Genomic DNA, 72,089 nt, shown 5'->3' with positions numbered 1-72,089 from the left:
AAGAATAATTATAAGGGAGCCAATTAATCAACCTCTAAATATTATTCAATGTTATTACTCTCTGCCCTCCTCCCTTTTGCTAATTTCCTATTTCCTCTAATGTTTCAATAATAAATACACAGACATTTGTACACTGCACTGACTTTTACAGCATATGCTTCTTTCATATTCTTTATTTTCATTTATGTCCATTCCTTAGAGCCACTCAATTTGGGGTTGTCACTGGTTTACTCTTTTTCCAAAACTGACCAAATCATTTGATATTACTACCATGCTAGGCAGTGTCAGAGACAACAAGATTAAGAATACGTGGTTTTATCAATTTGTTTAGTCTGATAGAGAAATTAAAACATATTACCCCAAAAGCCATGTGTATTTGTCAGTATTCTTCAGAGAAACAAAACCAATAGTGTGTGTGTATACACTTAGCACTTGGTCACATGTTTTTATGTATTACTACATTATTATTTCATGTTTGTTAGCTTTGCTTCTCAAATGCAATGTCTATGTATTATACTTAATAATTATACATAAATATTTAATAAAAGTCTTGAGTAACTGGTAAAAATGCTCACTCTACTTTTTCAATATAAAATATCACAGACTTTTCCAAAGATAATTTCAGACTTTTGGACTGTGGTACTTGTGTTATTTTAAACTTTTTAGTATTCTGCTCCTAAAATATAATACTTTAGCGGGAAATGACCTACAGTATCTGTGTATATAGCTCATGAGTCAGGGAAGGCATGAGGTAATTTCCCAGTGGAGGGAGAGCAAGACTAAATATTCACATCTGGGATTTAGTCAGCAAATGAAAGAGAGAAGAAAGGTGGGAAAAACAACTATACACCTTATACATTCTGCTTTCTCTCCAAGGTGTCCAGATGAAATGGAGTGCCATATGATATACATATTCCTAACTTGTGGGAAACATCAGAAATATTTATCATGTATTTTATATCCTAAAACTTTTCTAAATGAACAATTTTATAAGATGAATCAAAAGTATAAGCAATGCAGAAAAAATGACATGAAATCCCACTACTGATTAGGCTTTTGGGACTAGGCTGAGGATTTCCCATTTAATTTGAAGGAGATAATTAGCAAATGAACTTGAGTTGCTTGGGCAATTACTGCATCATGAAATCCACCTGCCTTGATAGGCTTGCTAAAATCTAAGATGAGCATTTGCACCCAACAAAGACCTTTCTACTCTACCATCTAAACAAAATTTATACATAACCTGCCTTTCTCTGTTAAATGTATGTGTTGTGGTTTTTAAAGTTTGTTCTAGGATATTCATGTTTTGTTTTAATAATAATTAATATCGGGGTGCCTGTGCCCAGCTCTTGATTTCGGCTCAGATCATGATCTCAGGGTTGTGAGATGGAGCCCCGTATCTGGCTCTGTGCTTAATGCAGAGTCTGCTTGAGATTAATTCTATCCCCCTCCCTTTGCCCCTCCCCCCACTCATGCTTTAAATAAATAAATACATGAAGCCTTTAAAAAACAATAATAATTAATATTTTTAGTTATTGCTATTACTATTAACTCTCTAGTTTGATAAAGAACTATTGTCATTAGACACCCTTCAAAATTTATAAATAGGAGGTTCTGTGATTTAGTAAATAGACTATTCAGTGAGCAGATTTTCCTTTTCCACACACTAATGAAGCAGTAATATAAATCAGTTTAATTACATTAGTATATAGTACATACCTGCATTAGTACATAAGACATTCCAACATACATAGAACATATAATCCTTTGTAATTATGTGGTGGGTAGGTATGACTTGATTAGGATAGATTGTAGTCTGCAATAGTCAGCAATAAGATGAAGTAGGTTTGGGATTGAGTAGAGATTCAGTCTGCTGTAAATAAGTGACATGATCCATTTATTCTAAGTATCAAGAGCTATTCAAATTGCTTCCTTAATGGTCACTGTAACATTGCTGACATCTTTTGCACTCACTTCAAAGTAGAAATATTTGCTGTTGTCCCTGCACAAGGCCTGGGCTTTTCCTATAGACTCTTGACAGGCACTTAGGTTAATCTTATTACCCAAAAATCACAAAATAAACTATCTTACCATCTTTAACATCTACATAATGTATGAATTGTTTCCTTTGGTTCCCTGCATCCTGGAAACTTTGAATATCACCTATACTAAAGAAGGCAATAGTCAGATCCTCTTTAACAGTGTTCTTGGGCTTCTGAATCATTTTGGTTAGCTTTGTCCCAATCTGCATAGAAAGAAATGCCTATCCACTTTTTAATCTCTATTTTAAAACTTCAAACTTACTTTGTGGAACATTTGCATATCAAATTTACTGGTTACATATATATTCATAACAGAAATATTTCTACCTCCAGGAACTACAAGGAAAATTGCTTGAAAATGTTTGTCCCAAGATCTTAACTCCAGAACTATATCAAATATATCCAGTGCTTTTTAATCCCTTCCTGTAGATCTGAGATTCCACTGGGTACCATTTCTCTTTATCTTGAAGAACTTCCTTTAGTAGTGCTCATAGTGCAGGTTCACTAGTGTTGGATTTTCTTAAGTTTCTTTATTAGATATAAAATTCTGGGTTGATAATCTTTGATTCCCAGCACTTTAAAGATGTCATTTCTTATTTTTTGGTCGTTAATATTGTTGTTTTCCCCTTTAAGTAATGTATCTCTTTCCTCTCTGGCTGCTTTTAAGGTTTTTCTCCTTATCTTTGGTTTTCATCAGTTGATGATATAACTATGTGTGGTTCTCTTTATATTGATCCTTTTTGGGGTCCTTTGAGGCTGGAGTTCTTTAAGTTCACATTCTGACCATTTAGGTCCCCTCCTTTGGATAATCAGTAGGATGTTGTTAGTCCAAAAATGTATTCCAGAATTAGCCACAAAACAGCTTCACACCAATAAATAATAGTAACAATGAAAATAATAATAATTTTAGGTAGGACTTAATATTTCTCAGGCTGGACATAATGCTATTCACAGCTCAATCCAAAGTTGTTAGCTTTATTTTCCCAGCTACAATTTTGTTTCACACATTTTGAGTTTTTACTACATAAACTGTTGTCACAAAATGGGATGTTGGAGATTGAGATTTTTGACATGCAATTGACAAGACTCAAAATGTGACTCTGGGAATGGAGGGTTGTAGAATATGGAATGAAGGTGAAAGCTGCTAAGGTCAAGAGTACAGATACTAAATTTAGTGAAGATACTTTACAAAGTAAAAATTCTAGGACAACTCTATGAAATGATAGACTCCTCCCAGATGATACCAGAAATCTGAACAGAAAGAAAGGTAGTACAAGTAGTTATTTCTCAGTGACTGAGGATGAGTTACCAGGAGGTCAGAACATGACAGTGATGAAGGGAGAAGCCAAGTATTTTTTAGTTTTTGAATCAAATAAACTTTTATCACTAGGTTTCAACAATTTCTTTATTAATTGATTTATTCAAAGTATTTCTTGGAAATCCTTTGAGTGATCTACTCTATTTTTGCCTCCTTCTATAGGCCTTTTGTTTTGTCCTGTAATGATTCCCTTCTCTTCTATACTTAGCAGAGTTGCATTTTTTTAATTTAAATTCAACTAGCCAAAGTACAGTACATCATTAGTTCTTGATATAATTAATGTTCAATGATTCATTAGTTGAGTATATCACCCAATGCTCATCATATCGCATGCCCTCTTTAATGCCCATCACCCCACCCACCTCCCTTTCCACAACCCTCAGTTTGTTTCCCAGAGTCAAGAGTCTCATATGGTTTGTCTTCCTCTCTGATTTCTTCCCATTCAGTTTCCCCCCCACCCCTATTGTCCTCTGCACTATTCCTTATGTTCCACATATGAGTGAAACCATTTTAAAATTGTGTTTCTCTGACTGACTTATTTCATTTAGCATAATACCCTCCAGTTCCATCCATGTCGATGCAAATGGTAAATATTCATCCTTTTTGATGACTGAGTAATATTCCATTGTATATATGAACCACATCTTCTTTATCCGTTCATCTGTTGAAGGGCATCTCGGTTCCTTCCACAGTTTGGCTACTGTGGACATTGCTGCTATGAACATTGGGGTGCATATGGCCCTTCTTTTCACTACATCTGTATCTTTAGGGTAAATACCCAGTAGAGCAATTGCTGGGTTGTAGGGTAGCTCTATTTTTAACGTCCTGAGGACCTGATTTCGTATTAAATAGCATGGATCTGCTGAGAATTTATGTGTGACTTTCATATCAAATTCTAACCCAATAATCTGCTTAGTACTTTCTGTATACTGACACTATAGCAACATTTCTTTTCATCTGGTAGCATCCCATTCCATACTCTAAACTAGAACAACAATCAGCAATTTATTGTTCACTAGTCATCATTTCTTTCCATCCATCTAGGTCATAACTATGCTATCTTCCCCTTAACTTATCACTAAATCTTCTCTAATTCCTTAACCTGAATTGTATGTAAATTAACATCCTTCCTAAAGTATTCATAGAGTAAACTTCAGAATCATATGACATCAAACAAATTCTGATCACTCAAATTCATCTAGTTTCCTCTTAGCACCTTGGTCTTCCATTTTCTCAGGTCACACTGTTTTGTCTAAAGCTGCTATTTTTCAGCATGCATGACTTGAGGTTTTCTTCTATCCCTTATCATCCCGCATGTGCCCTGATGCCTTCTTATTCATGATCCATCTATAGATAAAAATGGAACAAGCATCTGTGTTGATTTTTCCCCATTTATTAACATTATTAAGCATGCATTGCATGCAGATTTTTTTATATTATAGAGACAGATTTAAATTGAATTGAGTAGAGATGTGCCTTTGTCTCTGTTTTCCCAAATAAAACGAGATGGAATAACTTCCAAGATAATTTCCAGCTCTCACATATAATTGTTTAAGGTGACTGCAAAGTAGATTTCCTCTCTTTTTCTCTGAAAGTATAATAATTTATTGTTTTTAATTTTGTGCAAGCAAACTCAATAACATCAGCTAAGTGGTTATTGTTTTGATATTGCTGTCTTCCTAATCATTATTATCTGGACTAATTTTCTCTCTTACTTTCTTTTTTGTCTGCACCCATTTTTCTAATACTTTCTAATACAAAAATGTAAAATGTAGAATAAAAATTTTTTACACCCTAAAAATTGACAATAATTGTTAGTAAAACTTCTGAACTAGTGGTATTTAGGAATGGTTAGAGATTCTGTTTTCTCACATTGAAAAAAAGAGTATGAGTATGACTATCATACATTATCTTAATATACCAAAAGAAAAAAATACCACTTTAGGTCCTCTTTCCTCCTTTTTAGTTTTGTTATTTCCTTCCCTCAAAACTAGACCCTAGTAATTTTCTCCCTCAAAAGCATTATAGATAGAACAGTATATACAAGCAAAAAGAAGTCAACAGCCCTTTATAGTTATCATTGCTGACAAAGTTCCTCTGGTTACAATGCCAGATGTGCATAACCATGAACACAACCCCATCTGGCTAAAATCTTATTAGAGATCACTTTTGACATAAGACCCAACCTCAGCCAGAAGAACTGATTTGGGACACTTCCAGGGATTATCTTGTCATTTGAATATTGAGGAAGGAGAGGCTGGGTTACCCAAGACTCTGGAACTCCTTACCATCCTAGAACTCACGATCTCAGAGCTTTGGCTCAGAACCTCTGCCAGAGTGAAGTTGTGGTTCTCTGAGAGATGGGGTCATTGTTATTATTCTTCCAGTCTCCAAGGCAAAATACATTGTACGACCAGCTATGTAGGTAATGCCAAAAACCACCTGGAAAAGACCCACAGTTGTCACAGGGCCACGTTGAAATGTGAATCATTGAAACTGCTGACCACTACAAAACCATGACAATTTTGTTTTTTACCCTTCACCAGATGATGGTTAACTAAAAGAACCAAAGGGAAGGCATTTAAAGGAAGAATTCAGCTTGCTAAAAGTGACATTTATTTTCTTCTGACTTACTATGGCCCACATGATGTTATTCTAACTGACCTATTTAGAAACACTTAAGAGTAATATAACAAGCAGTTGGTGGAGGATTGGCAATTTTCTTAAGCTGGTTCATGCGTCACTCTGCTTTTGTTTGTCCAGCTGCCAGTATAAATTATGATCTGTTGAAGTGGATCTTTCTTGGCACTCTCTGGAGTTGGCCCGAATATTTGGATAGTCAGATGAATCTCTTTCTGAACAAGTGCATCATTCGATGGACTCATGTAGCTCAGATGATGCACAGATATTCTGTGAGCACAGAGGTCATCAGTATTGGTGGGAAAATGGAACAAGGAGAAAGACCAAAGGACATTTGAATCTGTTCCGTTCTAAATGTTACTCAATGTGCTAGGACAGTGTGACACCAAGCCCTTATTGGTGGTACAGCCATCTGGGTATTCCCAGACATTCTGACTGAATCACTTTACTGCTGGTTATAGTCATGTGTTCTACACATTCCAGTTTACCCTCTTTCTCAGTTCCTTCCTCCAGTTTTCTCAATCCAAACCTCCTTCAGGATTTGGCATATGCTTCTATAGCAGCTAGTCTGAACACCTCGCACTGAAGCTGAGAATGGCACTTATGAGCAATGTGGGAAACTGTGTCCCTAAGTTATAGTTGTTTCCTTTGACCCTCTTTCTTCTCTTTTTCATTACATTAAATTCACACTTTAAATTCACATACATTAAAATTTAAATTCTATCACTCTATGATTATCTTCTCAACTGTGTACCACTTAAAGAAAATTAGACTATTGTAAGAACGTGTTTCTTTTTTCCTTTTATCAACCATCTGGACATTCTCCTTCCTTTTCTCTCTTGTCCACCTCCACAGTCCCACAATTTCCTCCTTCTTCCTAGGGTTTTTGGACATAGGCAGAGATGCCCTAAATGTACTGTGGAATGTGTGTGTGTGTGTGTGTGTGTGTGTGTGTGTGTATGAATTTGTGTGTTAAATGTTTTCCATATGTTACTTCTTTTAATTCTTGCAACAACCATGTGAGGTAGGTTATTGTCCCTTCTTTAAAGAGAAAAAAGTTTGGGTTTAAGAAAGATTGGGCAATTTGCTGACAGTTCAAGAGCTGGGAAGTAGTGGTGTGGGATATGTGCTGGAGGGCAGCTGTGTGTTTCCAGAGTATTTGCTCTCAGCTGCCCTGCTATATCATGTCTCACTTTTCTCCCCGTAGTATATGAAAAAGTTATGGTAAATGTGAGGCTTGTGCTTGTACAAACTTGGGGTATTTTAGGGCTAGGAAGAGAGAAGAAGGAAGAAGACTTACTGCATGTCTTATGGATTAATTCCCACTATTTTCTGGAAAAGAAAAACATAACTTTTTGTGTTATAGGGTTTTTCAACTTTTGGGTACCACTTGTTACTTTTCAGATCCTTGAGAAGTTGGCTGGAAGATGTGGCCTTCTGCCAAGAACACAAACTTGGAGGAGTTAAAGGACTACATGGCTGACGTTACACTGTAGTGGGAGTATATACACATCAAAACATTGTTTAATAAACAACTGAAAATTGCAAGAAAAGTGGGTATTACAGGATGATTTTCCCACCACAAGGTTAGGAAATTGTTCTTTTTGCTTTAGTTACTGTTAGTCAGAGATAAAGATTGCATGTCGTGGTTTGTGTAAGACAATTTCACTTCTACTTCAGATGTTAAAGGGCAGTCATTTTTTTAAAAAGTAGCTTTTAAGTGTTTAAAGGCTCATATGAATCACAATTCAAACTTTTTTATATAGTGTTCTTCCACTCATAGTATGATCTGTACTTTTCATTAAGGTAAGATGTATTCTTTTTAACTTTTAGGTATGTAAATAACAGCCAAAAAGTAGTTATTGAGTTCATATTATATATTGACTACTTTTCTAACTTTTCTAGGTAGTGTGAAGCTATAGATGATACAGTCATTGTCCAAAAGGAATTTATGATTGTGTGACAGTTTGAAGATTAATTCTACACATGACAGAGAAGGAATAATAAAGCATATAATCAAATACAGAATAAAATGGTATCAGTTACAGGTGAGATAAATGTTGGTTTGTACTTCCTCATTTTGTCTCCAAAAGGATTTGAGATAAAGGATTTGAGACAACTTATAGAAGTGATCTAGAAAGCCTATAGAGAAGATATGAGAGGTAAAGAGGAAGTAGGTTTATGGCTACTGAAGACACATCCTAAGCAAAGCCACCAAGGTTGTGATAGGCATCATCTCATATGGAGGCATCTGACCTTACTAGCCTAGTATTAATGGGAAATAGGAAGAGATAGTATGACAGACAAAGAAGGATTTATGTTTGTGGAGTAAGAGTCTTTTGAAACTTCAAACAGAGGAATAATAACACAAGGGTGTTTATTAAATTCTGGTAAATAATGGGTTAGTTATATAGGAATTAGGAAAAAACCTGAAGTCAAGTAATTAATTAAGCATGTATTTGAGCATGTCATCTCCTGATTGCCTAGGATAGGGTGATCAAAGTTCAAATGGAGAGAGAAAAATGGATATGCAGCTATTTCAAGGTGGAAATGGTAGGTTTGGGTTACATTATATACTAGGAATAGGCAACCAATGGTGACATGAATAGAGACAGGTTGACAGAAAATATTCTGTGAAGTATATAATAATCATTCTGGTATTGTTGAGTTTGGAGTTATCTAATAGAAAGCAGTGTAGAGTATGAAGTTGCGATTTAAGCAAGAGGTGCAGTCTGAAGGCAAAGACCTCTGGACAACCTTCTTGACAAGGTACTGTGAAGTGATAAAGTACCCAGGGCCAGAGACTGAAGGCATATCAAAGTTACAAGGTAAATGTGGAGGGAAGATGAGTGGACTAGAGCATTAGAAAACAATATTCAAAAACTGTTCTAGAATAAGCAGGACATGAATAAATTTTGAGTCAGGGAATGGTAAACAAGTAGAGACAAAATACTGAAATCCTGGAAGGGGAAGGAATAATTGCAGAAATGTCTCACTTCTATGATTATCCCTTCTAGAAATGGAGGAAATTAAGGTCATGGTTTGAAGATTTAACTTTTGAGAGAGGAGGTAGTTCTTATTCTAAGTATGGGGTATGTGGGGGATACTAAATTAGAGGATAGGCATACACATAAAAAAACAACTTCTTGAGAGATAGAAATGGGGGTAAATCTGTCCATTCTGTCCATGTTTATTATTGTACTAGGTAGTATGGCTGTCATAGTGTTCATAGTTCCCAGACCAGCAGTATTACCATGACCTGAGAATACATTAGAAAAGCAAATTCGAGCCTACCCTCATCCAGGCCCAGCAATCTGTTTTTTAACCTGCTCTCCAGATGATTCTGATAATGCTGAAGTTTGAGAACCTCCACTCTAAGAGAATTAGGAAGGTAAGGTGAATGGGAAGCTGGGAGTGGGTTGAGTGGGGTTTGGGAGGTCCTTGGTGTAGGCTATCTATGACTTTCAAGGGGTATATGGCAAAATCAACTTATGGTATCAGTGTGCCGATAGGGATAAAAGATTAAAAAATTGCTTTTAGGTATCACAAATTAATGTTACTGTTGACATTTTGTACACATTTGTCTTGCATTTGTTGCCCATTTCATTAGAGATTCTAATGTGGGCATTCACATCAGAGAAAGGATATGGGGTTCCACCATAGTAGATAGTTAAATATCAAGTGGTAAGTAGATTCTTCAAATTTTTTCAAAACTCGTTACAATCAGTAACTTACATGTGCATGGAATAGCAGCTCTACACAATAACATTTTCAAATTAATCAAGGCCTTTATTTTCTATAATACTACATTTTATGTCTTGTATTTATTTTTATATAATCTTTAAATGCAGATAAATTAGGGTAAAACATGATGTGTACAATCATAGTTGAAAGAAAGCCAGCATAATTCCTTCTTCTCCTCCTTGTCTTAATCATTCCTTCATCTCTTTCCTTTGATTTTTATTCTTTTTACTTCTAACACGTATCGTTTTCTAAGGACTGTTCTCTGACATATTTCTCTGTCTACCAACACTACTTTAAGTAACTAGTACAATTTCAAGGATCTCACTTGCATCTCGATTTTGAAGATTATATTTATTTCTAGTCTTCTCAGAATATTTTTGGAAGTCTAGTGCTATTTTTGTAACCACAGTCTACTAAATTTTATGGAATTTAGTCTTTATTTACTTCCAGATGTACACACTCTTATCTAACCTAATCTATACCTAGCAACATATAGCTTAGGCTTCAAATGAGAGATTGTTTATTCTGGTTTTTCTTCTCTCCTCTAGATTTTTTCCACCTCTTTTTCTCATTTATATAACCTTCTCAAACTTTACACCTGCTCCCTTGCCTGGACTAAGATGCGTTACTTATTCACATATTAACTAATTCTCTAGTGTTGATTGGTTTCTGGACAGAACCTGACCTGCATATATTCTGTGTCCAGTACTCATCTATCCCAGTATGATAAATTCTGACCATTACCCAATTCCCCACAGCTTGATATTTCCAAGTAGATATCATTTCAAACTCAACACATGCAAACTAAGCTTCCCATTTTATTCCTCAAATGGGATTTTCTTCCCAAATTGTTAGTCAGGTTTTTTCCCCAAGCTTCTAGACTTAGAATTTTTGAGATTTTTAAACCTTATTAATGATTCACTTACGAAACCCTATTCCTTGACTACAATCTAATCACTTTGTCTCATAAAATTGCTCTTGTATTTTCGTCCCTGTGCCTAATTTCTACCTATTTCCCTTATGTGGAAGGCTCTGTCTTCACCTCCATCAATTTTATTTTTTTTTTAATTTTTATTGTTATGTTAATCACCATACATTACCTCATTAGTTTTTGATGTAGTGTTCCATGATTCATTGTTTGTGCATAACACCCAGTGCTCCATGCAGAACGTGCCCTCTTTAATACCCGTCACCAGGCTAACCCATCCTCCCACCCCCCTCCCCTCTAGAACCCTCAGTTTGTTTTTCAGAGTCCATTGTCTCTCATGGTTCGTCTCCCCCTCTGATTCCCCCCCTTCATTCTTCCCCTCCTGCTATCTTCTTTTTTTTTTTCTTAACATATAATGTATTACTTGTTTCAGAGGTGCAGATCTGTGATTCAACAGTCTTGCACAATTCACAGCACTCACCATAGCACATACCCTCCCCAGTGTCTATCACCCAGCCACCCCATCCCTCCCACCCCCCACCACTCCAGCAACCCTCAGTTTGTTTCCTGAGATTAAGAATTCCTCATATCAGTGAGGTCATATGATACATGTCTTTCTCTGATTGACTTATTTCACTCAGCATAACACCCTCCATTTCCATCCACATCGTTGCAAATGGCAAGATCTCATTCCTTTTGATGGCTGCATAATATTCCATTGTATATATATACCACTTCTTCTTTATCCATTCATCTGTCGATGGACATCTTGACTCTTTCCACAGTTTGGCCATTGGGGACATTGCTGCTATAAACATCGGGGTGCATGTACCCCTTCGGATCCCTACATTTGTATCTTTGGGGTAAATACCCAGTAGTGCAATTGCTGGATCATATGGTAGCTCTATTTTCAACTTTTTGAGGAACCTCCATACTGTTTTCCAGAGTGGCTGCACCAGCTTGCATTCCCACCAACAGTGTAGGAGGGTTCCCCTTTCTCCGCATCCCCGCCAATATCTCTCGTTTCCTGACTTGTTAATTTTAGCCATTCTGACTGGTGTGAGGTGGTATCTCATTGAGGTTTTGATTTGGATTTCCCTGATGCTGAGCGATGTTGAGCACTTTTTCATGTGTCTGTTGGCCATTTGGATGTCTTCTTTGGAAAAATGTCTGTTCATGTCTTCTGCCCATTTCTTGATTGGATTCTTTGTTCTTTGGGTGTTGAGTTTGATAAGTTCTTTATAGATTTTGGATACTAGCCCTTTATCTGATATGTCATTTGCAAATATCTTCTCCCATTCTGTCGGTTGTCTTTTGGTTTTGTTGACTGTTTCCTTTGCTGTGCAAAAGTTTTTATCTTGATGAAGTCCCAATAGTTCATTTTTGCCCTTGCTTCCCTTGCCTTTGGCGATGTTTCTAGGAAGAAGTTGCTGCGGCTGAGGTCAAAGAGGTTGCTGCCTGTGTTCTCCTTTAGGATTTGGATGGACTCCTGTCTCACATTGAGGTCTTTCAACCATTTGGAGTCTATTTTTGTGTGTGGTGTAAGGAAATGGTCCAGTTTCATTCTTCTGCACCATCAGTTTTATTCTTAACCTTCCTTTATATTCAGCTTGATTTTCATTTCTTGATAAGAAATCCCCAATTAACTTAATATTGGCTGTTTTTCCTCCATTTAAACATTTCCAGATGACTTTCTTCTATTACTTAGTACATGAATGCATTTAATTACAAATTCTCTTCTATAATTTTTTCCCATAACTTATATATAAGACCCTAAGAATGCAGGGTGACTGATTTATTTATTATTATTTCTATTGCGATCTTTAGTGCTCAACAGAGTCTTGATAATTGAGTAAACAATTCATAGTTGTTTAATAATTGATAATTCATTTATATAAATCTCACTTTGCTCCAAAATGATGGCATACTATAGCAACTAAGAGATCAGACTCTGCCCTCAGAAAGGTATAGATTTGTATCCTAGCTTGAACACTTTCTTTTCTTTTTTAATGTGAACAGCTCAACTATTTTTAGCTTTGTGAACTTGAGTAAATTGCCTAATCTCATTAAACCTGTTTTCTTAGCAGTAAAATAAAGATGTATAGAAACTTTCCCATAGGTTATAGATTGTTATGAGGATTAAACTTTATCTTATAAGAGTTCCTATTATAAGAAGTCTTAATATGTTATGGCAATTATCATTTGCCATTATGAAGGAATATTAGGTGACATTTAAAAATAGATAAGAACAATATTAAAATAAAGATAATAATTTAAAATCATGGCTGGCAAAAATACAAGTAGGCCAGAAATATAAAACCAGATGGATATGTAGATACGCAATCCTAGATTCAACAGCAGACACTGAAATAGACTGTCAGGTTCTGTTAACTGAAGCAGGTAAGGAAACACAATGAATTACAAGGTTTGAGATGGTCAAAAGGAAAAACACACAAATTCTGGTGAAGAAATAAATTTTTTTCCTATTATCTATAAGAAATAAGCTTTTCATACCGAGACTTCTCATGGAAACGTTAGATATGGTTGACAACATGTTTAACAATATCCCTGGAATTACTGAGATAGCACTATTCCCCTTTCAGTTAGCACTCTTACACCTGAGGCATAGTACCAATATTCAAGTCAGGTAAAGCATTATTGCAACAGGTTGAAAGGAATGTGGTCCAAAAGTCGACATTTGGCTTAATCCAGAGATAACATCTAGACAGTCTAGATGTGTCCTCCAAACAATCCTATGTAAACATCTACAGAGTATTTCAAACTTTACGTGTCACAATTCAAGATTGTTCCAAAAACAGTTTAGCTCTTTTCTTTTCCCTAATCTTCTCCAAAAGCCCTCACTGCTAAGGTAGTTGCAATCTGGGGGCAAATATATCCTTCAGTTTGCCAAAAGAGGGAATTTCAGACTCTCACAGATTAACTCAATCTCTTTTGAGTAAATACTCAGTAGCTTAGGGTTTCTCCTCCATCCTGCCCATGAGGACACTGGGGATAGAGAAAATCTTAGATAATTTCATGATGTTAGAGCTTTTTGTTTTTATTAGCTTTAATCAGCTCTCCTGGTATTACAAGTCTTCAGAATTTCAATCAGGTTGTTCTTTCCCACTCTTGGTTTGGGTTCTGCATCTCTGCCTGCAGCCTCTGTTACAAGGTTACCTCATTCTTCATTGTTGTCCCTCTTCTGTCCTCCAATCTCTCCACCACTAGAGCATGCTGAAAATTGCTTTCTGTGATACTTATGATCAGAGGGAGATTTGGCATATACCACATTTGCTGTTCTCTCTGTTCAAATATGCCATGCTCTCAATGCCACTACTCCATTCAATGGGAATTGCATACTGGTATGGGGCACCCTGCAATGTGTTTTCCTCCTAAAAGCTCAAATTAGAAGTGAGTCAAAGTCTTTCTACTGTTGGTCTTCTGCTCTGTGTATATGAAGTATCTACCTTTTGCAATCCACGCTTCATCTTCCAGGAATGCAATCTGGAGTTACAGCTGTAGCATTTATCTTCCTGGTTTTCTTCTTATGTTCCCTGGAACAAGAAATGTTTTCTTCTTATTCCGTTTCTGTCTAGAAAAGACTTCTCTTATGTGATAGCTTCCTTATCCTTGAGATATCATTAACCCATTCCCTTCCTTGGGGCCATAGTGGCAGGCAGGCTTTGTGGGAACATGATTTAAGGGAGAAATAATAATTCTTTCAGCTTATTATTTTTGGAATATTAACCCATTATGTATAATTTTACTCAGAAGAATTTGTCAAAACTGTTGATTACCAGATAGTCTGAGGTTACTATCAAATGTCTGTAATGGCACATATTTAGTTCCCGTCCTGTTACTCTTCACTTAAGCTGCCTGATTGCATACGGTCTGTGTGAATGACAAATGATGGACTTTGTGATATATAATCTGACTAATGGCTCCACACAGCCTAATATAACCATCCCATATGTTCATTTCTAAATTTTTACTGGGCAGCTAACGAGATTTTCCCACAAAGTTTATCTAGACCTTCTTCATAGTGAGTGAAAGGACCAAGGAGAATTGATGACTCTGGCTGGAGTGCAGATGGCTTTTGGAAAGCCCAAGTTTTTTCTGGCTGTGTGCTGAGGTCTTGGATTAAGAAAAGGCCATGCTGATATAGCATTTGTTTATTTATCAGATTTAACAAACATCTTTTGAATGCCCACTATAGGCAAAGTCTGAAATTATGCCATGAATAAGTGCATTAAAATCTCTCAGTCTACTTGACCACAACATGAACCTCTTGGGTTTTATTTTGATATATTCTTGGCATGTGGAAAATAAATATCTTATCTTTCGGTCATTGTGCTGTTCTTCTTTTCTAGAAACAACTTCCTAAACATTAGGGGGATGGATATATATATATATATATTTTTTAATTATATATTTATATATTGTAATATATATTATATATATGTATATATATGTACATGTATATATATTATATCTAATATATATATTAGAAAAGAACTTCAGGACTTTTCATATCTGTAGGATAACCGTACAATTTCCGTATGATCCTAACACCTGACTCCTTTTTCCCTTCACAAAATAACCAACACCAATACCCCAACTCCAACCATCTGCCTTTAAGTACTTTGGATTCTTCATGTATTTCACCAGATGTAACCAATATTTCATGTCAGAATTTACCACTGTTAACTATATCTTTTATCTATTCACCATGAATTTTTTTTGTATACCTTCTGGAGCCAAATAGTTACAAATTCAATTATACAATCTTTCATGCCCATTAAAGTCTAATGTATCTACAAGCCTCTTAGTGGAGAATGACAAGCTCTCCAGCTGGCTATTTTGCAGACATCAACACAAACATACTGGCTGTTTGAAGAGTTCCTTCATGCTTGTCCTCTTTCAAGGCTGTCAAAGTCCATAAATTTATGAAATCTAGTTAAGCTATGAGATTTTTCTTTATCCACCAGATACATTGGTCTTAAAAGCCTTGAGATTTTTTTTTTTAAGTTTTAGTTAAGAATGGAGTAGGCCTGTTTTTTTTTTAATATATTTTATTTATTTATTTGACACAGAGAGAGAGAGAGATATCACAAGCGGGGGTTGGGGGGCAGGGCAGAGGGAGAGGGAGAAGCAGGGAGCCTGATGCGGGGCTTGATCCTAGGACCCTGGGATCATGACCTGAGCCGAAGGCAGACACTTAACTGGCTGAGCCACCCAGATGTCCCAAAAGCCTTGAGATTATTACCCAAGATTTCTGAAGGATGTCTAGGGGAGGCAGAGAAAAGTATGTGCCTGTTTTAAGGACTGATTAGAAAACTGAAAGAGTGCCTTTGTCTTTTACAGACCTTGAAGAAAACATAGACCATGGTGTTCATACACTTTGTTTTAAAGCATTAAGACAATCCCTGAGATGAGTTAAAGCTAACCCTTCTTATCCAGGGCCATGAAATATCCACAGTAGCAACTACTACATATATGTTCATTCAGGACCCCAATTCTTCCATGAATTATAGAAAGATGAAAACATAGCCTCAAATTCAGTAGGACAAAAAAGGTAGACAAGGACCTTTAAAACAGTAGGGTTTTTCTAGGAATGTACCTATTAAATTATTAAGATAAGAGGCTCTAGTCTGTTAGAAGCTCCTATAACAGAATCAAACCCAATGAGAGAGATCCTAAGCAAACTCAAATGTGGTTTCCCTTTTACCTACATCTCCAGTTTTGTTATGTTTATTAGTTCAGTGAACATACTTTGATCTGCACTGTTTACCAAATTAATTTTTATCAATAAATTAATGTATTTTATTCTATTTCCATAAAATTAAAATAATACAATAGTCCCATGTCCCTTATTCCCTACATTTATCCTCCCCAGAAGCATACACTTTCACCTCTTTTAATTGTTTCTTTTGGTAGTCAACACCATATTTCTGAATAATATTCAAACTTTTGATTTTAAAAGAATTAGCTATTTTCCAAAAACACTCTGTGGTAGCCAGTCTTCAAGATGACCCCTAAAAACGCCCACCTACTGGCTTAGGGCCTTGTTTAGTCTCATCCCATATTGAATAGGTCTGAGTGGCTCACATAACCAACAAGATTATGTGGAAATGCTGATGTGTTACTTCTGCACGTAGGGCATAAAATACATTGGATCTTCTAATTGGATCATTCATTCTGGAGAAGCCAGCTTCAGTGCTGTGAGGATGCTCAAGCAGCTCTTTGGAAACTTCCATGTGGTCCATATGTACTGACCTCCTGCCAATAGCCCAAATTGCCAGCCATGTGAATGAGCCATCATGAAAGCTAATTCTCTAGTCCCATTTAAGTCCCAGCCAACATCTTTTTTTTTTAATTTGTTATTGTTATGGTAATCACCAAACATTACATCATTAGTTTTTGATGTAGTGTTCCATGATTCATTGTTTGTGTATAACACCCAGTGCTCCCTGCAGAACGTGCCCTCTTTAATACCCATCACCAGGCTAACCCATCCTCCCACCCCCCTCCCCTCTAGAACCCTCAGTTTGTTTTTCAGAGTCCATCGTCTCTCATGGTTCATCTGCCCCTCCAATTTCCCCCCTTCATTCTTCCCCTCCTGCTATCTTCTTTTTTTTTTTTTAACATATATTGTATTATTTGTTTCAGAGGAACAGATCTGTGATTCAACAGTCTTGCACAATTCACAGCACTCACCATAGCACATACCCTCCCCAGTGTCTATCACCCAGCCACCCCATCCCTCCCACCCCCCACCACTCCAGCAACCCTCAGTTTGTTTCCTGAGATTAAGAATTCCTCATATCAGTGAGTGAGGTCATATGATACATGTCTTTCTCTGATTGACTTATTTCACTCAGCATAACACCCTCCATTTCCATCCACGTCGTTGCAAATGGCAAGATCTCATTCCTTTTGATGGCTGCATAATATTCCATTGTATATATATACCACTTCTTCTTTATCCATTCATCTGTCGATGGACATCTTGGCTCTTTCCACAGTTTGGCTATTGTGGACATTGCTGCTATAAACATCGGGGTGCACGTACCCCTTCGGATCCCTACATTTGTATCTTTGGGGTAAATACCCAGTAGTGCAATTGCTGGATCATATGGTAGCTCTATCTTTAACTTTTTGAGGAATCTCCATACTGTTTTCCAGAGTGGCTGCACCAGCTTGCATTCCCACCAACAGTGTAGGAGGGTTCCCCTTTCTCTGCATCCCCACCAACATCTGTCGTTTCCTGACTTGTTAATTTTAGCCATTCTGACTGGTATGAGGTAATATTTCACTGAGGTTTTGATTTGGATTTCCCTGATGCTGAGCGATGTTGAGCACTTTTTCATGTGTCTGTTGGTCATTTGGATGTCTTCTTTGGAAAAATGTCTGTTCATGTCTTCTGCCCATTTCTTGATTGGATCATTTGTTCTTTGGGTGTTGAGCTTAAGAAGTTCTTTATAGATTTTGGATACTAGCCCTTTATCTGATATGTCATTTGCAAATATCTTCTCCCATTCTGTTGGTTGTCTTTTGGTTTTGTTGACTGTTTCTTTTGCTGTGCAAAAGCTTTTTATCCTGATGAATTCCCAATAGTTCATTTTTGCCCTTGCTTCCCTTGCCTTTGGCGATGTTTCTAGGAAGAAGTTGCTGCGGCTGAGGTCAAAGAGGTTGCTGCCTGTGTTCTCCTTTAGGATTTGGATGGACTCCTGTCTCACATTGAGGTCTTTCAACCATTTGGAGTCTATTTTTGTGTGTGGTGTAAGGAAATGGTCCAGTTTCATTCTTCTGCATGTGGCTGTCCAATTTTCCCAACACCATTTGTTGAAGAGACTGTCTTTTTTCCATTGGACATTCTTTCCTGCTTTGTCGAAGATTAGTTGACCATAGAATTGAGGGTCCATTTCTGGGCTCTCTATTCTGTTCCATTGATCTATGTGTCTGTTTTTGTGCCAGTACCATACTGTCTTGATGATTACAGCTTTGTAATAGAGCTGGAAGTACAGAATTGTGATTTGTACCAGCTTTGCTTTTCTTTTTCAACATTCGTCTGGCTATTTGGGGTCTTTTCTGGTTCCATACAAATTTTAGGATTATTTGTTCCATTTCTTTGAAAAAAGTTGAGGGTATTTTGATGGGGATTGCATAGAATGTGTAGATGGCTCTAGGTAGCACTGACATCTTCACAATATTTGTTCTTCCAATCCATGAGCATGGAACGTTTTTCCATTTCTTTGTGTCTTCCTCAATTTCTTTCATGAGTATTTTATAGTTTTCTGAGTACAGATCCTTTGCCTCTTTGGTTAGATTTATTCCTAAGTTATCTTATGGTTTTGGGTGCAATTGTAAATGGGATCGACTCCTTAATTTCTCTTTCTTCTGTCTTGTTGTTGGTGTATAGGAATGCCACTGATTTCTGTGCAGTGATTTTATATCCTGCCACTTTACTGAATTCCTGTATGAGTTCTAGCAGTTTTGGGGTGGAGTCTTTGGGGTTTTCCACATAAAGTATCATATCATCTGCAAAGAGTGAGAGTTTGACTTCTTCTTTGCCGATTTGGATGCCTTTTATTTCTTTTTGTTGTCTGATTGCTGTGGCTAGGACTTCTAATACTATGTTGAATACCAGTGGTGATAGTGGACATCCCTGCCATGTTCCTGACCTTAGGGGGAAAGCGGTCAGTTTTTCCCCATTGAGAATGATATTCGCTGTGGGTTTTTCATAGATGGCTGTTATGATATTGAGGTATGTACCCTCTATGCCTATACTCTGAAGAGTTTTGATCAAGAAAGGATGCTGTACTTTGTCAAATGCTTTCTCTGCATCTATTGAGAGGATCATATGATTCTTGTTCTTTCGTCAATGTACTGTATCACGTTGATTGATTTGCGGGTGTTGAACCAACCTTGCAGCCCAGGGATAAATCCTACTTGGTTATGGTGAATAATCCTTTTAATGTACTGTTGGATCCTATTAGCTAGTATTTTGGTGAGAATTTTTGCATCCATATTCATCAAGGATATTGGTCTGTAGTTCTCCTTTTTGATGGGGTCTTTGTCTGGTTTGGGGATCAAGGTAATGGTGGCCTCATAACGCGAGTTTGGAAGTTTTCCTTCCATTTCTATTTTTTGGAACAGTTTCAGAAGAATAGGTATTAATTCTTCTTGAAATGTTTGGTAGAATTCCCGTGGGAAGCCATCTGGCCCTGGGCTTTTGTTTGTTGGGAGATTTTTGATGACTGCTTCAATTTCCTTAGTGGTTATAGGTCTGTTCAGGTTTTCTATTTCTTCCTGGTTCATTTTGGTAGTTGATACATCTTTAGGAATGCATCCATTTTTCCAGGTTATCCAATTTGCTGGCATATAGTTGCTCATAATATGTTCTTATAATTGTTTGTATTTCTTTGGTGTTGGTTGTGATCTCTCCTCTTTCATTCATGATTTGGTTTATTTGGGTCATTTCTCTTTTCTTTTTGATAAGTCTGGCCAGTGGTTTATCAATCTTGTTAATTCTTTTCAAAGAACCAGCTCCTAGTTTCGTTGATCTGTTCTACTGTTCTTTTGGTTTCTATTTCATTGATTTCTGCTCTGATCTTTATTATTTCTCTTCTCCTACTGGGTTTAGGCTTTATTTGCTGTACTTTCTCCAGCTCCTTTAGGTGTAGGATTAGGTTGTGTATTTAAGACCTTTCTTCTTTCTTGAGAAAGGCTTTTATTGCTATATACTTTCCTCTTAGGACTGCCTTTGCTGTATCCCAAAGATTTTGAACAGTTGTGTTTTCATTTTCATTGGTTTCCATGAATTTTTTTAATTCTTCTTTAATTTCCTGGTTGACCCATTCATTCTTTAGTAGGATGCTCTTTAGCCTCCATGTATTTGAGTTCTTTCCGACTTTCCTCTTGTGATTGAGTTCTAGTTTCAAAGCATTGTGGTCTGAATATATGCAGGGAATGATCCCAATCTTTTGGTACCGGTTGAGACCTGATTTATGACCTAGGATGTGATCTATTCTGGAGAATGTTCCATGGGCCCTAGAGAAGAATGTGTATTCTGTTGCTTTGGGATGGAATGTTCTGAATATGTCTGCGAAGTCCATTTGGTCCAGTGTGTCATTTAAAGTCTTTATTTCGTTGTAGGTTTTTTGCTTAGATGATCTGTCCATTTCAGTGAAGGGGTGTTAAAGTCCCCCACTATTATATTGTTGTCAATGTGTTTCTTTGCTTTTATTATTAATTGGCTTATATAATTGGCTGCTCCCATGTTAGGGGCATAGATATTTACAATTGTTAGATCTTCTTGTTGGATAGACCCTTTAAGTAGGATATAGTGTCCTTCCTCATCTCTTATTACAGTCTTTGGTTTAAAATCCAATTTGTCTGATATAAGGATTGCCACCCCAGCTTTCTTTTGGTGTCCATTAGCATGATAAATGGTTTTCCACCCCCTCATTTTCAATCACTTTGGGTCTAAAATGAGTCTCTTGCAAACAGCATATCGATGGGTCTTGTTTTTTAATCCAATCTGATAGCCTGTGTCTTTTGATTGGGGCATTTAGCCCATTTACATTCAGGGTAACTATTGAAAGATATGAATTTAGTGCCATTGTATTGCCTGTAAGGTGACTGTTACTGTATATTGTCTGTGTTCCTTTCTGGTCTATGTTGCTTTTAGGCTCTCTCTTTGCTTAGAGGACCCCTTTCAAGATTTCTTGTAGGGCTGGTTTTGTGTTTGCAAATTCCTTTAGTTTTTGTTTGTCCTGGAAGCTTTTTATCTCTCCTTCTATTTTCAATGACAGCCTAGCTGGATATAGTATTCTTGGCTGCATATTTTTCTCGTTTAGTGCTCTGAATATATCATGCCAGTCCTTTCTGGCCTGCCAGGTCTCTGTGGATAGGTCTGTTGCCAATCTAATGTTTCTACCATTGTAGGTTACATATCTCTTCTCCCGAGCTGCTTTCAGCATTTTCTCTTTGTCTCTGAGACTCGTAAGTTTTACTATTAGATGTCAGGGTGTTGACCTATTTTTATTTATTTTGAGAGGGGTTCTCTGTGCCTCCTAGATTTTGATGCCTGTTTCCTTCCCCAAATTAGGGAAGTTCTCTGCTATAATTTGCTCCAATATACCTTCTGCCCCTCTCTCTTTCTTCTTCTTCTGGGATCCCAATTATTCTAATGTAGTTTCATTCAGCTTATCTCTCGAATTCTGCCCTCGTGATCCAGTAGTTGTTTATCTCTCTTTTTCTCAGCTTCTTTATTTTCCATCATTTGGTCTTCTATCTCACTGATTCTCTCTTCTGCCTTATTTATCCTAGCAGTTAGCACCCCTATTTTTTATTGCACCTCATTAATAGCCTTTTTGATTTCAACTTGGTTAGATTTTAGCACTTTTATTTCTCCAGAAAGGGTTTCTCTAATAACTTCCATGTTTTTTTCAAGCCCAGCTAGTATCTTTAAAATCATCATTCTGAACTCTAGTTCTGACATCGTACTAATGTCCATACTGAGTAGGTCCCTGGCAGTTGGTACTGCCTCTTGTTCTTTTTGTTGAGGTGATTTTTTCCGTCTTGTAATTTTGCCCAGAGGAGAAGAGATGAATGAGAGAAAAAAATGCTAACAGGGTAACAACATCCCCAGAAAATATACTCTAAACAAATCAGAAAAGACCTGAAACCGGGGGAAAAGAAAGGGAAAGAAAGAAAAAGGAAAAAGAAAAAGAAAAAGATAAAAACAAACAAAAACAGAACAAAACAAAAAAACCAGAATATGATCAAATATGATCAGGCTGGTACATAGATCAGTGACACACACTAGATTTTGGTGTATTTTCGTCTGTTAGAATTGCCTCCCAAAATTTTAAAGAAAGAAAAACTTATATATGTACAAAAATAAGGGTTAATACGATGAAGGGATGGAATATGACTGTAAAGATGAAAATTATAAAAAATTTAATAAAAGGAATTGATAAGATAAGAAGTTGTTTGAAAAAAGAAAGAAGAGGATTTAAAAAAAAAAGGAAAAAAAGGGGAGAGAATGTGATCAGGCAGGAGACTAGAACAAAGCCATACACTAAATATTTAGGGTATATTTTGATCTGTTAGAAGAAACTGTATCTTCAAATTTTAAAGAGAGAACAACTTATATATATATGCCAAAAATAAGGGTAACTACTATGAAGGGATAGAATATGACTCTAAAAATGAAAAATAAAAGTGTTTTTTAAAAAAGGGATTGATAAGATGTTGGTTGAAAAAGGGAAAAAGAAAAATTAAAAAAAAAAAGACAGTTAAAAAAAATTAACTTTGAAAGACTAAAGAATCATGGTAAAAAAGCCATGGATTCTATGTGCAGTATTCCCCTAGTGCTGGCGTTCTGCCGTTCTCATTGATCAGTAAACTTGGTCTTGGGTGGCGGTTCTTGCTGATCTTCTGGGGGAGGGGCCTGTTGCCGTGGTTCCCAAATGTCTTTGCTGGAGGCGGAATTGCCCCGCCCTTGCCCGGTCCAGGCTAAGTAATCTGCTCAGGTTTGCTCTCGGGAGCTTTTGTTCCCTGCAAGCTTTCCGTACAGCTTTGGAGGCCGAGAGTGAAAATGGTGGCCTCCCAATCTCCGCCCCGGAGAAGCCGAGAACTCGGGGCCCCGCTCCTCAGTGTGCCCCCAGAGAAGAGCAGTCAGTCACTCCCGTCTCCCCGGTCTCCGGCCGCACTCCGTGCTCACCCAGCCTGTGAGGGAGCGTTTCTATCTCTGGCACCTGACCCCGTGTGGAGTCTCCAAACCCAGCAGATCCCTGCAGTGTGCTCCCACGCTGCTCCTCCCGGGGGAGGAAGAGGAGTCTCCCCAGATCTGCCGCTTGTTGGGTCGCTGCTGGAGGAGCAGTGGCCCGACTGTGCCACGGATCACAGTATATGGCAACCCCGAGCTGAGAGCCCGCGCCTCAGCTCCTTCTCTACAGCCAGCTTTCCCGCTCTGATACCTGGGAGCTCTGCCACACTCAGGCACCCCTGGTCTTTCTGTGACCCCAAGGGTCCTGAGACCACACTGTCCCGCGAGGGTTCCACCCCCCACTTAGCCACTGGAGTGATGTCCCTCAGCAGAGCCGACTTCTAAAAGTTCCGATTTTGTGCTCCGCTGCTCTGTCACTTGCCAGAAGTGGCCGACGGAGGCCCCTCCCCCGCCATCTATCCTCCCGAATATCGCCTCGGATTCACTTCTCCACATGTCCTACCTTCCAGAAAGTGGTCGCTTTTCTATTCAGAGAGTTGCTGCTATTCTTTTCTTCAATCTCCTGTTGAGTTTGTAGGTGTTCAGAATGGTTTGATCCCTATCCAGCTGAATTCCTGAGAGGAGACGAAATCCAGGTCTCCTACTCCTCTGCCATCTTGCTCCGCCCCCTCCCAGCCAACATCATGACTGTAATCTTATCAGAGACCCTGAGCCAGAATATCAGCTAAGTTATTCCCTAATTCCTAACCCACAGAAACTGTGTGAAATAATAAATATTTATTGTTGTTTTAACCTATAACTTGGGACAATTTGTTATGCAGTAATTGGTAAGTTAAACATTTCCTATAACAAAGGTATCAAGCTCTCTTTCAAGCCCCACCCCTTCCCAATAAACATACAAATTCACACTTCTCTTTTCTTCATCCTACCATAGAGTAATTTCATATTTTGGGGTTATAGAACTATTCATTGTTCATATTATTATGCATTAATAAATATTCATAGCAGAATCACATAGTATTCTGTAATTATACTTCTTTTCTCCTACACTGTTTTATAAAAATACTCTCAGCATGTTTAAAAAGTATTATAATATCCATCAATTTCAGTTATTTTTCCTTGGAAACACTCTATATTGGGACTCTTTGTGGTTCTTTTCCAATCTAGACTGGCTGCTCTCCAGGCTACACAAAGCTTTTATTGTGATAATTCCCTTCACCATCATCATTGGAATTCCCCCTTTTTTTTAAATTCTCATGTAGAACTATTTCTTGGATTACAAATCTATATCTTCATTTATTGCTTTGTTTTGTTGGAGCAAATTCTTCAATAGCTTCCCCTTTTTTAGATGAAGGTTAAGTTTTGAAGATCTTGTATGAATATAAAACAATTTTGTTCTATTCTTACATTAAATATTCATTTAACAATTGTTCTTTATTATTTTGTATTATTTGTTTATTTTAAAATCAAGTTTTGTCAGGGACTTAAAAGGCTGCTTTGGAACTATGATTTTCACAACTCTTTCCAATGAGAAAGCTCAAGTTTGGTCACACTTAAAATTGTTAATTTTAATGCTTTTAAAATACAGAAAACCTAAAAGGCTTTTTTTTCTTGAAGAAAAATAAACACACAGAAGTTGGAATAACCATTCAAATATCATTATGTTACATTTAGTTCCTAATCACTTTTTGTAAGAAAGATTAAAAAAAAAGAGAGATAATGGTGAATTAAAATGCAGAAACTTGAATCTGGTTTTACAATACAGAGTAATATAGTAAAATAAAGTATACTATATATAGATAGTATTATATATATTTTATAGAATTTCTCAAATATTTTGAAAATGCAGTATTTTGGTATCATGTATCATAATTATATATATTTATTACATAATATATAAAATTTATATAAGTATATAACATATAAACTACATATTTTATATATCTATATATAATATTAATTTGACAAAGAGCTCAAAATTTGAGAATATTTTGTATGTTTATTCTGCACATTTTCTGAATCCAATAAATTTATGATCCTCTATAACATTATAAATGGAAATACATATTAGACATTAAAACTGTATTATTCTTACAAGGCCTCACACTTCATCAGTTACCCTCTAAGTATATATATATATTTTATTGTGTTATATAAATATATATTTTATATATATTTTTTATTATGTTCAGTTAGCCAGCATATAGTACATCATAAGTTTTTGTTGTAGTGTTCAATAATTCATTAGTTGTGTATAACACCCAGTGCTCATCACAACACGTGCCCCCCTTAATACCCATCACCCGGTTACCCCATCCCCCCACCCCCTCCCTTTTGTAACCCTCACTTTGGTTCCTGGAGTCCAGAGTCTCTCATGGTTTGTCTCCCTCTCTGATTTCTTCCCATTCAGTTTTCCCTCCCTTCCCTTGTGGTCCTTTGCTCTTTTCCTTATGTTCCACATATGAGTGAAACCATATGATAATTGTCTTTCTCTGCTTGACTTATTTCACTTAGCATAATACCCTCCAGTTCCATCTATGTCGATGCAAATGGTGGGTATTCATCCTTTCTGATGGCTGAGTAATATTCCATTGGATATATGAAACCACATCTTCTTTATCCATTCATCTGTTGAAGGGCATCTCAGCTCCTTCCACAGTTTGGCTATTGTGGACATTGTTGCTATGAACATTAGGGTGCATGTGCCCCTTGTTTTTATTACATATGTATCTTTGGGGTAAATATCTAGTAGTGCAATCACTGGATCATAGGGTAGCTCTATTTTTTAACATCTTGAGGAACCTCTATACTGTTTTCCAGAGTGACTGTACCAGCTTGCATTCCCACCAACAGTGTAAGAGGGTTCCCCTTTCTCCACAACTTCGCCAACACTTGTTATTTCCTGTCTTGTTAATTTTGATCATTCTAACTGGTGTAAGGTGGTATCTCATTGTGGTTTTGATTTGTATTTCCCTGATGGCTAGTGATGTTGAACATTTTTTCATGTGTCTGTTAGCCATTTGTATGTCTTCTTTGGAGAAATGTCTGTTCATGTCTTCTGCCCATTCTTGACTGGATTATTTGAATTTTGGGTGTTGAGTTTGGTAAGTTCTTTATAGATCTTGGATATCAGCCCTTTATCTGAAATGTCATGAATTGATTAGTAATTATTAATGGTTAATCTGGTGAAAATTTTGCAAAGCTCATTAGACATCTGCAAATGTTGATGACTCTAGAATGCTATTGAGACTTGTAATTAAGCAAGAAAATATTTTAGTAAAGAGAAGTTAATACACAATTTATGCAATGTTATCTTATAGTTTACTGAGCTTTTTAAATAATAACATATAATTGATTTATAATCTCAAGACCCCTTTAAGGTCCAGGCACTTGAACTTGATCCTATGGGCAATGGACAGCCAAGAGTATTACATATAGGTGAGTGAAATGATTCTGTTTGCTTTTCAAGAAGGTAATGAAAAGCAATGTGACTAATGAATGAGAGGAGAGACACTAGAGTAATTCTAGAAAAAGATAATGGGATTAACTTTAAGAAGTCATAATAATGATTTAGAGAAAGAGAGAGAAACCAAGAAACAGACTCTTAGAGTCTGTAGAGAACAAACTGATGGTTACCAGAGGGGAGGTGGGGGAGATGCATGAAATAGGTGATGGGAATTAAGGAGTGCACTTGTCATAATGAGCACCAGGTGATGTATGGAATTGTTGAATCACTATATTGTACCCCTGAAACTACTATAATATTGTATATTAACTAACTGGAATTAAAATAAAAACTAACTGAATGAATAAATAAATAAATAAAACAAAAATAGAGAAATAAAAAAAAGAAGACATAATAATGCTATTAAAATGGGGCTAGTTTGGTGAGACATTTCAGAGATAAAATACACAACTGATGGTTGCCAGGGGAGATGGGGTGGGGGGTTGGGTAAAATGGGGGAAGGGGAATGGGAGATACAGGCTTCCAGTTACGGAATGAATAAATCATGGGAATAAAAGTTACAGCATAAGGAATATAGTAAGTGATATTGTAAGAGTGATGCTGTAATGGGACAGATAGTAGCTACATTTGTAGTGAACGTAGCAAAATGTATAAATTTGTCAAATCACTAAGTTGTACACCTGAAACTAATGTAACATTGTGTGTCAGCAATGCTCAAATAAAAAGAAAATAAATCCACATATTTTACAGAGCTAGTGGATATATGAAACAGAGTGAGGAGCAAAGGATGATTGGAACTTCTGTCCTGGAGGTGAGAGAATACAATTATAGTTTCTGTTTATATAACACGTCACAATTTACAAAGCACTTTCATGTATACTGCATTCCATTGTTTCAATAATCTGTTTAATATGAATTAAATCACAGTCTTAAAAAGGCTCTGACAACTACTAAGTAATTTCTTTGGGAGTTATTATACATGGGTACTTTCCCTATGACCTTTCTTCCTTATGAAGCACAAGTTGACTTGTATCCCCTATATCAAAAATACATATACACCTATATTGTCTTTTCTTCTCCCCATGTTACTAGATCAATGGATTTTTACAATAGTTTATTTAATGGTCATATGGTTATGTCTCTGTGTCTCTGAAAAAAAGTGATTTAGATAGTATTTCTCAAACCTTAAAAAAGCATATGAATCATCAGAGAATCTTAATAAAATGCATTCTAATTCAGAGATAGGGCCTGAAATTCTGCATTTCTAACAGGCTGCCTGGCAATGTCAATGTTACTAGTCCATAGAACAAATTTTGATTAGATAGGTTTTAGATCAAAGCTACACATACATTTGTACACACACACACTGTACCTTTGGTTAAGCAGGTGTGCTATTCTGGGATATTTATATCTTAATTCATTTTAAAAATCACAACCATTTTCTCACAGCTTTCAAGGTAGACAATAGTTGCTACCAACTGTATATGTTATATGTGTGTTTTTGTTTCAGTAATGTAGCTACATTCCATTTCTGTCACTGTTGGCAAGCATTCCCCTAAGGTTTCTAAACATGTTAGTGGGTTTTTTTCAAGAAGATATAAAGAACCACCTCATTGTTAGTTGTTCATTAATAGTTCTCTTATTGGCAACTTGGATGTATGCCCCTTAATTTTGCAAGTGTTTTAAAATTAAAATTACTTCCAAAGCATTTCAAATACTCCTGGCAATAACATCTGCTTGGAGGCAGAATTTTTAATTCTCCTCCCACAGGTCTTTTCTTTTATGATTCCATAGCCTTGTGGGTTTCCTTAATAGTCTGAAATTCCACAATATAATCCATGTGTGTTGAAAGACATCTGAAATCATTGACATGCCTCAGGGTCTCAGGATTAAGCAACTATCAGCTCTGTCCTCATGTAATTGGACTCAAAGAGGTAATCTCCCATTTAGGTCCAACTCAGAAATTCCTTCTTTCTCTTTCTCCTCCTCTATTCCTCTATTTCCTCTTAGAGGAAATAGAAAGCATTTATGATTCAGACACATTTCTCAAGTAATGAATTTTTATCCCCATGGGAGTCCCTTAATTCGAATCTCAAGAGATGGACAATATCTCTTAGGTACATGACAAAGAGGTAAACTTGAAAGCAATGGTTGATTTTTATGAGTCTCTAAGCAAGAGCTCTCAGCCACCCTGGAGAAAGAAAGGCTCATCTCTGCTGTTTAGGTAATAAAAGTCCTTTAGTCTCATTTATGCTGGACAGCTATATGAGATATATTGAAAGATATAGGCTAATCAGTGCTAGCACTAAACTCTCAAAGGTCCTGGGATCTTTGAACTGGATGACCACAGGGAGTATGTTGTCTAACTTCCTATTCAATTCAGGAATCCTTATCACTGTGTCCTTGAGATTCATTCAAGGTGCCATGAGTACCTTCTGAAGGGTGAGACCCTAGCTGGACAGCTCCAGTTGTTAAACATCTGTAACTGTGAACAGCCACGTGCATTCTCTCAAGCTGCTCTAATGTTTTATACTCTTCCTGCTCACCTCCTGTGCTTTTATGTTCTTGCCTTTCCAGTTCTACAGTGTTAATTACAGCTTTCAGTATTGTATGGTAAGCTCTCCTAAAATGACTTCACTTTAGTTAGGAGCTCATTAAAATATAGTGACACTTGACACATGTTAACATCTAAGACTGCAACCATCACTGTACTTTGAAATTCAGAGAAACTTCTGGTTTCAAATGCCTTACTGCTCTCTTAAGGAATTGGATGATGTCGATCTCACCATAGGATATGTACCTTTTGCCTCCCAGTTTCGGCTGCACCATGAAGAGTTAAACAGTATGCATCAGGCCACACAGAGTGCTGAAGACCCAACTGGGAATATAGCCCAGGAAACTTGGCTCCCAGTCCGGTGTGTTTCTAACCACATGACCGTCATTTCTGATGACTGTAAATGCACATAGTACTCTTTCTGCTGAAATATGCAGGAGACAATCACATTGGTAAACTGGACAAGTCAGTGCATGTTAAGTAAGTTCCTAAACTGAATAGTGTGTATTCTCCAGGATTCCTGTTGCCACTGACTGTGAATGGTCCACATTTTACTAGTGATATCATGACACATGACATTTTTGAGGGTCCTTTCATTGTAGATTGCCCTAACATTCACATTCTTGGCTCTTGTTCTTGCTGGACACAGATTTTGTTTCAGTGCCATCTTTCTGAGAAGGCACTTCTAACTGTTGGCAGCTAGCTGCTGCCGTTAAATTCTTCATGGCCTCTGTGCTATGCCCTCCAATATGCTTCCTGAGAGGCTGAGCCACTCTCTGCTGAGATTTCAACTATATGCTTTTAAACCTGAAACAGATGTTTCTTGGCTCCTGTCATTTGTCATGAGCTTCTCTATTTGTATTGTATACAAGGCAGGTAAAAGGCAGGTAATTTGCTGCCTCACTCTGGACAAAGAAAAAAAAAATGGACAGAGGGTGAAACAAGACAAAGGGGGAGAATAAATACATAAACTAGAAGAATAAAGCCACATGGAGACAGAGAGTACAACCACTTGAACATCTATTATCCTAATATATGCTATAGTTTGGCTACTACTAATTTGCCTGGCATCCCTCTTGAATCATATTTGTGGCCACCCAGATTAATGATGTGAGCTGATCTTTTGATTTAATATCAGCTTGTTCTTTTCAGCTCCCATGTCACTTACTGTCCTAAAAAAAAAAAAAAAAATGTACTGCTTGTTACTCAGCCGTCTGTGTTTTCAAGAACTCAGTCTTCTTCTTTTTTTTTTTTTTTTTTCTCCTCTTTTTTGTATGGGAACCAGGAACTAGAAAGCATTAAATGAGGAAAATTAACCACTCACAGAAAAGGTGGAAGCCCAGAGAAAAGGGGTTTGTCTTTTATGGTTTGTACTTTGTAAGCTGTGGGTGTGACTCAATTTCCTCACCACCCACATAAAAAGGTTGCCACCCAATCACTGTTTTTTCTATCCAAAACCCCTCCCCTTTGATTTTGGCTGGGAAAGACCCTAAGAAAGACTGCCCTTTCTGGAAGTTGCAGACTGTGACATATAAAAGCTGTTAGCTGCTCCTGCAGCCAGCAGCATTCAAACCTTGCAGAGTTTTGCTCTCTGAGAGCTTGTAATAAGACACACTCTTATAAGAGTTCATGCTACAACCTAGCAAAGAACTTTAAATTTTTGGAAGAACAGTATATTCATTTTGGCATTCTGCAGAGGTAAGCTCTTTAGCTCAACAAGTTTATTTTGCATGCATTGATTTTATACTAGCTCACATTTTTATTTTATTTTATTTTTTTAGAAATGAGATTGACTTATTATAACTTTTTTTTTTTGTTTGTATTCTATCCCTTGGTGTCCATATATGTCTGGGACACAATATCAGCACATTCTCTGTTGTTACCTGTGATGCATTTTCCTTTCTCACTCTCAAGATTAATTTCAATTCCTAAAGATTTCCCTCTGAAAATATGCACAAATGCATTATGTGGTGCAGGGATTTGGGGCAAATGGTTCACATTCATTTTAGGGTTAGTAGTCATGTTGTTTATTTTTCTCTAGCTATAGGAAGTTTCTTTTAGGAATCTGCCTCATAACACCAAGTGAAATGTATAACAACTACTATAGATTGTTTCCTAGGCGTGAGTTCAACATTTGTTTGAATTTTTCAGAGAAAATCATACCAAGCAATGCTCCCAAATGATGACTTTGTAAATTCATACCCACTGGCCCTTTTTTTTTTTTTTCTTTTCTCATAGACCCTAACTCTACCTTTCTGCTTTAAAGCAAAGTAAACTCGGTGGCCTCTCCTTCTCCATCCCTCAAAATGATAGCAGTCTCTGCAGTCAGCAGTGCACTCCTGTTCTCCCTTCTCTGTGAAGCAAGTGCTGTCGTCTTACTCAATTCCACTGACTCATCCCCGCCAACCAATAATTTCACTGATATTGAAGCAGCACTAAAAGCACAACTAGATTCTGCGGATATCCCCAAAGCCAGGCGGAAGCGCTACATTTCGCAGAATGACATGATCGCCATTCTTGATTATCATAATCAAGTTCGGGGCAAGGTGTTCCCACCAGCAGCAAACATGGAATATATGGTAAGAGGAATTTGTTTTCTTTGAGTTCTGAGTGAGGACGCTGGATTTAAATTGTTCGTTGAAGAACCTAAAGAGTGTTTATATGTTAAAGGATATGGAGCTCTGCTATACATTTTAACTTAGGAAAGGTTCTTATATGCCTAGTAGGCTTAAATTTTGTTCCATCATAGAATTAAAGGGGGGGGGGTGTCTCATTTTCTTTTGTGTGCTCCATAACCACTGATGGATCAGGTCTTATATAAGAAACAGAGATAAAGAATGGGGTATGTTGACTGACCACATTTGAAAGGTACACTTTTAAAAAAAATATTCACATGGAACTTTTTCTGTGTTTTGTTTATCTAATGGTCATATTTATCAGCTAAAACATTTCTTGAAAATAATTTTTTAAAATTATAGGTTTTGTGTACATGATTTATTCTCTGGGTAGGTGTCTCTTCCCTTTCTTGGACAAAGCTCTTCCTGATGCTAATCTATTTGTGTTCTCAGAGAACATGCTGACTTTTTCCTCTTTGTGATTTAATGCTTTGTCGTTCAGATAAGAGTGAAGCCAGCACACTTGCACACTGTTCCAACTTGCCATGTACACATTCTTTGCTCTTTTAAAAATAGGCACTCTATGTTTAAATCACTCTACTTAGGAAGTAAAAAATAAAACAAAACGCTTGAGTTGGTATTGAAAGGATAGCTGTGTTTTTTAAAGTTACTTTATTTTTTGTTGTGTATTTATGCAAGGGTCCAGCACCTTCTAAGAGCACAGCTTGGAGTCTGTTTACCAGCCTGGTTTTTCTAAGTTGGGGTGGGGAGGTGGTACCACTAACAACTTTTTATAAATGCCGACCTAAAATCTGGTGTTTCTATCAGATTCTAAATTCATCTCTTTTATTTAAATAAGCTTTTTAAGTTTGACTAATTGCAGATGTCAGAGTTAAAGGAAAAATAAAGACTTGCCAAATACAAGAGAGTCATATTTCATAGAAGTACAACTTAGACTCTATGAAAATGCACTTTCCTAAGGAGTTTTCTATAAAGAAAGAGGAAAAGGAGATATAATCAGTCCTGGTGTAGGAATAGCACTATACTTTCATGATTAAGAATATGAGCTTTGGAATCTAAATGCTCGGGTTCAAATCTCAGTCCTGAAATATAACCTGCATAAATGTTTTATTTCATTTTTATCACCACGTATATGAGGATAAACATAGTACCTGCCACATAGGGTTGTAATCAGGAAAGTATGAGTTGAGGGGTTGAGCACCTAGACCAGAGCCTAGCACAATAGACCTTCAACAAACATTAGCACTTTCTAGAAGGTGATATATTGACATAGAAAAAAGAATAAATACGTTTTTTTAGTTACCATAAATTAGGAGAGAAATATTCATAAGATTCTATGTGAGATCAGAAAAGTATAATATATAGACTGTGGATTTAGGAAATACTTCCTGGTGCCAATCACATCGCTATGCAGACAAAAGTAGGGTCAAGATAGCTGAAGTGTTTTAGAGGCGAGCTCCTCTGAGATCAAACCCTAACACTGCTGCTTACTTTGTGACTTTGTGCAAGTTACTTAATGTGTGTGAGACTTAATTTCCTTATCTTTAAAATGGGAATAATAATATAGATAATAACCAACCAACATATGTGCAATTCACTATTTTAATGATGTTGAAGGCAGAGGGATCATCATGAGTAAAGGGGTACAACACAGTATAAATGGTTGAAAAAGCCACATTTTTCTGCTTGTATTTCCCCCACTGATCAAGAATTCGTTCATTCCACATGCATTGATTTAATTTTTTCCATGTGCCAATGACTTGGCTAATTGTTTCCATAGATGATCTCGTTTGATAGCTCACATTCTCCCTATGAGGTTAAGACTGTGATCTTCATTTTACAAATGAAATCACTTAGACCTAGAAAAGTTGATGACTAGGCCAAGGTGGTATGGACAGTGAATGGTATTAATGGAGTTAGAATTTAGGTCTATGAAATTTCAGTCATTGCTTGTGTTGGGAAGTATCTTTCCATTGGCAAGGTTTATAAATGCTCTGTTGGGGGAAATCCCTGGAGGTGTCAGGCTATCTTTGTTTCCTCCTTTAAAATGCCAGCTGAAATCCTATAGTATTCATATTCTATTCTATTATTATTTCTCAAATATAGGAGCTATGATATGATTTATTTTATAAGAACCAAATACAGTGCTGGTTATGTCAGTAGATGATTTATAAATCCTTCTTCACTCAGTAAAGTTAATAAGAAGCAGTAATTGGAACAGTAAGTTCTATAAAATTAAATATGACTATCTCAAATTGTCATGAAAATATTGCATGTAATTCATTTGCACATGTATTTATTCATTTAATATTTATTGAGCATTTACTATATGTCAGGCACTACTCTAAACACTGGGGTTACATTCATGAATAAAATAGACAGTCCTTGACCCCCTGGGTGGGAAACCAGACAATAAACAAGATAAATAAAGTACATAGTACATTAGAAGATGATAAGGTTGTGGAGAAAAATAAAGCAGGTTGTGGTGAGATTGTGAAATTTAATAGGGTGGCCAGGGAAGGCCTCACTAAGAGTGTCCTGGAGAGAGGTGAGGGAGTCCACCACACTGATAGATGAGGGAAGAGCTTCCCAGGTGGAGGGAAGAGCAACGGAAAAGGCCCTGAAGAAGGACAAAACTGATTAGTTTAGTTAGAAAAATGTGCTCAATTTTATGAAATTGTAAGGTAGAAGGACTGTTTGAGTAAATGGAGTCATTGAAATAATTCACATGGATCCCTCATGAAACACTGAAGGAAGTACAACATAATAGGCCACTTGGAGGTTGGAACACAAATTGTAAATGACTAATCTCTAAGCCAGGTGAAAAATATCGATCTCAATTCACCATTTACCTTTATTTTAACTTGTTCAGCATTGATTTGGATTGTGAGCAGTCTGAAAGTCAGCTCCATTCCTAACCCTTACTATATACCTCAAACACTTAGGACCCTTACCTCACTAGGACCACTAGCCGCGTGTTCAAATCCTCATCAGTGTGTGATAGCAGCCACAGGAGCCTCATCAAAGATGGTCTTCAGCTCAGGGTTTTTGTTAACCATGCTGGCCTGATTTGGGTCTCTTTCACCCACAATTTTTCTCTCTAAACCTTCTTCCCAGGCTGTCTCTTTCCATCTGTCTCTTCCTTAGCTTATTCCATGATTTACAAGCCTGACCTTCAAGTTTCATATCAGAATGCTATGTCCTTTGTTGATATTTTTTTACCCTCACAACCATATTCAATTTCTCCTTCTTTTTTTAGGGGGGGGCAAAGGGAGAGAGAGAATCCTAAGCAGGCTCCACGCCCCCAGTAGGGAGCCCCAGTAGGGAGGCTCAATCTCACAACCCTGAGATCATGACCTGAGCCAAAATCAGGAGTCTGTCACTTAACTGACTGAGTCACGCAGGTATCCCATCAATTTCTCCTTCTTTTAACTGCTATAAAGAACACTTCATGTCTGTTATTCTGCTCTCATGATTGTCAAACTTGATCTATACTTATTTATATAGTTCTTTCGAGCTTTCTAGGTGCTGAATCTATGTTTATTCACCTTTGTATCTCTATTTTTTTGAGCCAGTTCTTGAGTATAGGCAGTGATCAACCTTTATTTGATAATTTAGTTGAAGTCCCTATGAACTGTTATATGTTTCTAAGTAGCATCAATTTTGATATATATTTTAATGGAAATTTTATTATCATGTATAATGATATTTTACCACATGCACCTAAAGTTTAAAACAAAAAGGTTTTCCTAAATTCTAAAAGAGTCCCTCAAAATTAAATGATTTTAACTCCTTTTAAGTACTTGGTTATGGCAGTGTACCCTTGACTAAATAAAGTAGAGACAATTTGAATTCAGAGTGTTGACATTTATGTTATAGTTGTATAATATTTTCTTTGGATATTTTGTCCATGATTTTAGTAAAAAATACATATTTGAAATATTTAATTTTCTAAACACAGTATCTTTTAAAAAATAATAATAAAATAGATAGGGCTTAAGATATGCAAGTCAAACTTCTTTACTCTTGGCTTCTGTTCCACAATTAGTTTATTGACAAATTTCCAGAGCTCCTTGGACACCAGCTGTTTTTCATTCTTCTAAGGGCAGCTTAAACCATGACTCTAAACCACAAACCACGCTAGTTTCTTAGAATAAGAATTATCCCCTGAAGAATGAAATTACAAGACTCACACATGGAGTAAAATTTGTAAGATATTCCTTGAATTCATGTCAATTGAATAAATTGATTTTAAAAATGTAGAGTTCCCTCCATAAGAGGATGAGATCCATTGATAACAGAAATCTTTGTCTTTAAAGTATAAACAAAACCATAAAAAACAAAACAAACAAGAAAGAAAACACTAAACATATAATTCAGTAGAATACACTGCTGCATAAGGTTGATGTAATCAACAAGGTACAGATAAATACCATGGAGAAATCAAAGAAAGAAGTGATAATCTCTTGTTGGCAAAATCATGAAAGGCTCTTTGGAGGAGGGACATTTGAGATAGATGTTCAGGAAGGGGCAGGGTTGAACGTTATAGCAGATAAAGCAATGCATGCACAAAATCACCAGGAGAAGAAGAGCGTAATGTGTTAGCCATATTTTTGAGGAGTTTGAGAAAATACTGAGGATCACTTCATAAAAGGTGATTAGGGAGACTATAGAAGTTTTAGAGTGGCATCAGAGCCACATTTTAGAAAGATGGCCCTAGCAATTGATGGAGTTTAGATTGCCAGTGAAGTTGACTGGGGAAGGGGCAATCACTGAGTTAGTAGTACCACTCCTTTAGGCAAAGTAAGAAGGAGTCAGACCCCTGCACCTACACAGCAACAGGTATGAGCAGCTAACTGAAGCATGATGCATGAGATAGCAGTCTTCATAGTCGATATACAATGATGGAAAGACAGGTTAGGGACAGTGAAAAGATAATGGTGGGTATGAACTGAACAACTTAAAGCTGAAAAGGTGTAATATAATTTCACTAGGTTGATAATATGGCCCATTTCATTTGTTTGGTGTCTGCAAATATTATTTGCAGAGCTAAAAGGATAAGGCTTCCTGGAAAAGAGAAGAATACTAGTTACCAAGTCATGGCAGGTAGTAAAGTAACAGAAAGCATGACTCCAGTGAATGAATGGAGAATAGATTAATCCATCCTTGGAAAGAGCCAATAAACTATTTGCCTACAATAATTTATGACTCAGGAATAATGAAAATGCTGATTTTGTTCATTTGGGCCTCATGTGAAAGAGAATGTAGATGATGTTAAACTCCTTTTTTTTTTTCTTTATTCAATAGTTGACCAAACACTTGTGATGTCTCTCCTTGTCTTTGTTTTTTTCTTTTTTTTAAATGAAACCATATATTATCCCAAATGGCACATTTCCTCTCATTTGGGAAGGATAACTCAATTTTCTTGTTATAAACATGAGAAATTTGCTGTGTTTAACCTAAATCTTTTCAATGAATGCTTTTATGACTACTAGAAACCCTCCTGAGACCCGTTGCCAGCCAGCGGTGAGCTGAGAAAGACTGCTGACAGGAAGGCATTTCTCCTGCACTTTTGGAACTCCACATTCCTTTTCTCATAGATGTAGAGCCTTTTAAGTGTCTTGGCTTCCAACGGACACTGGGCACATTTTGTAGGAATTTTCTTTCAAGGTGCATGTTGCTTAATATTACTTACTTAGTGTTACTTATATATGAATATTCAACTCTTCATGTATGGAGCCAGCTGAAGGTTGAGAACATTTTCTTTGTGACCATTTTGAATACAGGCTCTAAAGTGCAAATGGAAACGTTAACACAGTATGATTCAGAACCTCACCATTAGGTGGTAGACAGAAAAGCTCTGAATCATATGAAGGCTATAGTGACTATACTTCCTAGTATTACAACACTGCTTTTTTGATGGCAAATGATATTTGGCCACATACAACAGTGTAGAAAAATAAATCTATTGTATTCCTGCTGAGTATTTGTAGAACCTAGCATCATATCTGTTCCACAGAGAAGACTCAATAAATATTTGTGGAACACCTGAATGAAGTCTTTTAACATTTTCTGGGCATCTGATGTAAACAATGTGTTTACATCGGGCTATAGTGGTCTGATGGGCAAGAGTCATTCATTATTCAATCATTCATTCCACAATATTTACTCATGTGCCTGGCACTGTGCTGGGAGATTCAATGGGGAGTGGAAAGACACTCTTTTATAGGAAGAACTGTGAGCAGATAAATGCAAAAGCAGTGAGTTGAGTGCTAAAGGAGAAAAAATATAGGGTGCTTTGGGATTACATGAGACATACTTAGCCCAGACTTGGACTTAAGGTATAGAGGTAGGGAAGATGTAGTAGGTATGGTAGGGTGCTCTAAGATGGTAAATAGTACATTGAAGGCAAGGATAAAAATTCAGTATGACTTGGATATCATGTATAAGAGGAAAAAATGGTGTTTGATGAGGCTGGAAAAGGCATGCAAAAACTTGTTTAGTTTTATTATAAAATCAAGGGAAGTTATTGAAGGTTTTAAGCAGGGAAGCTATATAATTAATTTGCATTTCAGAGAGGTTGTCTGGCTACAAGGTGAGGAAATGACTAGAATGGGCAGAAATAAAGACCGGGTGAGCGGTCTAGAGGCTGTTTTACTGGTCTGGGTGAGAGATGAATGAACACTCTGACAATGAAGCCTATTGGATTGTGACAAAGTGGAGTTAGGGATCAAGTCAATAAGAGTGAGTGATTTGGGAGTGCCTGGGTGGTACAGTCGGTTAAGCATAAGACTCTTGGTTTTGGCTCAGGTCATGATCTCAGGGTCATGGGATCGAGCCTCATGTCCAGCTCTGTGCTGAGCGTGGAGTCTGCTTAAGATTCTCTCTCCCTCTCCCTCTGCCCCTCCCACTCTTGCATCTCTCTCTAAAATAAATAAGTAACTCTTTTAAAAAATAGGAGTGAGTGATCTACATTATGAAATAAAATGAAGATTGATATGATGACACAACCAAGAAGGATACCTCTGTGATTTGACTAGGACAATTGGGTTTCTCAGAGTTGAAGAACACAAAATCAAGAGCAGGTTTCAGGTAGTCATTAAGTGGCTGCAGGTTTATCATCCAGGGTACACATCTACAAAGGTTGAAAAAAGTAGCTAGTATGTGGGAGGGAACATTCTTCTACTATAAAAATTTTTGGATAGGAATATGCTTCGGTAATCAACATGGACCACTTTTCATAATAGGGGTAGGGTAGTGTCACAGAGACAGCATGGGTGGATGATTTTATGTCTGGGTATCTACTCAAGAATTTTTGCAAGAAAGTTTCATGTATCTTTTTTTTAAGTAAGTGCTGAGGCTTAAAGACTGAGCTACCCAGGCGCCCTCTTTTTTTTTTTTTTTTTTTTTTAAGATTTTATTTATTTGCGAGAGAGCGAATGAGAGACAGAGAGCATGAGAGGGAGGAGGGTCAGAGGGAGAAGCAGACTCCCTGCCGAGCAGGGAGCCCGATGCGGGACTCGATCCCGGGACTCCAGGATCATGACCTGAGCCGAAGGCAGTCGCTTAACCAACTGAGCCACCCAGGCGCCCCAGTGCTGAGGCTTAAATCCACACAAATCCAAATCTGTTTCAGGGGCCTGAGTAGGACCAGGCCCACCTAATTCTTTTGACATGCTCAGGATAAGGCTTTTTGGAAACTAATCAAAGAACTTCAGAATAATAGAGGTTGACTAGTCTGGCTGGTCTGGTGTCCTGAACTTAGCATATCTAAAAAGCATGTACTAGTCAGTGGCCATTAAATAGTTATGAACTTGAGATGTTTAATAGTCTATGAGAATTTCTGAAGAATGGTGTAGGAAGGGGGTAGAGAAAATCAAGACTAACAGCTTAAACTGGTCAAGGAAAATGCTTGGCATAAAATACATCACAGACTGAGGTTTGGAGGCATGGGATTCGAATGTTTCCAGTCTGTGTTACCCATAGTGTCTAAATCAGGTACCAAACATTTTTTTTTTTTTTTACATGAATATGGAACAATGCCCAACAAGTTGTGTTTTTAGACTAAACTTTTCATGACTCTTAGAGTTTCACACCACATACTCCAAACTGAAACAGTTGAGAAATGTTGCTTCAGGACACAATATTTTTTTCTCCTAAAAAGTGCATCAAATTCATGTTTCATAATTTCATTGAATATGAACATTCTACCAGATCGGTCTCTGCATTCCAGTGAGATCATGTTTTCAGCAGGCAGTAGGTAGGCAGAAAGGCATCTGAATTCTTCTGACCACGTGGGCAATGGCATGATTTGGAGTATGCATGTGTATCACAGGATAGTTTAACAATCAAGAAATCAGTTTTTAGATTATTGCAACACTGAGTTGGTGAAAAAAATTAGCCACACATGAAAATGTCTTCCTGGCTCATAATTCCAGTATTAAATGGTAGGTGATGGGTATTATATTTCCCTGGGAAGGAGAATTCTTACTAGAATCCATCAAGAAATGATCTTAAAATTTAAAGATAAGACATATAGTAAAGAGGGATTTAAGGAGGGGAATTAATAAGTTTTAAGACATCTAAAATGTTCTCTAATTTTTACCTTTCACTGTCTGATATTACTTCCCCTGGAAGCAAGCTCCTTATTATCTATATACAATTCTGTTTCTGATTATTTAGTTGCTTCAGGGTTTATCTGTTTTCACTTTATCTGATTGCCTGCTTTGTTGAGATTAAAGCTTGGTGTCTCTTAAACTGTAGGCTGCCAGATAACATGATCAAAAGTGCACCTCACACTGCTTCCCATTTTAGGTGGCTTTCTAGTTCGCTTGTCATCACTACCATTCCAGTGCCTGCATCCCCAGTGATAATAATGTCTACCATTAAATACACCCTTGTCCTCCTAGGGCTGTGCTAAATACTCTTCAGTCACTATCTTGTTTAACCCTCAGAGAAGTCTTGAGAGATGAGGACAATTTTTCTCATTTAGAAACAGGAAGCTTGGAGCTTGGAGAGCATAAATAACTTCCCCAAAGTCACGCAGCAGGTAAACCAAAATGATGAGAACATAGTTCTTTATGACAACAAAGCCCATGCTTTCCCCTTCATGTGTTCATCTCCTGCTCTTGAGACCACCGGCTAAGGTATTTCTCTACATGCATTTGATCTGAGGACCTCATTGAATATTAGAAAGTATTTCTTCACATGGAATCAAATCTTACTCCCAGTACTCTTTCTATCCTTGGTAACCATATAGGAAAACTCTGCATTGTGATAGTGCTTCAAGTCTTTGAAAGCTGTGAACATTGATGTCTTGGACCCTTAACCTCAAGTCACACAGCTTTTTCTTAGCCTTCAGCCCTTTTGTGTTAAGTAGCTATATATAGCACCTCTTGCATGCAGAGTATTGCCAAAGTAGCCTATCAGGGAACGTTGCAAAAAGATATTTGCCTCCTGAAAATGCTGGAAAAGGTAAGAAGTTGTACTATTAAATAAATAGAAAATCAGTGTACTCCCTCCCACACTTTTTGACCCACACTTTTTCACATACACACATGAATGGTACCCATTAAATTGTTTTGGGAATGGAAGCAGGGTGGCTCTGAGCAAGGAATGCCTTTCATCCTGTTGTCATCTAGGTTGGGTTCCAATACATGTGTGCTCTTCTTACAGTAAGGTGCTAGAATTTATGTGATCTGACAAGTGCAGAGTAGCAATGACAAATCATTCTCCATTTATTCTACTTCTATGGATGCATCCTAAAGTTAAGTTTGCAAAATTGGTGGGCACCTTCTGCTGATTCGGATCATATTCTCGTATTCTCATGAGTTGCATATTTTAAATACAGGTTCAGTGTCATTATAGTGGAAAGCAATTGCCTTATTTTTTATTTTATTTCATTTTTGTTAACAACATAAAATTCATGATGTTTGACATCAAATAAAAGTATCAGACATATAAGGAAGCAGAAAAATAGGATACATAGCAAGGACATAAATCAGACAATAGAAACATAAATGATGGTATTAGCAGAAAAGAAAGTTTAAAAAGTTATGATAAACATGCTCAAATATTTCAGGGAAAACATGTATATAATGAAGAATTTTCAAATAGCTAAAAGAGTTTTCTAGAGATAAAATATCTGAAGATGCAATATCTGAAATACATATTTCACTGAAGAGTAAATAGTGAACTGGAGATACAACAATAAAAACTATGGAAGGATATCACAGAAATAAAATGGATAGATACATGACAGATGGATAGATAGAGAGATATGATACGGGAGAGGTAGGTTCTTGTCTCACAGAGTCGAAGAATGAATCTCGTGGACAACAGAAAGTGAGTAAAGTGATAGAAGTTTATTAAGTGAAGATACAGAAAAAGCTCTCAAGTGTGAGAGGGGTCCCGACAGGGTTGCCAGCGAAGGCCTTTAAGGTTGGTTTAAGGTTTCTTTTATAGAAAGCTAACCAGGGAACTTAAATCCTGTTAACATTTCTATTGATATCACCATTGAGCACCTTTAATGGCTTAGTTCCTTTTTAGGGTCTGGTTGGTTATTCCTTGTTGGTCACAGGTGATTATCATAAAAAGACACCCACCCCGCATGCCTAGGGAAGGATCCTTTTTAAATTTTGTATCTTTTTTTGCAAGATTTTAGATCTTCAGAAAGTTCTGTATATGTTTCTCCCACATGTTATTTGTAATATCTCAGGTAATAAAGCCATTTAGAGTTCCCATGGTATCTAAATAAGCACTGTAAATACCATGTTATTTCTGTATTCATATCCATGTACCCACAGAATACATGTTCCTTTCTCCTAAAATTGTAACTTTCAGAGTGAATGATGTTAGCTTATTTGTATAGCAACATACACAACGATATCTCTATCTTTCTCACCAATAATCCTGTCTTCCTTGAATACACAGAACAAATATCCTCATGGAGTTTGGCACCTAGCATCTGTGACAGTGAGACATTTTCATGATAAAATGTTATTTTTAATTTTTATTTAAACTTCAATCAAAAACAGACCAGAGTTTAGAGGAAGGATACTGATATAAGTGCTTATATGTGAAAATTAACAGATGTTAACTATCAGAAATGTCCCCTTCTTCTTAAGCATCTCTTGTGGTGTGGCAGTGGGTAAGTAGGGATGGGAGAGGAGAGGGGCGGCCCAAAGTTCTCTGCAATCAAAATGACTCTCCACCAAAAAAGGCTTTAGATAATTATTTCTAACCTGAAGAGAACAGAACTACTTTGTAAGCACACATTCAAGATCCCCAATCTTAACATTTTGATTTGATAGGTCCAGGATTGGGCTAGGCATCTATCTTCTCGAAAGTTCCCCAGGAGATCCTAGAGTAATTTTCCAGGTGAGAAATTTCTTCAATCATGGTTTAGGACACAAAACTGAGCTGAGGGAAATAATAAAAATATTTAAATCTCTACTTGTTTGTCCAGAGACTATATATTGTACAAATTAATAGGTTAAGCTAAAGGAAGAATTATCCCAGTGGTAATTCTATATTATCACAAAATTTCACTTGAAATTATTCAGCACCTGCTTTCACAAAATATCATGTGGGCACTGTGGGTCTGCAACATGAAACGATGCTCACTTGGGAATATACTTGATTGACTAAGGAGACTTTAAAAGAAGCAAACTTTTAAGTAGCACATGATTCTCCTGGAGCTTTTTAATATAATGCATTATATACATTATATATGTATAATTTGTTATATAATAATGTATTTGTATGATGTATTACAGTTTGCAATTATTCATTTATTTGTTTGGTAGTGTTTTTGTTATCTGTCTCTTCCCTAAACTTTTAGAGTTCGTGTTCGCCCTGCTGACTGTTGAATTCACAGTACCCAATGCCTCCCAGTGAATATTCATTTACTGGCTGCCTAGATGAATGCATTACCTAGGGTCCTATTGGTTAATCTGGAAATGTGGGTTTCTTGCATTTTCCACTGTTGAGGATAAAACAGCAGCCCATGTGTGGTAAGTCTGTTATAGGAGGTTTGGGGCAAAGGTGGCTCCAGGGACACTCTTTCCTGCCACCATCAATGGAGATTAGGAGGGGAGATGCCACATCGGTGTGAGTGTAATGGTGAAAATGATACCTTAAACCAGAGTTCATAAACTGTAGGCCCATCAACCATTCTAATTAGGGGGCATATTTAATTTGCTCCACATGATATTGAACTGTACAGAATTTTACATTTTTAAAAATCATTTGCCAAATGTTTAAGTTGCTACATTTCACATGTACATCAGGATTTCCAGATTATCTTCAAGAGAGGAAAGTTCTAGAGACATTGAGCCCACTTCCTACTTGTCAGCAGCTGGTCAGAGAGGAGTAGCTTCTTTGGGTGGGGCAGATTTGTTCATTTCTGAGTCTTTTTTTTTTTTCCATGTAACTGTCCAGAGGTCAAGCACCATCTTACACCCGATACGACTTTATTCATTTTCATTACTAGACCATTCCCCCAACACAGTCATTTGAGTGCGACTATATTTATACAGAACTCTACTATTTCCAAAGCACTTGAGTCAAGTACAGTTTCATAGTGCCCATTTATCCATACATAGATTTAAAGCGCTGGAACTTTCTTTCCTAAACACCAACCGCATTTAAGTACTCTTACTTCAAAATCTGAATGTATTATCTTTTATCCATACACTCATTAATTTACATATTAAGGCTTCATAGATATGAAACACTCCTTCAGGTAGGAGTCTCTTGCAATAACCCAGATAACAAATGATGTTGGCTTTGACTGAGGGGGTAGCAATAGCAGTGATGAGCAGTGGTTGTATTCTGAATGTACAGTATTTTGAAGGTAGGATCAACAAGATTTGCTGATGGAGCAGATCAAGATTATGAAGCAAAGAAAGAGTAAAGATGACCACTTAGATTTTTGGCCTGAGCAACCACAACAGCAGTTGGTAAATTTCTTCTGTAAAGGATCAAATAGTAAATACGGCGTATGTTGCAACTACTCAACTCTGCTTTTGTAGCACAGCAGGATCCATAGACAATATAACAGGCACTGGGACAGATTTGGTGGTCCCTGAATGAGAAGATGGGCAATGCCATTCACTGGTAGAAGGAACACTACAGGAGTAGCTGGTGAGGGACTAGGGAGTGGAGTGGGGTTATGAATATCTGGAGCTCAATTTGGGGTATGCTAAGTAGAGGCTTAAAGTAGGTAGGTGGAGAAAGTAGTCTGGAACTCAACTGAGTGGTCTAGAGATAAAATTTGGAACAATACCACCAGCATATAAATGGTATTTCAATCTGTGAGACTGGATGAGATTACCTAAGCAGTGAATATAGATGAAACAAAGGGGGGGGGAAGAGAAATGGATGTGGCCTGAGTCCTGAGGACCCTCCAGCACATAGGTTGGAGAGATGAGGAGGAATCAGCAAGCATAAGCACAAGCAGCAACCAGAAATAATCAGGGCAAGTGTAGGGTCATGAAACCAAGAGATGGGTGTGTGTCCAGGAAGAGCAGGTGGTCGGTCAGGCATGCCAAACACTACCGATAGAACAAGTAAGACAGTGACCAGGAAATGACCACTGATGACATTGATAAGAGCAGTTTGGGTGGAGTGGAGGTGGGGTGGGGAGTCTGCCAGTGTGGACTCAAGAGAGAAGGGAAACAGAGAAATTGGGAATTCTCAGTTAAGACACTTCTCAGGGGATTTCATTGTAAGAGAAAGGAGAGAATGATGCAGTAATCGGAAGATGAAAAGGGGTCAAGAGAGGCCTTTTTCTGTTTGTTGTTTAATAAATTTATGTCATTGGCAATGATTCCCTCTAAAAAAACGTCCACTTTACCTCATGTCTTTATAGAAATTTTCCTTTCCCGCCTACATGAAAGGTAGCACTCATCTTACCTGAGGGAAGTCTTCATTATCTTCTTTTAAGCATTTAAAAAATGCTTTGGACCCTACTTTGGTATTTTGTAGTGTAATGTGTTCCCATATTTTGAAGTTATTTTTGAGACTTGAGGGAATTTTTTTTTATCAAGTTCCTTTAACTATCTACTGCTCCTATAAAGTAGAATCAATTTCATTAGTCTAATCAATGCCCAGAATTTCCCATTTGAAGACCTTTTCTCTTCTTCTGCTCTACCCCACCCGACCTCACCCCATCCCTCTCTAGCCTTACCAAAGCTCATTCCCACCCTCCTGTCTGGTTTAACACTGGATCTGGTGTATTCCGCTTTCAGTGTCCTTTATTGGCCATTTTACAGGCATTTCTACCTAATGGGGACAAACCAACCAATTTCAAATCAGAGCCACAATCGTGCCTGTGAAGCATTTTTAAAGCTTTTGGCTGCCCTCAGAGGAAATAATTTCGTCGTCACTTAATTTCTTTGTAATGGTTCTTTCTCACTTTTGTAAATCAGTACTCCTTTTCCAATTTGACTAACCCAGGAAAAGATCAAACAGTCTTAGCTAACTTACTTCTTTAAAACTTCCAAGCCTGTCTATCTAAATTGACTTTACTTTTTATCAGAATATACAAGAAACAACAACATAAATGTCCAAAAAAATACATGTCTATGGGGCATGCCAAACTGTCTCCAATGGCATTGTTACCACAGTGTCCGTGAAAATAACCAATTTAGAAATGTGTCTCTAAAAATTCAAAGTGTGATCTTTTAATTTTTAGCATTTTATGTCTTTGAAGATAGTATCCATGAGCAGAATAGATTTTCTAAGAGGCCAAAATTAATATTCCTTGTTTTTCCTTAATTTAGTTGTAAACACATTTGTTTAATATTTATTACCAGCAGATTTAATTAATTAAATTTCCTAAGCTGCATGTATACATTTAATTTATTCATATATTAAAGTGTCTTTTTTAAAGATTATTTATTTATTTAAGAGAGAGAGATAGGGAGAGACAGCATGAGTGGGGTGGGGGTAGGGGAAGAGGGAAAAGCAGGCTCCCCACTGAGCAGGGAGACCATGGGGATCGATCCTAGGACCTTGAGATCGAGACCTGAGCAGAAGGCAGATGCTCAACCGACTGAGCCACCCAGGCGCCCCTTAAAGAGTCTTAAAAGTCTAAGAAATATGACCTCACTGATATGAGGAATTCTTAATCTCAGGAAACAAACTGAGGGTTGCTGGAGTGGTGGGGGGTGGGAGGGATGGGGTGGCTGGGTGATAGATATTGGGGAGGGTGTGTGCTATGGTGAGCACTGTGAATTGTGCAAGTGTTGAATCACAGATCTGTTCCTCTGAAACAAATAATACAATATATGTTAAAAAAAAAAAAAGATAGCAGGAGGGGAAGAATGAAGGGGGGGAAATCGGAGGGGGAGACGAACCATGAGAGACAATGGACTCTGAAAAACAAACTGAGGGTTCTAGAGGGGAGGGGGGTGGGAGGATGGGTTAGCCTGGTGATGGGTATTAAAGAGGGCACGTTCTGCAGGGAGCACTGGGTGTTATACACAAACAATGAATCATGGAACACTACATCAAAAACTAATGATGTATGGTGATTAACGTAACAATAAAAAATTTTTAAAAAAGAAAAAAGTCTAAGAAATACAGTGACTCTTATTTTAAATTTTGCAGTACTATCTTAAAACTTTAAGATTTTCTTGTAATTTTCAACTTAAAATCTCAAGTTAAATGATTACTCACTGATATGCTTATGTTGAAATTACAAGGCTAACCTGTTGCTTTAATAGGCATATTTTCTTAACCATTACTAATTTTAATATCAAGTGCACACAGGTTCCTCAGCCAGAAATTCTTTTCTAATACCTTAAATTCTATTCTTTCAAACACTCCTACATTTAAATCTTATGTGTGGAATTAAAAGATGTTACCCATTTTTTAAAAAAGCACTATTTCAATGTTGAGGATGTATTCCCAGGAATTTTTAGGGTTGCCTTCTAGTCTGAGTACATTTCTTGTCCAAGATGTTGACTGGGATTTAAGATGGGTGCTTCAGATGTCAATGTGCTTCATGATTCTGGCTGTCACTGTGTTGTGGATACCAAAACTTATGGATGGCTGGCAAAACAACCTCATCCCTGGGCTGGATTATATCACTATCCAATTCTTCTGTCTGCTTATGAAAGTCAGCGAACTTCTCCCATACTGCAACATTCTTTGATTTGATTTGGTATTTCTTTGGCTCAAGCTCTAAACACTACTAAACCTGGTGAGAATCTACATTCTTTTCATACCCCTCCTATTTCTTGGAGCCACAACTCTTCTAGATATTTAAATGATATCAGCTTGAATTTTGGATATCTCTCAGGGCTTAGTCCAGCTATGTGGTTTTCACAGACAAGATGCTAACTTTTATTTACAAGTAGAATAGTTCATGGTGAACATTTTAGTACAAAGATAAATCAATCCTTTTATAAGCTGACCAATTAAATGGCTCTAATAACAAGGATTGTAAGAAAACCATTTGGGGCAATAGGGCACAGCTACAATCATATGCATGCTCTGACACTGTTTTAAGCCATCTTTATTTTGTGAACTATCCAATTTAATCATAATATCTCAGTTCTAGTGTGTCCTGTAAATGTTTTTGGGTATCCATGAATAATATTCCTAATTTTTGCCTCACTTTTAGGAGGCAAGATCAAATTTTAAGTGTTTACAACAAAATTTTTTGCACACTCATCTTACCTATTTAGAAGGGCAGAAACCAGAAATACAGAATGTTCAAGCTGGTTGAATAAAAACTAAGTATCAGATATTTAGTTTTCCAACAAAAGGTAATAAATAGTATGTTGCATATTTACTAGACATTCCATAGGATACACATGTGTGCCCTTTTCTGTTGTTATATTTGTAGGATCCAATATTAAAATTGTTTCTGAGCACCTGGGTGGCGAGTCAGTTAAGTGTCTGCCTTAGGCTCACGTCATGATCCCTGGGTGCCGGGATCGAGTCCCACGTCAGGCTCCCTGCTCTGCTGTTCTCTCTCTCTCTGTTTCTCTGTCCTCTGTCAAATAAATAAATAAAATCATTTTAAAAATAAAATAAAATAAAATAATTTCAAGTAAATGCTACACATACTCAGAAAAGTTCAGCAGATAGATTGCCCATCAAGCATCCAGAAATGTATACATTAAGTTAAATGTTTAAACAATTTACGTCTTCATTTTCTGAACTTTATAAGTTGTAAAAATTCTTTCACATGGTTGTGCTGGCCACATTCATTGCAATTTAGAGCTTCTGGATAGGAAAAAATAGATCATATTGGACCACTCCTTACAGCCCCCAATTTTTTGTTGAAATCTCTTATTGTTTTTAAATAAAGTTATCATTGCTTGTTATTTTCAAACCTCAAAGACCTCTCATCATATTAATAAATTTAAATACCGCTGGATATTAAATAATATATCCATTTTCTCCTGGAAATTATAACCAATGGAGAAAGACAGATAGCAAATACAGATCTTAACTTTACCAGTAGATGTGATTGATGTAATTCCTAAATTTCAGAGCTCCCTACTCAAGCTGGATCTTCCCCTCTCTACAGGATGAGTGTGAGTCTTGCTTGAAGACAAAGAGGCAAGAAAGAGTATAGCACCTTTGACTTCCCCTGCAGTGGGTATCAAAGGGACAGTGGACCATGTCTCCCACGGGGAGTCAAAATGGCCAGCTCTGGCTGGGGGGGTGGGGGGGTAGGGGGGCAGGGTACATAGCCTGTGCCCATCAGTCTCTCTAGCATCTTCCTTCAGGAACATAGAGACACACAGAAATCCCTCCCATCAGTACCCTAAAAGTAAACATGGAGAGAGAAAGAAAGTGATTATCCCTTCTCCTCCCTAACCATCTTCCCCCAAATTTTCATTGTAATATTTATACATAGAAACTCATGCCTAAAAATGTCTAAATACATTGTCTTCTTATCAAAATCCCTTATCATCATTAACAAGGTATGTTCATGTAAGATATTTTTCAGGCATGAACTTTTTGGTTTATCTTTTTTTTTTTTTTAATGACCAACATTTTAATAAAGTAAAAATGCTTTTAACCATATATAAAAGATTAATCCATATATCCAAACTGATGTTTTGAGTAGAAATATTTCAGATAAATATAGATTGAGATCTAAATACAACTCTATATCAATCTATCAATCTATATCATATATGTACAATAAATAGTTTATCTTTGTGACATATACAATATTAAGTTTTAAAATACATGAATGAGTATAAAGATAGAATTATATATGCTAAATTACTTCTAAATTCTTAACAGCTTTAAATATTGTTAATTATTTTGAAAAGAATCTAGTTTTATTCTCTCTATGGAATGGAAAGGGCTCGGATTGAGCAAGTTATAAGCCAATATAATATACATCTTACTGGCTTTGATGATGGTGCTACTCAGGTATATTAAATCATGAGACGTGAAGATGAAAGGGACCCTAGAAATGACCTTATCCAATCTTATTTTACAGATGAGTTAAGTGGGAGAAAGAATACTTGACTTTCTTCAGTCACAGACGATCATAGCAGTAGAATTAGGGTTAGAACACGAGATTTTTATTTTCAGGTCAGTGTTATCTGTGCCATGCTCTGCTTATATTTTAGGATAAGACTATAATAAAGTGTTTTTAGCAGTTGTTGATCTGAGTATACATTGTAGTTCAATATGTAAATAATACTTAGATGCATTTTTTTCCCCAATTGATTACAATTAATTAAGAACCTATCAGGGGACATAATTTTTTGATGCCATTTAATCTGGAATTCCTTTGTGAATTAATTATACTATTTTGTATTTCAGTGAACTGTAATCCATATTTCATAAATCCATATTTCATTGAAAAACATCAAAAGAATAAATACTAGATAAATCCACTATCAGCCAAATACTTTTTTTGGAAGATTTTATTTATTTATTTATTTATTTTAGAGAGAGGGAGAGAAAGAGAGTGGGGGAGAGCGGCAGTGGGGGGAGAGGGACAAGCAGACTCCCCATCGAGTGTGGAGCCTGACTTGGAGCTTGATGTCAAAACCCTAAGATCATGACCTGAGCTGAAATCAAGAGTCCCATGCTCAACCAACTGAGCTACCCAGGCACCCCAATGCTTTTAAAAGTTAATTCCAGTCCTTGGATATTATGACTTTTATTATAAATTTATTTTGTACTGTTGACACTTTGCCCAAATTTTTACAGCTAAAACAAAGGAGAAGTTTGAAGCAATAATTCATAAAATTTATGTCTGACCTAAGTAACTATGAAAACTGTAGTACAACATCTCTTATGATAGAGTGTTTTCCATTTTTGATACTGCATTTAACATTGATTACTCACTGATTAAAATGGCATTATGTAATGTTTTGCCACATTTAATTGGCAGATGATATTCTGGATAACTAAGAAAAGTGTGTCTTGCTATAGCTCCTTAAGAAGATGTGGCCATTGTCACCATAGAATTTAGATAATTCTCATTTTATACAACTTTATAAGTTTATTTTAATGTAATTCTAGATGAATATATGTAAGATGACTTTGTTTTCCTAATTTAAAACAACTTCGGAGTAACTAACAAATTTCTGTTGAAGGTGGCTGCCATGGCCTCATGGGAAGAAAGTGTCTCTGGATGAGTTCATCTATTATTTTGATTTTTGCCTGTCTTATTTAAAATCACTAAAATAATTTCTCTTCCCTTAAATACATTGTTATCTTAAATAAATATATGAATCCCATCATCCTTGTGGAAAATTAAGCCTCTCACTGTTGTAGTCAAGCAGTCTCATGAGTTTGCTTGAAAGCTTATAACTCAAGGCCATCAACCCTAATGTAGGTGAGTCTTGCTTAGCTCCATACAACCTGGTAGAGGAGAAAGTCCCCAAAGAATGATAAAATAAGGGAGACTATGAAAAACAGGAAAACAATGATCAGTAGAAAAACATCTATGCCATTTCCTGTAGGGAGCTCCATGTGAATTTGAGTAATTATAAAATTGGCACTTACTTTTTCATGTAAGTTTTTACCTTCTAAAATATAGTACTGTCTAGTCAAAATTTGAACAATTTTTTCAGATTGCTGGAATAATATTTAAATAACTTAGGAAATAATGTCATGATACAAACTACAAACTTCAATTAAAACCATTCCATATAAGAGAAAAATACTTCACTAAATTATATTTTTACTAGGGAAAAATTTTGAATGCAGTTTTTTTATATTGATTCACAAGAATTGTAAATATTCTCTATTTTGAGTTTTTGTACCTTGAAACTTGTTATAAAATAGATTACCATTTTAGGTTGATTTATTATTGACAGGTTCACAAATGCTTGGCTTCATTTCCCCATACAGCTTTAGAGATGAAAATGTCAATCTATATGGTAACTAATATAAATATCTATTAAATCTAAGGCTCATTCAAATTTTGTCCCACAGTTTCTCAATTAAAGAAGGGTTATTATACATCAATACACCCTTATCAATTTAAACACCTTCCTTTTTTGAGAACAATTACTATTTTTCTTAATTTATTAATTGAACCATAATATGCTATATTTTCATAGAAGTTGTATGTAGCATAGTCAAATTATTCTTTATCATAATTCGTTTCTAGTTCATAACCCACTAAAATTTAATTCTCATATTATTATTATTACTACCAAAGATTAAAATGCTATAAAATATGAAGGCTCCTTGGGAATTACTATACTACAATATAGTTTGACCTATATATAATGTTAGACGTTATTAATTTTGGTAAATCAATTTGAATAAATAATTTGATATTAGTTTTAAGATATATTAATAGCATGGCTCCTCATTGCTAGGAAGATGACCTCTAGGAAAATCAGTTCACTTGGGTGGGTTAAAAATTCAGTAGTCAGTATGAGGTGTCTCCAAGTTACATCTAGATGTGGTACTTTTGTTAGCCTATCCTTTACTAAAACTAATGTTTGGACTTGGGATTTGGATGACACTGTAAAAACAGCAATGTTTTCTGTGATATAATCATATTATATTATAGAACTTTTAATATCAATGGTCTAAATTTGCTTTCTTTAGTTAAAATAGTCTAAGGAACCAGAATTGAAAGAACTTTAGGAAATAGTAGTACCATTTCTTCCTCTTACTTTTGTCAGTTACTAGCAAAACTGGTAAAGCTGAAGGTTTTTTTCCCCTTCACAGGTTTGGGATGAAAATCTTGCAAAATCTGCAGAGGCTTGGGCAGCTACTTGCATTTGGGACCATGGACCTTCTTATTTACTGAGGTTTTTGGGCCAAAATCTATCTGTACGAACTGGAAGGTAGGAAGCAGTTTCACTGATACTGCTCATCCACACATTTTATTACTTATGGATCCCAAGGGGGAGTGACACCATTTTCAATTAATATCAGCAAATATTTATTGAGTGCTCACTATGTGTCAGGCAATGATGCTTGGCCTGTGACTGTTTCAGATGTCTTCAAGGATTATTTAATTGGTTAAAAGGTCCTAATAAGACCAGTTTCCCCTTTCACCCTTGGAACACCCTCTCTTAGCCTGTATTCTTCACTTACCTCACAGAATCTTTGAAAGGATTCTCCCACCTCAGGGAAATTTTTTCAATGTGGCAGAAGCCATTTTTGTGTTTGTGCAACTTTCCCATGACTACATATATCTATATTTATATATGTCTCTGTGTGTTATATATTTACATATATATGTACACACACACACACACACACACACACACACACACACACACACATATGCAAAGTATGTGCAACTATGGGAAAGGACCTTTCCAGTGATAGGATAATTTTTCCACCACTGAGGAATGTCATCATCCAACATTCCAAAGACCCATTCTCTTCCATATACAGGAGAAAAATCAGGTGTGCCTGATTTTCCTATTAAAATAAAAGTGATTCAAGTTTAAGGGAAAAAAACACACTGAGTTCTAGTATCACAACTACAACTTGTATATCTAATTTTTAATTGTGTACATGATTCTGGTGGAGAAATTTTTGACAAGATAAAACAAGATAAAGATGAAGATTCCTGAAATATTTGTATTTCTCTTTTTGAAACAACTAGACATATACTTAAACGAATATAGACTCACTTGCTTTAGTCCCGGGCATTTTCATGCTTGGCCCTACTTGGAGGAATAGGTGATGATGGTAATTGTGAGGTATGGATTTGCTCTTGAGTCATCATGAATAATCTGCAAAAAGAACTATTAACTTACAACTTAACATGAGTCCACTATAAATTACCACTGCTGTACTCTAAGTTCTCATTGTTTTTCTTGGTATCTAGATATCGCTCTATTCTCCAGTTGGTCAAGCCATGGTATGATGAAGTGAAAGATTATGCTTTTCCATACCCTCAGGATTGCAACCCCAGATGTCCTATGAGATGTTTTGGCCCCATGTGCACACATTATACCCAGGTTATTTCAATTGTCTTGTTAATTTTGATTCATAGTTTTAAAAATGCTCTTACTATTTTGGGGAATATGCATTTTCTTACCTTTAACTTCAATAATGAGGTATTGGTTTATTTTTGCAGATGGTTTGGGCCACCTCCAATCGGATAGGATGTGCAATTCATACTTGCCAAAACATGAATGTCTGGGGAGCTGTGTGGCGACGTGCAGTTTACCTGGTATGCAACTATGCCCCAAAGTAAGTACTAGGCTGGATTCTACTTCCTGGAACCTCTAATGATATTAAATATCTCCAGTCTGGTAGTTATTTTAGTGTGAATAAGATTTAATTACAATAACCTCTAATCCTCAAATCTCCCCTGACCTCATATACCTGAAAAATAATGAGATGAAGAGTTATTTTTCACAAAGACAAACATTTTGGGCTAAAATTGTGGGCAAAACAATTTGAGATATGGAGATTCACTAAATTCCCTTCACCTATTTTTAGTCATGATAATTGCAAAATAAACACTGTACTTTCAGGCTTTTGATAGTTCTATAAAAGTTATCAGAAAAGAATCTTGTAGGGAATTTTTCAACACTGCAATATTCTCATCTATCAGTACTAGAATGTTGGCTTATTTTTTTCACTGGGAAAACAAAACACAGTCCTTCTTCCTTTCTTTTAAGAGTAAAACTAAAAATTATAGTTTACTAATTTTATAGAAGGCTAAGGAGTCATTCACGGCCAGAAGGGAAAACTTAAATGCTGTGACTTCCTTTTAAATTAGAGCTTGGCCATGATTTAAGTTTCATTATTGAAAATTTAAAATTTTCTTATTAGGGGTGCCTGGGTGGCTCAGTTGATTTAGAGTCCCCCTCTCTTGATTTCGGCTCAGGTCATGATCTCAGGGTGGGACTCTGTTCCGCAGTGAGTCTGAGATTAGCTCTGTCCCTCTACTTCTGCCCCCTCCCCCTGCCCCATCGCTCTCTCTCTTTCTCTGTCTCTATCTCAAATAAATAAATCTTAAAAAAAATAAAAATAAAACGAAATTTTTTCACTAGTTCCATTTTATGGCATATATATTGTGAAAATTGATCAGACTATAAAATATAGCCATATTTATAAATATTCTTGATGAGTATAAATAAGCATTTGTTAACATTTGATAAAATGCCTTCCTGATAACAGTAACTCTTGAGATGATAAAATGTTCCAATATTTATCCATGAGTCTGTTCCCATTTGGAGCAAATAGCAAAATGTGCAAAGGATTTATGACATTCTTGGTGTCTTCCAAAGTAAGTCCCAAACAAAGATTTTTTCCAGCTTTGCCAATATGGGGAGGGAATGAGAAAACGTTTCACAAATAACTGCATTACTCATTTATATGGTAGTATGCCAGGGGCAGTGTTTTTGCAAAGTTAGAAAAATAGCAATTTTCCCCATGGTCCCCCTTCATAATTATTAGAATAATGAGGTTTGGAAAGTAGAATGTGTCTGCATTACAAAAAGCATTAAAATTGTGCATTTGTTTGATATTTTCAGTTTCACACTTTATATTTTCCTATTAAGCCTTTACCCTTCTTCCTGACATAAATAGGCCAAGTAGTACTCAGATGGTGAAAGGGATTTTTATTTCATTTGTTTTTAAGCACTGATTCAAATTTTCTAATATTATTGATGAGATACCTGATTGCTTCATATGAAAGATTAAGATATTGTGTTAATATACTTTATTTCCTGTAAAAAAGAACCATTATTTTGAAACTTAGGCAATGAAAAAATTTTAAAATCTTGACTGACATTTGAGTGTGAATTTTCCAATGCCAATATAAAATTATCTCAAGCCTGTTTTTTAGGGGGAAAAAGAGAGAGATGGAGAGAGGGAGGGAGGTAGGGAGGGAGAATTTAATTAGATGGAATAGAACAAAAAATGGAAGGATGAATAATATAAGTTTATTAGTTGACTGATTTACTTTTGAATGTAATTATCCTCTATTTAGTAAAAATCTGTGATTTATGTAAAAGTTTATAATGTAATATGTAATACATTTTACATATAATAAAATTGTATTTCTAAGTTTATGTTACCAAAAATATGTGCTGTGTAATTTCAAAAGGTTATGTAGAATAAATAGAAAAATATGAAATTAAAATAGCATAGGCTGGGCCCATATACACTTATAGCTTTGGATAAAGATATAGAGAGAAATAAAATTATTAATATAGAATAGGAGAGATTAGGATAAAGGAGTGAGCTACACTCATAAGAGAATGGGCCTCCTTGAGTGATTTGGAGTAAGCATGTGTCATTATCCAAATTATACCTGAGAAAGCTTATCCAGAGGGCAGAGTATACAATAAACTGAATAGAGATGGATGCTCTTGGAATCTGATGACATTTTGTAATATGAATCAGTAATCAGCATGTTTTTCATTTTTATAGATAAATTTTCCTCTATAAATATTTTATAGATCAAAGCCTGAATTTTTATAAAGATTTTACTTATGTATTTTTTTTTTTAATTTATTTGAGAGAGAGTGAGAGAGAACAAGCAGGGGGAGCTGCAGAGGGAGAGGGAGAGGGAGAAGCAGGCTTCCCGCTGAGCAAGGAGCCCGATGTGGAACTCGATTCCAGGACCCTGGGATCATGACTTCAGCTGAAGGCAGATGCTTAATCGATTGAGCCACCCAGGCGCCCCAAAGCCTGAATTTTTAACTGACTGATTTAAGCAGATATTTTACGTAGATACACTTTAAGAGTCACTTCTTGGGCTTCTTGAGGTCTTAAAGAAGATGAGAACCACCTGTTTCATATTTTAGCCTCTTACCTACTGTTGTCTTATTTTCGACCCTGACTTTTTACTACTGACAACCAAATTTCCTCCTGACCATTCAATTTCCTTCAAAATGCTGGCTATGTTGCTATTTCTTAATACCAATCACCATGTTATTGAAAATACATCTATTACCTTCTCCCTCATAATTGAACAGTAAGGCATTGTGGCTATTTCCAACTATTGTAAATGATGAATTTGATGTATTATTATGATCATGGCCATCAATACAGATAAAAATATCGACAACACAAAATAATTTAGTTTAATGTATTTAGCATTATCAAAAAACAAATAGTATTACTAAAAACAAAAGCTATGAGTTTACACATAGGTAAAGGTTTTGAAATCACCTTTGTTTCCCTGAGCCCTTAGTCTCTTACCATGACAACTTATGGCAACTTCTTGCTTATTTCATCATTTGTAAGCCTCCTAGAAAATACTAAGTACATGTAAATATTACCATCCTTAGCATTAGCAGGAGTTTTAAAAAGGGGAATGTGTCCTGCCAACGTACTCTAGAAGGCAGTTATAGGGCAGAGACAGATGCGGTGACTGAATGAGCATCAAGCCTGACATCATGTGACTAATTCTGTCACCATTCATTGTAGTGCTTCATGTCTTATCTGTAAATTAAGATAATATTAACTGTTGCAGAGAGAAATATTTAAAAAGTAAGATATATAAAATAATAAGTTACTGTATAAATAAGAAGTGGAGGGGTGCTTGGGTGGCTCAGTGGGTTAAGCATCTGCCTTCAGCTCAGGTCATGGTCTCAGGGTCCTGGGATCCAGCCTGGGGCTCCCTGCTCCGTAGGGAGTCTACTTCTCCCTCTCCCTCTGTGCACCCCCCCCAACTCATGCTCTCTCACACGGTCTCTCCCTCTCTCAAATAAATAAATAAAATCTTAAAAACAGAAAAAAATGGATATAATTTTCAGTGCCTTTCTAAACTGACAAACTTCTCAAAAAGATAATTACATGTCAATCCATGTGATCATGTGCTTAAGGACAATCAAATTTCTTTAAATGGGCACTAATGTAACATTAATATTATCTTTGTACTTTTTTTTCTTCTTTCTAGGGGCAATTGGATTGGAGAAGCACCCTATAAAGTAGGGGTACCATGTTCAGCTTGCCCTCCAAGTTATGGAGGATCTTGTACTGACAATCTTTGTTTTCCAGGAGTAACGTCAAACTACCTATACTGGTTTAAATAGGCTTATCTTTTCGTCCAGGAAATAGAATGGTTTCTGGGAATCATAGGCATATATATATATTGAGTTTTGCACATATTATACATATTTTATAATAATCTTGTTTTCCTTTTATTATTCATTGTATAAATTAGTGTTTGTCTAGTATGTTTGTTTCATCTTTGAGGTAATCAAAACATCCATTTCTATCTTCTGACCTCTAAGCCCAAGTTAAAATGTTGTCTATGTAGTATTGACATAGTTGATGCATCCAATTCTAAAACTTGCTTCCCAAAGGAATTATGTTACACTTGTGAGGAATCAAATATATATTTTACCTGTAATTTATGGGTGTGCATGTAGATACATATACATATATGTGTATGTATATATACATGCACAAACATATAATAGAGGATGTAACACAGAGAATAATGTGATTCAATAGTTAACTTGAGGGAAATTTAAAAATATACTATTCTGAAATATATATGAGGTGGTGGGACATCTTCAGCACCCATTTCTATAATACCTACAAAGTGATAATTTGCGAAATAACACTCAGTGATGTCTGGACATAATAATTTAATTAAGCCACCAAGGATTTCATTCTGGAGGTATTTTGTCTTATTTGGGTTCACCAAAGGATATGCTCAACTTATGTAAGATCAAGTCATACCTTTTGCTTAATCTCTTTTATTGAATTAGTAATCATGTGTTGAGTGCTTATTATGTGCAAGGCACTCTGCAAGTTATGTTCTGATAATGCAAAGATGTGAGATACGGTTCCTGCCTTCAAGAAGCTCACAAAAATATTCAGGAAATAATGCAGTTTAAGATTTTGCTGCAAAATTACAGTTTTTTAACAAATTGATTTTAATGTAAGTTTGAGTAAATAGATGCCACAATGGTCACCTATAGGTGAAATAGGTGATGAGGACACTATGTGATACGCAAGGCTTCTGATTAGCATGAAAATGTAGGGACACCACTTGGAACTAACAGAGGCAGGAAAGAATTAACTGCCCAGGGATTACTGTATTAGAGTAAATAGTTGTGAGTTTGGAAGGCAGACAGCAAGATGCTAAAAAACCTGATAAGGCCCAGGAGAACTAAGATTTAGGAGACAGGTATGTAAAGTCACAGAAATAGGGTTACTGCACAAAAAATTACAGGTGAGAGCTTCAGAAGGGCCTATCCTGAGAGTCTAGTATATCTTGAGGCCTGTCAGCAGAGGGTGAAGAATGCCAAAAGAAACATGTGAGATGCCAAGGACACTTCCATCTCTTCACATCATTATTTGGTGAGCATCCATCCAATCATCATGAGCCTCTAAGCATCACATTAAAGATTCTGTATGCACACCACAGTTAGGGTTTGGCAAAGTGGCCCTCTTCAGATGATTTGCTAAGGACTAATTAGCACATCTTATTTCCATGTCTATGTAGAAGAATAATTTTCAGTTCTCCATTAAGTTTGATTGTGGAAGTCAAATCAAAGTCACTATGAAAATTTCACTCATATGATTTTGGAAATGCAATGTTTCCTTCTTCAGGAATTCACTATTAGAGAGGAAAATTCAACATCTGGGTCAAGACACTTATATTATGTTTTGTGTGTGTGTGTGTGTGAGAGAAAGAGAGAGAGAGAGATGAGAGAGATTATGAGAGAGAGAGAGAGAATGAAAGAGAGATTATGAGAGAAAGAGAATGAAAGAGAGAGAGAGAGTGTTCACAAGTTATGTAATGCTTCCATAGAATTACAGAATAAGCAAACGGGGTTAGTTCCAGAGTGCAAATAACAGAAGGAAGCTACTTGTTTAAAATTCTGTACACATTTGCAATTTCTTAGGGCGGATGCACTGAAAAATGACAGTTAATTAAATCCAGTCAATGAGGGAAAAATCCACCATCTGGAGTTTAGGTTTACATGATGACAAACAATTGGCCTAATTCCTTTTACAAACTGAATGTGGTGACCAAATGTTTTGATATCATACTACTCTGCTTTTGTGGGCACACATATAGACTGTATGAAAAATAAATATTTTTGGATACTAAACTGAAGAACAGAAGTAGTTGTTAGATTCGGGCCCCAGTCTAACTTTTATCTAACTATGGGCAATTGAAGAGAAAGCTAATTAGTAGGATGTTTACTTGATTTCTCTAGGAAGTATTTCCAACTTTCATTTTCCTAGACTTGTTCTATAGAAGTAGCAAAAGTACTATGAAACAAACATCACTGTTCTCAGTTCCAGTCCTGTTGCTGGATTGCTTGTGTGGCTTGGTTTCTCAGTTCTGAAAAAGAATAATGATATTTGCTACATATTTCACAGAGGTTCCTCTGAGGCTAAAGTTACCATACTAATAGCAATTTATGAATATTAAAAACATCATTAATGTTGTGAGACTTATTTGGGAAAAAATTAAGTTTTATGAGCTTCTCTTTGGCAGAAACTATCTGATTCTTTGTATTCATCCCAGCTTTTTATAGAGTGGTTATAATGCAGTAAGTGTTTAATAAATGTGTCTCTGAATATATTTTTAGAATTAACTAAAAAACCTAGAATTGCAACAATTTAGAGGAGTCCCACCTTTCCATGTTTTATTAAGACAAAAAAATTTCTTAAATATAAAGCTCTGGATGCATCAAAAATCCAGATACATCACCAAACATACCAGATTAAGACTAGGATCTAGGCATGAATAACTGACACCACAGTCCTTTCCAAATCACTAGAGCTATACATTTATTTATAACTTAACAACTCAGCTGAAAATATAACGGGTATTTTTTGTTATGCTATGTGTACTTTTTAAATTTAGTAATATAAGGTAGACATGTGAACTGTTTCATTTTCCAGGCTAAAGCAAATGAAAATTTGCTGATTATCAACAGTGTGTCCTGTTTTTCACAACATTCAACCATGGTGCTAGGATAGCTACTTCTCACTGTAATTCCCAGGGGCAGAAAGAGTCTGGGTATCAGATATTTCTTAAGAGCAGCTTTAAGTAGTCAATATTGAGATTTTCATTTCAAAACATATCATTCAAAAGAAAGAGTAGTCTCTATATTCTCCATATTCCACAGTACTGATCCTCTCTCTATGGCATGGAGTTTTCCGTAAAAAAGTAAAACACTTCCGGCACAAGACAGTTTTGTTTTGTTTTTATTTTGGCTTCCATGTCATCAGAAGACTGGAAAAATGACAATTTTAGCTGTTAAACTGATGGATTTCTTTATAGAATTGTATTTAAGTTGTGTAGGCACAGTCTTAATGTTGCTGGTTATGACAGATAAGCTTGTTTTTAAAATGTGGTGGAAACAATTTTTATTAGTACCATTTTTGCTTCTGTTCGGTAGCCTAAGCATCCAGATTTCTGTGGTTCGTCAGGGTTTGCCCTACCAGCTTCGTTTGGCAGCGCCATAACGTTCACTTGAAACCTTTGTGGAAACAGTCATTAGAAAGCTCCGTGCAGGCACTCTAGCAAAGAGTTGACCCAACATGAAGGCAAGTTCACCCAATAAAATATACTCAGACTATTTGGACTGAAACAGCATGCATTTTTCTCATTAATACATGCTTGTGTAAAATCAACTTATATCATTTACATAAGCAAATCTGATACACATTTAGACCAGCTGAAGTGTTTTGTGTTCATACCCTGCTTATTAAGTGAATATATAAGCTATGCAGATAATTTGCATATGTCCAGGAAGGAAAAATAATGCTCAGCCCGTGGTTTACGTTCTACCTTTGTATAACAACATCCCCTACGTTCCACAGTATCACGGGTTGCAAATTTTGACATAAATGGAAGCTTTTACCTACCAAAGTGTTTAGGGAGAGTCAAGTTAGATTTCTATCAGTGCCTAATAGTATATTTGACTTTACATATATATGTATATATCTGTATATCTACATATATATGTATATTGTCATTATATGTGTGGGGAGAGGCATATTTAAACACATGCAAAATGATTTTAAAAAATTATGCCATGATATAATTTTGACTTATGAGAGGTCAATCAAAAGCTTAGAAAGTTAAACAATTCACTCGTTAATGGTGCTGAAAATGCGTTACAACCACCATATCCTTGCTACAATTTTGAGGTTTCTTTTCAGTTGAATTTTTTACTAAGTGTGAACTATCAATATCAATTCTGGTGCTAAATACGTGGTGCTAAATGAATTGTTAGTGTTAATAGTTTTAGTAATGCTCTTTTTATTCATTGTTAAAAGTGATATCCATTCAATTCCTGATTCAGAAATATTAATAAACTCCTGTTAAATTAATGTTACCCAGAAATAGGCCAGTGAACTCTCTTTTTTGTGTAACAGTCCAACATTATCTAGATGTTACAGAATGTAAATATATTTCTTTAGAAGTTATCAAATTTCTTTTTTTAAGGCATTTTTTAGCGTGGCAATGTCCAAATTCAAGTATCACCTGAAGGTTACACCAACCATGCCTCAGGCACTGGCGCCCTCTGGTGATTGTGAAAATAAATTTTTGGTGGCTGCTTGGCCTGCAAAAAAAGACGTTTTTTTGTTAAAAAAAATTTAAGTTCCTCAATATTGGAACTCTTGGGTACTCATTAAATCTGACAGCATTTGAAAATGCTTGACTCTGTTGACATCATTTTCAAAGAGGATAAGAGAGGGACTATATCTTGGCATCCACTTTCCTAAATAATAATGTTTTTTAATGAAAATTTATTTCTAAGGTGCTTATCGAAATGGTTTTTTTTTTTAACTAGGTATTACTAAAGTATATTTTTCATTTGGCTTACATCATAAATACAATTAGAATTAAAATTAGCAAACAGAATTATAAATGTGTCTCATTTTCAGAAGTGATTATCTTTATTTAACAGAGTACATAAGATTAAAAGGAGATATGTTAAAATAATTAATTTCATAAAAAAGGATTATCTCTCCATTTTTACCTGTTGGTCTAAAATTTGATATTGTTCTTTAGTCATACTATTTAGCTAATGATAAAATTGTATTATTCCATTCAAAGTCCTCCTAGCCTAACAAATGTACATAAAAACTTAGAATTATATCACTTGATATAACTAATGAAGACAAAATTCTTAGGTGAACTTCCAGTTGACGTATGTCATTGACATCATGTGTATATATCACATAATTGTGATAATCTGTTTTGACAGAAATGTTTCTTTAAACTACGTTAGCATAACCAAATGAAATATATTTTGAAGCAGTTTTCCACATTAGTATTTTCAAACTTAAAGCAAGAGAACACATTTTATGATCCCAATTATATATAAAGTTTTAACATATACTACATACAAAATGGATCTGCTCATACCCCAAACCTTCCTCAGTGCGTGGGAAGTTTGTTCTGAGAGCCCTAGGATTCCATCAAACAGAAAAACATTGATCTGAAACATCCGGTTCCCCCCATTTTTCTCCAAAATAATCAGGTAATTAAAGCAAGAAAAAAGTTTGAGGCACTAAATTATTCCGATACGCACTTCACTTTACATATGTTAGAAGCTTCTGGTTTGATGAAGAATTAAATGCTGACTTTAACTGGTGCTTGGAGATAGCTTACAGGATCTTGTGTTTTGTTATTTGACAAACAGAATTTTGGTGCCATACTAGTTTGAGAATTGGAAGTAACTGTGGTGCACATATGAAAATATGCATTTTTAAAATATCTAAATATTTCAAATATGTACATAATTCTAAAATATACTATATCATTTCAGATTTTTTTAAAGATTAATTTGGATAAGTTTTATTCATTACTTAACACTGTGGCAGTGAAAGGTGCTTTGATGTTGTGATATAATGTCATGAATGTGTACATACATAAAACCTGTGTAAACCTCTGTCCTTATAAAGCCTAACAAGTGTAGCTTTTTGAGCTCTGCTGTATTTTCTTTTTCAATAAAATATTATAATTAATTGTTTTGTTTTAAAAGTATATCTAATTGTTTTCTTGTTTTCGATAGAGTTTTCAAATAGAACTAGATGGCATGGTAATTTTGATAAGGTATGATGAACTACTTCTCTAAAGCAACAATGATTATATCTTTAATGCATCACTGAAATACACCAATAATTTTCTATTTTCCCCTTTCTTTCTTCCCTTCGCTGCCTCATTCTTTCCTTCTTCCCTTGTTTTTCTACTCAATTCCAAAAAATATTTTGAAGTACAAATATAAAAGACATTTCCATGGAGGAAGAGGAAAAGATCAATGTGTCGAGAAGTTCTGGCTGAGGAAAATTGCAGCAGTTGAACACAAATACTTTTATGCTTCCCCGCATAGAGAGCCTGAAGAGAAACCATAGATGTTCCTGGGGGAGAGGCACACATCAGGCCACTCCTTGGCCCAAGGATAGTGATTTCTAGGGTGGCTCTACCTTGTAGAAGGGTAATTCCTTTCTCTCTGGTGAAATGTAGATCTCGCAGACCAGCGCACTGAGAAGGATCTGAATCTAGGGCTTTAAATTTCTCCTTACCGTATGTGATATTGTGATTTATTATAAGGAAAACAAGGGGGGCCTGGATGGCTCAGTCGTTAAGCGTCTGCCTTCGTCTCAGGTCATGATCCCGGGGTCCTGGGATCAAGCCCCACATCGGGCTCCCTGCTCAGCGGGAAGCCTGCTTCTCCCTCTCCCACTCCCCCTGCTTGTGTTCCTTCTCTCTCTGTGTCTCTCTCTGTCAAATAAATAAATAAAATCTTTAAAAAAGAAAAGAAAAGAAATACATATTTGGTCTTCCTCCAGTTTCTGGCTCACAGCTCCCCAAACCCTTGGAATTTCTAAGTGTTGACTGAGAGTGAGACAGGTGTGTTTTGTTATGTTAATGAGGTGACTTTTGGGAAGCACTTAAGAATGGGGGCTGGTTGTCAGTGGAACCAGCCTTGTGATTAGAGGCTTGGAACTTTCAGTCCCACCCCCTGATCTCCGGGGAGGGGAGAGGGGCTGGAGGTTGAGTCAACAGCCAATGATCAATGATATAATCAATCATGCCTATCTATTGCAGCCTCCACAAAAAAACAAGAACCACAGGGTTCTGAGAGCTTTGGAGCTGGTGAACCCACGGAGGTGTAGGAGAGTGGGGCATCAGGACAGGGCCCAGGAGTTTGTGCCCTTCCCACATACCTTGCTTTACGCACCTCTTCCATCTGTCTGTTCCCAAGTTATATCCTTTTATAATAAACTGGTCATCTAGTAAGTAAAATGTTTCTCTGAGTTCTGTGAACTGCTCTAGCAAATTCACTGAGCCCAAAGAGGAAGTGGTGGGAACCTCTGATTTATAGCCAGCTGGTCAGAAATACAGGTAAAACCTAGACCTGCGACTGGCATCTGAACCCCAAGGAGGGAGTCATGGGAACCCCAATCTATAGCTGGTGGTAAGCATAGGTAATAACCTGGGCATGCGGCTGGCATCTGAGGTGGGGAGCAGTCCTGTGGGACTGAACCTTCACCTGTGGGATCTGATGCTATCTCTGAGGAGATGGTGTCAGAATTGAGTTGAATTCCTGGACACCCTGCCTGTGTCTGAGAATTGCTTGGTGATGTGTGGGAAGTCCCCCAGCCCCTCACACACACACACACACACACACACACACACACACACACACACACACACACACACACTGGAATTGCTACCACAACCAATGAACCCTATTTCACCCAAGACAAGAAAGCCTCACTAACCTGAACCTTTTCAGAGAGTCTCCCCATGAGCCCTGTGGCTCTTTGTCAATTGCTTTTCTTTCTCCTGCTAGTCCTCCCTTTTCACTTCACTCCCTCATCTTTTAAGCCTCCAGTTTCCTATCCACATGTTTGGAAAGTTACAAAGGGGATTGGCTGAATGGTATGTCCACATAAGGGAATACTATGCAGATGAAAAACAGAACGAGAAAAATCTCTGTACACTGGTACAGAGTGGTCTCCCTGCATATGATACTAAGTGAAAAAGCATGGTACACAAGTATATAACTAGAATATTCCCCTTGTAAGAAATATTAGTGGAAATAGTACACATATACACGCATGCAGTTACAATATATACTTGTTTTTATTTGCAAAAAGAGACGTAGAATCATAAATTAAAAAGAATGAAAATGATTATCTGTGAGAGTAAGAAGGGAACTGGTTGGAGGGGACAATAATATTTCAAATAACTTTGAAACACAATGAGTGTATATCCTTAGTGGAATATATTATAAAGACAGAGCTATGAAGAAACACTTAACTTTATTCAGTTGGCTCTCTGTGGTAGTATTAAGGGGAAAAGAGGAGGAAGAATAATGCAAGTAAGTAATTAGGGTACTCTTTTTAGGAACCAAAATTTTTCAATGTAAGAGAAAAGAAGCATAATTTCCAAAAAAGTTGAGTAACACTAAAATATTAAATATGAATTTGAAATGTTAAGTATGAATTGTTGTTACCTCAAGATATCTTCTTTTTTGAAAATTAATATGTTTAGCTTTGAAAGGTAAAAAGCCCTAGGGTTTATGGCAATCCAATAACAGTAAGTGCATTTATTGTCCAGATTGTTATCTCTGATACCATTCACCACTAGAAGTAATGCTTGACATCACCTCAGCTGCCAACAGCCTAATCCAAGCCACCATTGTTTCTCACATAGATTAATGGTATCCAACATGGAGTCTGTGCTCCCAGAGAATGCAGCAGAAGAACCATTAAGAAAAGTGCTTAAAAAATGCAAGAACCCCTACTTCTATTTAATTTTATCTAAAGAAGAAAAAACACTAACATAACATAATAATTAAAAAAAACTACGTGTTTAAGTACAATCATTGTGTTCCTTTACTGCTTTCAAAGTATATTACTTCTGTTAAGAAATAAAATAAAATTGACAGAAATGCAATAAAAAAAGAAAAAAAATATTAAGATTTTCTATAGGATAATGGGTTGACAGCCCCTCCCCACCTAGGTCCACACAAGTAAGGGCCGCATGTCCCCAGAAGTGAGTGGGGTGTCCTGAAGGACTGGTGAGCTGTCCAATGCAGCCTTACCATGCTCCTCATGTGGCTGTTTGCTTTTAAGACTTTTGCACATAGTACATTTTAGTGACTCAAGTAAGAGAATTAACTACTTTTGAAATCCAGATTTTACTGAACATTGACAAATATATTTTTTTTTAAGATTTTATTTATTTGACAGAGAGAGAGAGAGCACAAGCAGGAAGAGCAGCAGAGCGAGAGGGAGAAGCAGGCTCCCCACTGAGCAAGGAGCCGGATTTGGGGTTCGATCCCCCGACCCTGGGCTCATGACCTGAGCCGAAGGCATACGCTAAACTGACTGAGCCACCCAGGTGCTCTACATTGACGACTATTCTTAGAAAATTCCTGCAGACCCCCAAGGTTTAAAATAATTTAGTAAAGAAAGCACAAGTTAACCCCAAGGAAGTTTAACAGTCATAATTACCCTGCTTATGATAACAAGCTTTCTGTCAACCACATTATGAGGAAAAATAATGATGATCCAATCACGTGTGACAGACTGGTCAAAGAATTAAAAATTTTCAAGACTATTTGGAATGGTGACCATGCTATTAAATATTCATTAATGAACAATTGCTTTGATATGTTAGCTGGTGACAGTGAAGCTATCATGATTAGCAAACATTTTTAAACCGACATAAATGAAAATTGTGGTTGAAGTTCTGTACTAAATAAAACTTTTCAAAATTATTGAGCCTATGTTGTCATATTGCTCTGATAGAAATTGTAAATACTAATAAAATTTGAAATTAAAATAATTGGAGAAATACCAAATAATATTTTGGTGAAGGCAAATGTTTTTACAACACTGACAAAATAATAAAATATTTTTAAAGGTTTTTAAAAATTTTATTCTAAATATTTTATTTGTTATTTCTATTTCATAAACACACAATATATCAGTGCATGGTTTAATGTCTAACGTGTACTAGCATGTGGTATAAATTATATTGTAGACAGTGAGTGTGCAAGATCCAAAACTTTTTACGAGTAACAGTACCCACCAAAAAGTTTGGAGGCAACAGGTCTAAATACTGGCAGCTTCCGCTACATATTTCTCTGCTGCTTCCACTCTTGCTCTTTCACAGTCCATCACCACAGAGCTTCCGGATTGATCTTTTTGAAAGTAAAGCACATTCAATGACTTCCCTGCACAAAGCCTTCCTATGACATTTCCAATGCACTCAATGCATCCAGTGCATTATCATTACTTACTTCTACTGGGCTGGCTTCTGCCTCATTCTCCATCCTCCTTTACTTCTCTTCGGCAGCCCACTTGTGCTTGCTTTCTGCCAAATTCATCTGGTCTTTGGGCTTTTTCACTTGTTCTTCTTTCTGACTAGGACATCCTCCTCTCAGACAGTCACATGGCTTTTTTCTTATCCCTTCAATCTGCCCCACCCCACTAACTGACAATTTTCCCACCCCCATCACTCTCTAACTTTGCCTTTGCATTTTTGCTTCCATATTACCACTATGATAACTGAGCTAAGATCTGCGTGTGTGTGTGCTGCTAATTCCATTACATATATTGGTCTACTATCTGTCTTTCCCACTAGAACATAAGCTTCATGAAGGCAGGCACTTTACCTTATTTATTACCTTATTTCCAGGGCCTTGGAATATACCTAGTACTTTGTAGGTACCCAATAAATATTTGTGAGATAGATCAATAAATGAATGGAGTTGCAAAGAGTAAATGAGGCAATGGATGTAAAGAATTCCCTGCACACAGTTCTTGGTAAGGAATAAATAAAAATCTTTATTTTTACAACCACTATTATTTTTTTTCATGATATTCTGCAAAATAACTAGGGATCTATATCCTTAGAGTTTCTGCTAACAGAATTAACTTGCCATAGAAACAGAAACCAAGCCTGTTTTTCTAGAAAACCATTATCTCTCATCTAAGTTACTTTTATTTTGTAATCTGTAGCTGAAATCAGAATTAAATTAATATCCTTTTGGGAACAGGTCCATTAATCTGAATGGCCAACTTATGATAGAGATTGCCTAGAGAGACATTTTTATGTTGTCCCCTGATTTCACCCTTATATGGGAAAGAATGAAGCAAAGAATGCTAGTTCTGAGAGAACAGCACCAAATTCTTTAGCTTTTTCCTGCATTATTTGTACTTAAAAATGAGAGTAGGCCACAGAGAAAGAGAAAGAAGAAAGAAGTAAAAAGAAGTATGTCAAGATTTGCATTTGTTCAGTAATTCCATGTGAATCAAATAGGACAATCTGGAAATAACAGAATTAATTGTCATGTGTACAACCTGGGTCTTTCCCCATAGTACTTAGTGAGTTTTTGTACACAGGACACTGAGACAGTGAGAATTCTATTTTGACTGGATTCATGATCTGAAACCATCAAACCAACGTGAAGGAGAAACATATTCAAGTAGAAAAGAACAGTAAAGTCTCAGAACATGAAATACCTTTTTGGAGATAGAAAATAAAATGATAAATCTTACTATATAATAGAACAACTATCTAAAACTATAATTATATTAATACGTTTTCAGATAAATTATAAATCTTTCCTGAAGTAAAACATAATGTTCACTTATTTTTAATACTTTCCTATTTATTAATAAACAGACTCCTAACAGCATTAGGCAGCCCTTTTGTGTTTTTATAGATAAGGAAGAATTATTTCTCAGTAGTGTTTTTCAGTAAGAATGATGTTGACCAATATTTTATTGCGACAGACTGTCCATGCCTTGAAAGGCATTTATCATCCTTGGCTCCTCTGAATGCTAAATCCCTAGAGAAACTTCTTCAGTTTCTACAGAATGGGGACAACCAAAATTACCTGTATACATTTTAAATGGCCTTCTGAAGGGGGAGGGGTGCAGTAATATCCCTGATTTAGAACCATTGATAGAGATATTCATGAGTAAGCAGACAAAACCAAGCTAGTCTGATGAATGCATTAAACTCCTCTATGGGTTTTTTTTTTTTTTTTAAGATTTTATTTATTTATTTGACAGAGAGAGAGACAGCTAGAGAGGGAACACAAGCAGGGGGAGTGGGAGAGGGAGAAGCAGGCTTCCTGCCGAGCAGGGAGCCCGATGTGGGGCTCGATCCCAGGACCCTGGGATCATGACCTGAGCCGAAGGCAGACGCTTAACGACTGAGCCACCCAGGCGCCCCACTCTATGGGTTGTTCATTCCTGTATTTCATTATAATTATGCACATAGGCACTCATTTTTCTAATGGTATTTTTTGAGTTCCAACTATGTGTCAGACTCTATTCTAGGTTTGGGAGCTATGCAGTGAACAAAACGTAAAAATCCATGTCTTCATGGAACTTACATTCTAGAGGTAGGGACACTGACAGTAAACAAAGTAAGACTGAAATATGTCAAAGAGTAATAAATGTTATGGAATAAAAATAAGGTAGATGAAGAGTGGGAAGTATAGGAAGGGAGTGTACTCAATTTTACATGAAGGGTCAGGAAAGGCCTAACTAAAGTAACATTTCAGGAAAGACATGAAAGATTTGAGGGAGATAGCTATGTGGAAAATATACCAAGGCACATACAGTATGGACTTCTGGGGAAGAAATTTCCAGGCAAAGGAAGAAAGGGAGGTGAACTATGGACTAGACCAGGGTGGCTGTGTCACCGACTTGTGGTGGAGTGAGGGAAGAAAACAATGTTGGAATGAGGTCAGGGAGGTTCCAGACCAGGTGGCATGGGGTAGACCATTTAAGGGTCTAAATGAAATGGAAAGTCATTGAGACTTTTGGCTTTTATTCTAAATGAAATGGAAAGTCATTGAGAGTTTTGAGCAGAAAAGCATCGTGACCTGACACATTTTAGAAGGATCTCTCTGGCCACTCTCTCTGTAGAGAGTCAGGGAGGCTACCTTCATTAAGACTTGGTTCTGTCAATCATTCTTTCTTTCTCTTATATTTTTACTCTTCCTCCAAGCCCAGAATAGCACAAAAGTCACTGTCTTATCTGCTTTTCAATCTCTCACTACTCAGCTTGTTCTCTTTCCTTTGAGAACCACCAGTAGCTGTTGAACTGTATCTATACACTGTCTTAACCACTTTTTAATCCCTCACTGTTCATCTATTCAATGCCATCTCTATTCACTGATTTCAGATCCTGGTTACCCCTTTAATCTTTGATGCTTTTCAATTCATTCATTTATTCCATAAATATTTCTTGAGCACATTTACATATCACCTAGTATTCAAGATAAAACAAAGTACCTGCTTATCAGAAGCTTACATTGCATTGGCAGAGGGAAGAAATGAAGAAACAAATAAATGCATAATAAAATGCCCACTGGAGGTAATTGTTATAAAAGAAAGCAGGGGAAGGAGATAGTAGATAAAGGGTACTTTAGATGGTGGTAGTCAAGAAGGGTCTCACTGAGGAGGTGAAATTTGAGCAATTACTCGAATGATGTTTGTTCTTTATCAAATGAAACTGCCTGGGAAGATTTCTGTGATCTGTTTATTGAAAACAACTAGCACTTCTTATTTTCTTCAGTCTCTCTGTTGCATTCAAGACCGTCTTCATTCTGTTTTTGTTT

At 36.4% G+C, this 72,089-nt stretch overlaps 1 protein-coding gene across 1 annotated transcript; it reads left to right on the top strand.

Moving 5' to 3' along the window:
- Positions 1-31,078: 31,078 nt before the first annotated feature.
- On the top strand, positions 31,079-65,040 carry PI15 (peptidase inhibitor 15). The gene is made up of 6 exons (XM_036090904.2): positions 31,079-31,129; positions 31,670-32,010; positions 53,251-53,369; positions 54,368-54,500; positions 54,620-54,735; positions 58,403-65,040. The coding sequence occupies exons 2-6, from the start codon at positions 31,738-31,740 to the stop codon at positions 58,536-58,538; spliced, it is 777 nt and encodes a 258-aa protein (XP_035946797.2). The 5' UTR covers positions 31,079-31,129; positions 31,670-31,737; the 3' UTR covers positions 58,539-65,040.
- The last annotated feature ends 7,049 nt before the right edge of the window (positions 65,041-72,089 follow it).

Source organism: Halichoerus grypus, chromosome 5, assembly GCF_964656455.1.
Source record: "Halichoerus grypus chromosome 5, mHalGry1.hap1.1, whole genome shotgun sequence".
Classification (NCBI taxonomy): domain Eukaryota; kingdom Metazoa; phylum Chordata; class Mammalia; order Carnivora; family Phocidae; genus Halichoerus; species Halichoerus grypus.
Note: the sequence above shows the minus strand (reverse complement) of the source record. Positions and strands in the feature narration are given on the sequence as shown.

Bases quoted from the DNA above. Each gene is read 5' to 3' on its own strand.
- PI15 (XM_036090904.2), top strand. From the start codon at position 31,738: ATGATAGCAGTCTCTGCAGTCAGCAGTGCACTCCTGTTCTCCCTTCTC. The intron at 53,370-54,367 runs GTAGGAAGCAGT...CTTGGTATCTAG, and splicing joins CTATCTGTACGAACTGGAAG to ATATCGCTCTATTCTCCAGT. The intron at 54,501-54,619 runs GTTATTTCAATT...TTATTTTTGCAG, and splicing joins TGTGCACACATTATACCCAG to ATGGTTTGGGCCACCTCCAA.